General features: G+C 37.5%; 1 protein-coding gene across 1 annotated transcript; it reads left to right on the top strand.

Annotated features, from left to right (window-relative positions):
* The first annotated feature begins 22,892 nt into the window (after nt 1-22,892).
* On the top strand, nt 22,893-28,330 carry LOC137738946 (heat shock 70 kDa protein 15-like). The gene is made up of 10 exons (XM_068478415.1): nt 22,893-23,037; nt 24,213-25,400; nt 25,533-25,760; nt 25,874-25,969; nt 26,065-26,286; nt 26,709-26,903; nt 26,986-27,132; nt 27,248-27,397; nt 27,470-27,600; nt 27,758-28,330. The coding sequence occupies exons 2-10, from the start codon at nt 24,231-24,233 to the stop codon at nt 27,984-27,986; spliced, it is 2,568 nt and encodes an 855-aa protein (XP_068334516.1). The 5' UTR covers nt 22,893-23,037; nt 24,213-24,230; the 3' UTR covers nt 27,987-28,330.
* The last annotated feature ends 26,185 nt before the right edge of the window (nt 28,331-54,515 follow it).

Raw genomic sequence — 54,515 nt, 5'->3', positions numbered from 1 at the left:
AGATTCGTACCCAGTAACCATCTGTAACGCCATATAAGGTTAGGTGGCAATGGGCCTCAAGGTGGACCAACATAGTTGCGTACAAGATTGCATAGCCCTAGGCAAAAACCGAAAACTTGATACATTTACCAAAATTTGGCCGATCATTTAAATTGCGCTTTATGATCGCTAGGCGAGGTTATTTGGGGTGAACATGGGAATTCGATGTTCAAATTATAAACCCAAAACACATGCAATACTTTATCAAAAACCGTTGATATAACTCTCCAGCATTATCCAGTCTCCCGGACCTTAAGGGATAAGTAGGGTGGTGAGCCCTTAATCGTCCATGAGGTTTAGCAGCAATGTGTGTGGACAAACATATGACCAGTCTATCGATTAATCAACCAAAACCATAAGTATTTATATGGTCCACGTTTTGGTTGGATTAGTCCATATATATTCCCTTGAATCCACTGTGAAAATGGGTGATTTCGTATCTTTGCGAGAAATGATATAGAAAATCAATTTCGCTAATGAGCAGGCTTGGCAAAGTGTGCTTGTAGGTATAATATCCTTACTTCAGATAAGGAGATGACCTAAGTGTCCTAAAAGGTCGTGCCAAAGCAAGTAAACTGCTCAATCACCAGGCTCCAGGCCGGCCACATGCAGTGTATTCCCAGTTGGGAGACAACCCATTGGCCCCAAATCAAAGCTTCAGGCTCATATTTGGAGGTGGTGCAAAGATATTTCATTCTATTTTCTTCAATGGTTTCATTTATGATCATTGTCATCTTGAATATCCTTAAAAACTCAACGTCAAGGAGAATTTAAGGTCCCTTAAATGGTGATGCAGTACCATTCATACAACGAGGAGCGTGCCAATGCTCTTAATCAAGTTGGATAGACTTGAAGTCGTTGTTAGAGATGTGATTTAGGTGCAAAGTTAGTGTGCGTAGTACGCATTCATCCAGACAACTAACTTTCCCACATTCCTGCTTAATCACGTGTTTAATTGAATTGGTCACATGTATTAAGAAACATGATTCAATTAACTCATATTCGAGGACAATATCAATAAGATTATCCATAAGTAAAACATACACCAAACTTGAATCCAAGAACATGGAAAAATGTTCACAAAGTAAATGGTTTGCTAAGGGGGATTCGACCAACAAGGCCATCCATGTCAAAATTCTGCTTTTCCAACGATGTTTGTTGGAGCAAAATTAGTCTCACATATTGACTACTAGAATGGTACTCCTCAACAACATTGTTAGGGGCACGAACAGGTGCATAACCAATGATCTATTCCATCGATATGGAAGTAGATTTTGTAGGGTTGAGGTTCGGGAATATTATCCCTTATTCTTGAAGTTTTAGGTCTTAGGTGCCAAGGATCACGCTTTGGGCATGATGCCACACCTTGGCAGGCCTTAATTCTACCATATGTTTGTGGTAGTAATCAGATTAGAGAATGTGGTAAACTTCCGCTTTCTACACTGCTGCTTTAGGGGCGAGTTAGAAACATGGAAGGACGAGAAAAATATTCTCCAGTCAAAATTCGATCGGATTTATAAACTTTAGAATTGTACTCATTCATGGACGTAATCATGGTGTACTTCGGGCAATATGTCGTATGATCACACGGTTCGTAGGAGTGAGCCAAAGAGCCATGGAATCCTCGTTCGAGAGGTATTTCCATTCATAATGCTTCGGGCATAAGTCTTCGAATGAAGATCATGGCAGTGGCTTATTCAGCTTTTCCTTGCCATTGTTGGCTTCAATGGTTTCTCAGCTTCTTGATAGTTAAGTGAAGATTCACGCCTTGTACCCCACATGAACTGGTTTTTATTAGAAACATCCAAATTAGGAAAATCGAACTTGTTACAGTACGACAATCCACTGAATGGAGGGCACAAGATTGTGATTGGTGCTATGTGAAGGAATCATCCATAAGCATCAAAGTTAGAACATTCGAGTTCTAAGACATGATTTTCATGAAAAACGTTAGTTTTTCATGGGTGTATTGTTTTATGAAAACTTTGGGTTTTAAAGGCACTAAATTTGAAACTACAGGTTCAATTTAGTTTATGAATGTTAAGTTCATAAAAGAGAGGTTCCTGCAAAAACACAGAATGCAATATGTTGATTTAAGTGTAGTGGATCTTCAGGTCCTTTGAGGTTCTTGTTTCAATCTTTAGGTCCTTATTTTAGTGCCTTTAAGGTTCTTCGGGAACTCAAGTGTGAGCGCTTTGGGACTACGAAAAGGTATCAACGGTTCAAAGAAAAGAAATAAAATATTGAATCGTTACTGTCCAAAAGTGATATTCAGGCCAATAATTTTGGATTCATTATCAGATTAATGGACTGCAAGTCACTTTTAATTAATTCAATAGATCGAGACCATTCAGGGTCGATCATAGAAGCTAAATAATAGTAAAATAATATTATCGGGTCGAAAAAATATTGCCCCAAAAATAATTGGGCTTGGGTTGGGTGCCTTGAGTAAAAGGCAGGGCCCAAAAAAGGGCATCGGGAGTGAGCTGCAGGTCACAACCGAGAGACAAGAAGCCAAGCAGCTAATGCTGCTAGTATATTAAAGTTGTTGAGAGAGAGAGACCTGATATTGCTATCTAACATTATTGTCAGCTTATTATCTGTTTTTGTTATAAATTTTAGGTTATTTATTTTTCTTATGAATTCTAAATTTATGAATTGTGTCTTCCAACTGTGGTGAGAGGGGATCACATTGTAGGATATGAAGTTTATGTAAACTTTTTTAGGAAGAAGAAATTTATTACAACTTAAAACCTTTATTACAATGATGTTCAATACAATCAAAATTAAATGCCTCCATAGTCGAAATCAGAAGGCAATAATCTAAAAAATGAGGGTTGGCAACAATGAGACCCATATGAGGTAATTTGTCTGCCACCAAAATTTGTTCCAACTGATATGCTGAAATCCAGAAGGCAACCATTTGATATCCTCTATGATAGGTTTAAGATGCAAAAGGGGCATCCAAACATCTTGCAGCACCTGGATGACTAGCTTAGAATCCCTTCCACCCTCAGCTTCTTCACACCTTTGCGCCTGGCGAACAAAAGCCCTCCCTTTAAAGTAACAGCCTCCGCAACCAAAATGGTGGCACCATCAAGGTTCAATGCCCCAGCACAAACATGTTGCCCCTTTTCATTTCTAATAACAAAAGCAACTGTAGAACAATCCGAACTAACTGACCCATCAAAGTTTAATTTCACATAACCATGAGGAGGAGGACGCCAGCATATAGGGTGTTGGTGGCAAGGATCACTCCTAGAGATCTTCTTAAAAGTAACCTTAAAAAAAGATAAGCCTACACTTGCGACAATGGAGATACTCCTAGCCGGACTAAAAGGCACACTTCTATAAACTTTATTATTTATATCATTCCACATTTGCCAACAGTTCGTAAGAGCTTTACTAAGATCACTCAAATCATTGCACTCACTATTGTTAATTAATTCCATCAAATCTACACACATTATTAAACTGATTCAAATTATTCTTCCGAAGACTTACTAGAGAAAGCTTTCATATTTCTTTAGCATGATCGCAATTAAGAAAAATGTGATTTCAAGATTAAAAAAAATGTGATTTTAAGTCTCATCATCATTGTGATAATCCGTCCCAAATTTTACATTTTTATTAATTTTAGAAGCGTGAATTTACGAAAATGACCTAGAGGCAAGGACATTGAATTCCGTTGATAATCGGTTAGAGTGATGTATGACTTATTCTTTTAGTATATCCTCGTAGTAATTGCCACTACGAACGCATAGGCAAAAGCCGTTTGCGAGTCTGAATTATAACGGTATAATTACGGACGTTTGAACTTAGTTATTTAAAGGTAGTTAAATTATTTGAACGCCCACCTTGTGGGAAGACTAACTAATCAGCCTTAAGTAAAGAGAAAAAGGGACCAATCAAATTAAAAGGGATGGAGGACCAATGAGAAATCATAAAAGAAAAAGAAAAAAAAAAAGGGGGGGGGGGGAGCAGCCTTCCCATCGACCCACACCCACCGCGAGCTCCCATTTTCCAAGGCCGATTCCGGTCAACTTCGATGGAGATTTTTGACGCCACCACCACCATCTTGAAGTTCTCATTCCCCTCTACAAAATCCACCCATGAACCACTTGATTAACCACAGCATGTGGCGGTTTGAGGCCACGAAAGTCGACAAAAATCAATAGTACTCTGACCACCTTTTTCAATTTTCTAGCAAATTGGCAAAGCGATGGCTAATGACACCACTTGGGCTTTGTAGCCCATCATCCCAGGAGAAAATCCCAACCAACCTTGACCCCGTTGGATCACCGTAGGCGACGAATCGACGTAAGGACGTTTTAGGCACCCGCTGGCTTTGTGGGAAAAATTGACCCCCTTCCGTCCACTTTTGGACTTTGAGGTAGGTATGAAAGTTGTTCCTCTCTTTGAGATCTTCAATCCTGTAAATTTTGGTAATTTTTGGAAATAGTTGGATTTTCCGGCGAGTCGGGGCGGTCGACCACTACCCACGGCGGCGCGTGGCCAGTGGGCCGCTAATGCTATTTTTTGGCTATGTTAGATGTCTTGAATTTAGTCTTGATATTTGAATGACGTAGGTTGATCGTTGGAACCTAAATTCTCTACGATACGTTAATAGGTATTTATGTGAATCGACGATCTAACCGTTGGATCATCACCAAACTTTGTTACATTGTAGTGCATAATATTTGAAGAATGTAGGAACTTACGGATTGGGAATCCGACGTGCAGATCTTTCCGAATTGGATTTGTAAGTTCATTAAATAAAATGTTAACCGCTAATTAGTTTTGGGAATTGGCGAGGATCCAACCGTTGGATTGTAATAAAATTTTAGTATGTTTTTCTAGAAGCATAATGTGGATCTTTGGAAGTTACGGATTGGAAATCTGATGTGCGAATCTTTCGAATTGAGTTATATAGGGTTGTAGACCCTACCGTCGATCAAAGATTGACAGTTGACTCTTGGTCAATGGGTCTCAAATTATTCTTAAAGGTCCTTGAGGATATGTTTTATGTAAATTATGTATTCTATGGGTAAGAACTTTGAGACGTGATTTGATAATTTGCCACAGGCGACGATAGATCATGAAGTCTCGATGTGCATGCAAGATAACCATAGCGTGGACTCTAAGTGAGTGGGTCATTTTCTTTTGTAGGTATATAATTGATAGTTCCACAAACACTTCTAAAGTGAGCTATGCTTGTTACCTACAATTAATCATTGCGAACTACGAATGGCTTGATCCCTGTTTAGGATACGTAGGCAGTCTAACAAGACGTTAGATGCAACCATATAATAAATGAGATTAAATAATTGAGACAATAGCCTTGTTTAGTGAATTGAGCAATGTGAGGGACATTGGTGGGAAGTGTGAGATTTAGCTTTATGACTTGGTGATTAAATGTTGATCATAAATCAATGCGTGATGAATCAAGAAATTGAAGTAAGGAAAGGTAAGTAATGATAGTTAATTTAACTAGTGTCTAATTAGGCTTATCACTGATGATTACTCTCAAAAGTAAATAGTTTGGGAGTAGGGTGTTATTGATTATACATGTTACGCCATATTATATATTTTGAGAATATCATGAAATGTTTGGGTTTAGATTGCATCATAGCATATTCATATGGATATTACCTGAACCTAACTATTGTGAATGCTTTGAAATGCTAAATGACGCCACGGACGCCCAGGTAAGCTTCAGGTGAGTACATGTTGATGATAATGGTGATAGTGAGTATGATTGTGTTGAGATATATTATAGCTCATAAACCTGCACCTCGGTGTTAGTGCTTCCGCCCATGGCCAGGGCACAATCCTTCATGTGATGTTCACCTCCCGCACCTTACGCTCACCTTGGATCCAAGGTAAGTGCACAGTCCTGTCGTACAAACCACTTTAGGTGGTTCTGACTCGTAGGTGACCCACAATTATTCGCACAGTCTTCACGTGATCGTAGCACTTGAGCGTATTTATTTACGCATATTCTTGTCGTACAGACCACTTTAGGTGGTTCCGACTCGTGTGCAGGTATACTTATTAAGCTATTGGCTAGCATGTTATTGAGCTATTGGCTAGCATGATTGATGAGATATGTGATGAAATATGGATAAGTCGTACAAGTCACTATAGGTGACACCGACTTATATGTTAGCCATGATTGATGAGATATGAATAAGTCGTACAGGTCGCTAGAGGTAACTCCGACTTATGTGCTAGCATTGATTGATGAGATATGGGTGCAGTCGTACAAGTCACATTAGATGACTCCGACTGATATATCATTTTGTATTAATTAAGTTCCTTTGGCCTACTTATTAATGCATGGTGGAGTTGATGGACATGGCAAACCGTGGTTTTGGCCATTTTTTGAGTATGGTTTGAATATATGTATATATGTTGTATTGTCTTATGGAAAACGATACGGGTTTTAAATTGAAGGGCATTACTTTTAGAGAGGTAATAACTTTGGGAAGCTTGATTTTATTTCTCACTCACACTCTCTGTTTGGTGCCTTTCAGGTTTTAGTTGTTGAGTTTGTATCGACAAGGATCTATGGCGAGTCTTAGTATTCATGGATACTTTTGAGGGTATGATTTTTACCCACACTTCTGTACCTTACTTATGCTCTGATGTCGTGTGTGAAATGGGTTCGCTCCCGCTCACAACGCACTCTGGTATTTAAAATTTTTAGGTTCAAATTATTCACATTTTTCTACACGCTATCACATTTTATGGCTTCGTCACCTTTCAGGTGTTAGCCAGCACAGCTCGATTCAGGGTCCAATTGGACTTTTTGGGTAGGGTGTGTCACTCATTGCCACATGCAGGGTACAATTTGTTAATATTGTGAATGATTTTACTCAATCTCATCCTAGTATAAAGTTGTCCATGAGTAAGAAGCCAAGTGAAAATTTTTACCTTGGGGTATTTAGGGGTGGAATAAATTGTGGACTCACCTTCTGTTTAAATTTTAGTTTTTCTTTTGTTTTCTATTTGGTGATTTTGAGAGTTTTGGTTATGTGTTTGGATGTTCATTCTGGGTTTACGAATTTTAGACCATTTGTTTTTCTTATGGATTATGGGTTCACAGTTTCTATCTTCCAACTGTGGTCAATCTTGATATCAACTAAGCGATGAATCTCTTCCTCTGAAAACATGGATGAACCATTGGTTTATGTTTTTTTTTTCTTTTCTTTTTTTAGTTTTGAACAAGCTTGTGAGATATCATATCAGAGCCACTCTGCTGTGTGGTGCGAGTGTGCCGATGAGGACTTTGGGCCCCTAAAGGGGTGGATTGTAACATCCCACATCAACCAACGGAGAAGGGTGATGTGCCTTATATGTACATACCCACCTCCTATAGCACGAGGCCTTTTGGGGACTCATTGGCTTCAGGTTCCATCGGAACTCCGAAGTTAAGCGAGATTGGGCGAGAGCAATCCCAGGATGGGTGACCCATTAGGAAGTTGCTCGTGAGTTCCCAGAAACAAAACTGTGAGGGAATGGTAAGCCCAAAGGGGACAATATCATGCTACGGCGGAGCTGGTTTGGGATGTGACATATCATGGAAATTGCATCATAACAAGATAAATGAAAAACATACAGTCAACTCCTATCCATCAGTTGAAATAATACAAGTAAGCACAATTGAAATTATACAAGTAAGCAGAGAAAATAAAAATTTGGATCTGCAGGATATGGGAATCAATAATTCTAGGGACTGTTCAAAAATATACAACTCTATATTGTATATTACTTGATGAAACGGTGAAAAATCATTGTTTAATTATTTTAATCCAAGATGGTGACAATAATAATAATTAACTAGCCAAATAATAAAACTTAAATATATTTAGGTGAACAAAATGTATAGATAGGTGTTCTGTAATTTTATTTCCCTCCATTTTTTTACTTTCTTGGGTTAAAATTAAGGTATTATATTTTTTATGGTAAATTTTTTTATATTTATGGAATATTTTTTAAATATTAGTTCAAATAATTTAACTGTTTTCATTCATTATATTTGCTCATGGTAACAATCAATATATATACTATTTTTTGTGTTATTCACTTTTTTGGCATAATGAATTGTGAAGCAACATGCGGTTGAGGCCTGTACAATAGATATTGACCACGATGTTATGACTTCAAAAATTGAACCTAGTGGCTGCTACGAAATTAACGATTTTCACACCATTAGAATCAGAGGACAATATAAAGTCGTGCGCATGATACTTGAGTTGTATTCACTATGAAAATGTAACATCCCACATCGTCCAGGGAAGTGGATCATGTAAGCCTTATATGTGTATTCCTATCTCTACCTAGCACGAGGCCTTTTGGGAGCTTACTGGCTTCAGGTTCCATGGGAACTCTGAAGTTAAGCCAGTAGCGCGCGAGAGCAATCCCATGATGGGTGAACCACTGGGAAGTTCTTGTGTGAGTTCCTAGAAACAAAACCGTGAAGGCGTAGTCAAGGCCCAAAGCAGACAATATCGTGCTACGGTGGTGGAGCGGGCCTGCGATGCAGTGGACCCTAGGCCAGGATGTGATAGAAAACAACTTCTAAAAACTGGCAAGTGTGTTTCCACCCATCCCTAGACATCGGTTATTTCTACAAGATTATAACATGCTTTATCCTTGCCTAAACAAACTTGAGATCCTTATGAGTACTATTAATATGTATGTATATATACATACAATAAAAATATTTATATTTATTTTTTAAAATAGATTTAACAATTTGCCTATATTTATCTTTTAAATTGTAAGATGTCATTGATCATGTAAGTGCAGCGTCTAGAACCAAAACAGATTAATCAGAGGATTGCATACAAGTGTGATATACTGATTCAAAATATAAGGTTATTTATTCCTTCTTATTACTGTCATTATAAATTGTTTTCAATACTTGGTGTATTGACATTGTATAAAATTTAAATATTTATACATCATTTGCTTTATCCACATAAAAAAAAGAACTAATGGTTACATTATGGGCAGATGTTGCAGACTTTTTCTTCTTTGTCAATAGAAGCATTATCCCTACCAATCGTTATTGTTTTCATAAGTTTACAAGTCAAGTTCTTCCTAGGTACTTGGTTTAATTAAAAACTAATTTTTCATATCTTTATTTTGTTGTGTTTAAATACTGGTCCATTTAAATTGTTTTAATTCTTTGTCATTGTAGAATTTATCATATTTGCTTGTTGTAATTTGTCATTCTATGTTTGTGTCCTTCCTAACCAATTAACTTGCAAATATCTGAATATATTTGTGATCAATGATTACTATTAATCATTTTTCTACTTTATTTTCCTTTTTGTTTAACTCTATGTATTAAATTGATTTAGGTGTGGGTGGTTTTCGATTAACAACTAGAAAATAATTAAAACTATGTTATAAATGACTGTGAGTTATCTTCAAACAGACCACATGGTAGGACTAATTGCGTTAGGAGTTTGTCAAAAGTTTCAAGAAGAAGGGCATTAGTATTCCAGGGATGACGTTTATTCTACACATTCTCTGATAGAATGACCCAACTGTTAAAACAAACTTGCAATTGTATGCATCAGAATTTGTCCTTCATTTTTAAACTTTGTTAGTGTAATTAAAAGTGTTTGTTAATGTTTTCTTTATACTTTTTTTTTCACTATCTTTTCTAGATTTGTTGTACTTGTATGAAAGCAAATCCTATTTTTATAAAACTGCTGAAGCAATATAATGTTTTAAACCCTGTTGGTTTTCCAATTGTAAATGATAGACTCTGATCGAAATCAAGACATGCTGGCCGTCACGTGAGAGTGACGTAACCATGTGCACAGTGCGGAAGCTAAGAATAATAATAAAAGTACGTACAAATAAAAACCAAACTGCATACAGAGTAGTTAACATACATGTGCAAGCGTAAGTGTGAAAAACAATATTCAGAGCACAGAAAACCTAGTGCAGTCCAGAGGAACAAATACTAACTAAACACACCCAGAGGGGGTCCTACATTGGTGAAACTCTGTCAGATATGCCGTGAATTCCTTGTGAGCCACCAAAAGAGCAATCCAAACTAGAACCTGGAGGGGCGCAAAACAAAAAGTGTGAGTGGGCAAAAACAAAGCTTTTCAAAATCATTTCATTATCAAAAGTTCTAACCCCTTGCCGTAAAACCTGTATAGTTTCCCAAAAAATAGAATATACACATATATAGAAAACATGCTCAGAAATATCCCATGTCGAATGCCTCCACATAAAATGTAAGTAAACCAGGTAATACCAATCAATGCAAGTAACATGTCAGTCGGAGTCACCTAACGTGGCCTGTATGGCTGAATCTAGAGCTCAAATCCCCAACTCACTAACTATACCTACACACGAGTCGGAACCACCTAAAGTGGTCTGTACGATAGGACTGGTGTAAATAAATACGCTCAAGTGCTACGATCACGTGAAGACTGGGTGAATAATCATGGGTCACCTACGAGTCCAAACCACCTAAAGTGGTCTGTACGACAGGACTCTGCACCTAACTTAGATCCAAGATGAGCGTGTGGTGCGGGAGGTGAACATCACGTGAAGGACTGTGCCCTACTCTGGGCGGTGATATGATTAAAAGCACACCACAAAGTAGCACACAAATGTCCTATTGATTTTCCTTATTAACACTAAGATATGTCAATTGTAGCATATGAAAATAAGGGTCTTTCCCGCAGAAGATTGTTTTATTTAACTACATAAAATGTCATAAAAACTGTGTTGCTATCCCTACAGACCAGTCACTGAAAAATAATTATTAGACTGACTTACACTTATCTAAAGTCTACGAAATTTTATATACAGATACTAGACACACAGAGCTACACTCATACAAATTTTTGGGATTTATGGAATTGATTTGCTATTTAAATTAAATCGAACAAAAACAGAACAGAAACAGATTTTTAAGTAGTTCACAAATTAAGAAAAATGAGTTAGGGGAATTGCTATCCACCACCAAATAATCATGCAAACATGTTATGTTTCATTCAAATTCCTTTCATTTTCGGATGAAGATGCTCAAGTTGGCTCAATGTTAGAACTTAGCCTATTACTCTTTCTTATGTAGTATGTTAAGAGAATGGCGTTTTCAACTTAACTTAGTCCCTAACATGCAATCTAGAATGGTGTGTTCATAGATTTAACAAGTAGAAATCATTAAGAACGAAAAGAGTTTGAGTCATCACAAGGCATTGTAAGTACTAGCGTTGTCTTACTTATCCTAGAAATTGATTCACATGTTAATCGCAATTAACAAGTACTACTCTAGAACATATGTAGGTCCTCATTCGACAAGGGCAGGCACACACATATTCATAGCATTAGAATCCTAGATATGCTTACTAAGTATGCATCTATAGAAAACACATAAAGAATTCATCAATGAGACAAGTAGTGAACCAATTTTCATCCATTCATAAAAGTAATTCAAATGAAATGTCATAACAAACTTGCAATCATATTCGGGGCTTCAAAACAGCCCCTAACTACTAAAAATTAGTTACACATAATTCTCAAATTAAACCAAAAGAAAGACATGAGTTTGAGAAGATAAAACCGAAAGAAGAGAATGCCAAGATTTCCTCATTCCTTTCCTTCCTTCCCCAACGCAGCAGCCTTCTTTTTTCCTTGTTTTTTTTTTTTTCCTATCTTTTTCTTTCACCTTTTTTTTCCACCCTTTGCCGCTGCAACCTGTAGCCCTTTTCTTCTTTTCTGCTGCCACAATTTTTTCTCCATAACTCACCCCACTAACAACCATTTAGTGATGACAATAAGTGAGAGGAAATGCTAAAACAATTGTAACTCTTTGGGCAGCCTTTATGCCCATTACTCTCACTTAATTTTCCATTTCCTCTGATATTTGAATAGGTGTTAGCTGGCTTATTCTTGGCTGCATCAGTTTTGGCTGTTAGTTTTATTGGATTTATTGCTTTCAATGCTTTCTTGTCAGTTACAAACTGCTCAGCCTCTTAGGAACCTTTCAGTGTTAAAACAGCCATAACTTCTTCTAGAAAAATGATATTAACAATCTGCGAAATGCTCCAGAAAATAGATATCCGTAGCTTTCCAAGAATATAAGGCTCATTCTCTAATTCATTCTGAGATGTCCGCAACTTGCTTCCAAATTCAGCTGACCTGCACATGCAGTTTTGACGAATTTGTTACTTAAAATTCCACTTGTGCTATTTTTCTTTTCTTTGCTTGACAAATCCTACAAAACACAAAAACAAAGTAAATAGCTCAAAAATATAAGGAACTAACTAAGAAAAGACAAGTGAATTTGATGTAAAATTTATATAAATATGAGCTTATCAAATACCCCCACACTTAGCTTTTGCTAGTCCTCGAGCAAAACAAAGAAAACATGAAAAAGTAGCAACATGAAAAACATTAGTTCCCCACCATGTGACCCTCATAGAATTTCATTCAAGAAAACAAATCATCAAGAACCTTAGCTAGCATCAAACAAGCTAATCCAAGCTCATCTTCCTTATTCAAATGTTAACAACTACCTTTTAATCATCCTTGAAGTGTAGTGTGTGTAGTAGCCATGCTAATGCAATTTCAAGTTTTGTTTTAAAACACCACATGCAAACTAGTGACCTTCTCACAAGACATACACTCAATCACACATATGTTTAGTTTAAAGTGTTTCGCTCAAAGAATCAAATGTGAAAGATCTACCATAAGCTTGCATAAAGATGTCATCTCCACAATCATAATTGCAAAACTAAAATCAAGAGTGCTTTTATTGGATATAATGAGGCTTAGGGAGAGAGTTATAGAAATGAAAGGATAGGTAAACACAAGTTCCAAGCTACATTGCAAACAATTCTCTTGTTGAGATTTATAAGAACTCAAGCTCTCCAGCCACTCTACTAATACCTCCAACCACACCCCTGAACTAAAACTTAAAAAATTGTTTATTTGTTTTGTATACAATTTTTTTTTCTTCTTTTTTTTTTTTTTTTTCTTTTTGAACCAATTTTCACACATAACTAAATACAAACATGAAATACCCCCACACTTATTCTTTTGCCAAACTCCTTCAAAGTACTTCACAAACATTTCTCATAAGACAATCTCACATTGCTCACTAGCTAGCTTGGAAAGGGTAAGGAAAATGTTTAAGGTATAAGGGTAGACATATCTGGTGATAAGAAATAAAAGGCTCAACATATACGGCTCAAATTGGCAATCTAATGATATCATTTTTCTTTAGGAAACATGCTTATTTGGGCCATGGTGATAAACCTAATGCCTTTATCCTTTTCAAGTTCATGCAATCAATGACAAACATTTCGAAAGATCGTTACGCAAGTTCTAGATATGTAAGTCACATAAGTTCATCACACATGAAAGAATAGGAGTGTATGAAAAATGCACAAACTTTCAATAGGCTCAAAAACTCACATAGGTTGTATATGGTCACTATGTTCACATACGAAGCTTTAAATTATGCTTTAGTTTCACATCAACAAGGCTATGTGCTTTTGGTTTTTCAAAGATGATTAAACATGTACAAAACTAACAAGAGAATAAGGAATTTTCAGACAATACATGCTTACTAAGTTCTTGATCACCGTGGTTCAAATTCAATCCAATTATATCATTGGGTCGGGAAACTAACAAAAATCTAATTCAAAACAATAAAGAAAATAAGACTATTTTTGGATTTTTTTCATTTTCAGAATTTTCTCTCTTTTTTTGGTTTTTTTTTTAGAGTTAACAAAACTAATTAAGAAAACAAAAAGCAACAACAAGGAAACAAATCAAACCAGTTCAAATTTTCAATTTTTTTTAATCCTTACCCCCAAACTTAAACTGGACATTGTCTCCAATGTCAGAAAACACAATAATGCATAAAATAAAAATAAAATCATAAGAAACAAAATAAAGCATTTGGACTGAAAACTTCCCCAATTTGCAGTAAAATCAAACGATGACCCCCAAACTTCAATTCTGCAATAAACTCTAAGGGTGGACATAACCAAATATTCCTACAAAGAAAAGAAATAATTCAGTTTAGCATGCAAGAAAACTCAGGAAAAAAAAAACAAACGAAAATTTGAAAATGACATAAAAAGACAATGAATAGAAATATTGGGTCGCCTCCCATAAGCGTTTGCTTTTACGTCCGCAGCTAGACGGTACCAAGAGTAATCATTCAAGGGAAGCTGTTCTTGGAGGGGTACAACCTCCACATCATGCTCTGCAAAAGACTCGTAATATGGTTTGAGTCTATGTCCATTCACTTTGAACACATTTCTGGTCTTTGCACTTTGGATTTCTATTGCACCATGAGGAAAAATATTAGTTATAACAAACGGACTAACCCATCGAGAACGAAGCTTACCTGGAAATAACCGAAGGCGAGAATTAAATAGAAGAACTTTCTGTCCAATGGCAAAGCTCTTCCTTGATATCATCTTGTCATGAAATGCCTTTGATTTCGCTTGTATATTCGACTAGACTCGTATGCATCATTCCGGATTTCATCTAACTCATTCAATTGAAGCTTCCTCTGCTGTCCGGCAACATTAATGTCCATGTTGTAGGCTTTGATCGCCCAATAAGCTTTGTGTTCTAATTCTACTGGAAGATGGCATGGTTTCCCATAAACTAACCGAAATGGGGACATTCCAATAGGAGTCTTGTAAGCAGTCCTATATGCCCACAATGCATCGTTCAAACGCATGCTCCAATCCTTCCTACTAGGACTCACAGTTTTCTCCAAAATTTGCTTCACCTCACGGTTTGATACTTCTGCTTGACCATTAGTTTGTGGATGATAAGGTGTAGGCACCTTATGTGTGACATTGTACTTCCTAAGCAATGCTTCAAATGTTCTATTGCAAAAGTGACTCCCTCCATCGCTAATGATTGCTCTAGGTGTCCCAAATCTTACAAAGATGTTAGTCTTAATAAAATTTGAAACAACTTTTGAATCATTAGTTTTGGTGGCTTTTGCTTCCACCCATTTAGAAACATAATCCACAGCCAATAAAATGTAAAGAAAACCATTTGAAGATGGAAAAGGTCCCATGAAATCAATGCCCCACACATCAAAGATCTCAACAATCAAAATAGGGGTTTGTGGCATTTGATTTCTTGGGCCCAAGTTACCTGTTCGTTAACAACAATCACATGTTACACAAAACTCGTACGCATCCTTAAACAAATTAGGCTAATAAAAACCACTCTCTAACACCTTAAGGGCTGTCTTCTTTGCTCCTAAATGGCCGCCACATGCATAAGAACGACAAAAAGTTAGAATAGATTTAAACTCAAATTCAGGGACGCACCTTCTAATCAATTGATCAAGGCAATATTTCCACAAATAAGGATCATCCCACTCGTAGTATTTGGCGGTTTTAACAAGCTTATCTTTCTGAGCAGGTGTAAAATCATCCGAAATCTTTTTGGTGACCTTGTAATTGATAATATCTGCATACCAAGGGTCGGTAACCTTTAATGAAAACAATTGCTCATCTGGAAAACTTTCACGTAAAGGGATGAGATCTTCCTCTGAGTTTGAGTGCACAAGTCTGCTAAGATGATCTGCTACAACATTTTCACTCCCTTTCTTATCCTTGATATCCAAGTCAAACTCTTGAAGCAAAAGTATCCATCGAATGAGTCGTGGTTTTGCATCTTTTTTTGTGAGTAAATACTTCAAAGCTGCATGGTCAGAAAATACAATAACTTTAGTTCCAATCAGATAAGATCTAAATTTTTCTAAAGTAAATACAACAGCTAGAAGCTCATTCTCTGTTGTTGAATAATTCAACTGTGCATCATTGAGTGTTTGTGATGCATAATAGATGACATGTGGCACTTTGTTGACACATTGTCCTAGAACTGCACCGACAACATAGTCTGAAGCATCGCACATTAACTCAAAAGGTAAACTCTAATCTGGTGGCATGATCACAGGAGTCGTGGATAACAACTCCTTAAGTTTGTTGAATACTACCACACACTCTTCATTCATATCAAATGTTACATCCTTTTGAAGCAAACATCACAAGGGTCTAGAAATCATTGAGAAGTCCTTCATAAACCTACGATAGAAACCTGCATGTCCAAGAAAAGAATGAACCTCCCTGACAGTAGTAGGGAGATGTAAAGAACTAACAAGTTCTACTTTAGATTTATCAACTTCAATTCCATTTTCAGATATGATATGCCCTAGAACTAATCCATGTGAAACCATGAAATGACATTTTTTCCAATTTAAGACCAGATTAGTTTCTTGACGTTTTAAAACTAAGGACAGATTATGTAGACATATATAAAAAAAATCACCATAAACTGAAAAATCATCCATGAACACTTCAATTATTTTCTCAATCATATCAGAAAAGATACTTACCATACACCTTTGAAATGTGGCGGGGGCGTTACAAAGTCCAAACGGCATCCTCCGGTATGCAAATGTGCCAAATGGACATGTGAAAGTCGTCTTTTCTTGATCCTCCGGAGCAACTGCATTCTGATTATATCCAGAATATCCATCAAGAAAACAATAATGAGAATGACCAACTAACCTTTCTAACATTTGATCAATGAATGGAACTGGAAAGTGATCTTTGCATGTGGTGTTATTTATCTTCTGATAGTCTGTACAGACTCTTCAACTATTTTGCACACGTGTAGGCACTAGCTCACTGGCTTCATTCTTAACAACTGTGACTCTGGATCGCTTCGGAACTACTTGAACAGGGCTCACCCACTTGCTGTCCGAGATAGGATATATGATGCCAACATCAAGAAGCTTGATAACCTCTTTCTTGACGACCTCCATTATAAGTGGGTTCAAACAGCGTTGAGCTTCCCTTGTAGGTTTTGCACCTTCCTCCAGTAGAATCCTATGCATACATGTAGCTAGATTTATATCTTTGATATCTGCAATGCTCTAAGCTATGGCAGTTTTGTGATCCTTCAGTACTCGGATCAGTTTCTCCCCTTCTTCTGCTATGAATTGTGACGATATGATGACCGGTAATGTTTCATCATCTCCCAAAAATGCATACTTCAAATGTTCAGGAATCGGTTTAAGCTCCAATTTGGGTGCCTAAATCACAGAAGGAAGAATTTTTTTCATTAGAAGTAGGAAGAGAAATAAAATAGGAAGAAGACTTACCATGATTTGGTGAAAGAGACTCAAGGGCTACCACTGTCTGGATTGATTCTTCTTCAATGTGCTCAGAATAATTAAGTTTTTCATGTGTAATGCTATGCACTAACGAATTCTCTAAATTGTCTTGTCCCACACCTTCATTAAAACAATCCTGCACAAAATACTTAAACGTATCAATAGACAAACAAGATTCAAAATCACTAGGGTACCTTATAGCATTGAAGATTTTGAACTTGACACTTTCTCCATCAATTTCCATGGTTAAAGTACCATCGTAGACATCAATCTTCGTACGTGCCATTCTAAGGAATGGTTTTCCCAATATAAGAGGAAGTGCAGTAGGAATAGGGTCATGTTCCATCTCAAGAACAAAAAAATCAGCGGGAAAAATAAGTTCATTCACTTGCACAAGTACATCCTCCAATAGGCCTTTGGGATATCTATTTGAACGATATGCCAACTGGATTACTACCTTTGTTTCCTTCAAGTCTCCAAGGTTTATTAATTCATACACTGAATATGGCATCAAATTGATGGATGCCCCCAAATCACACAATGCTCTCCCAAACTCTTTCCCTCCAATTACACATGGAATGGTAAAGCTACCCGCATCCTTCAACTTCGGTGGTAGCTTTCTCTGCAAAACAGTTGATACTTCTTCGCTTAATGCCACAGTTTCTTGATCATTAAATCTTCTCTTGTTCGTACAAAGCTCTTTAAGGAATTTTGCATACTTGGGCACTTATTTTATGGCATCTAAAAGAGGTAAGTTCACTTGAGCTGGTCCTAAGTGCTAATGCTTCTAGATGGAAGTGTGAGGAGCCATCTCCTTGCTTGATCTTTCAAAGTGCAAGGAAATAGACGAAGCTTAATAGATTCGGCTGAAAATCCTCTCACTAAAATATTATTGCATCCTATTAAAAATTCTGTAATGTGCATGTTAGGATCGTCGGTAAGTAACCTATGAAATGTAGGTAGAATATTCAACATGTGATGCTTTATTTCGAATGTAGAACCTTCCTCAACTTCCGGATAACTAATGCAACTTGGTATGTTAGTGGCATATGCTGTCAATGAATCACCTAAAGGCTATCCAGCCTCTAGAATAACAAAAGTCATTGTTTCTTTATTGTGCAGATCCCTAGAAAATAAAGACTGCAGAAAAGTCCCCTGCAGGGAAGGAACCTACTGTAAATTTTGCTCTCTGCGTCTCCTTCTTAAATACTGCTCAGGTTCTGGATCAAATGGAAACAATTTCTGCCCTGCTAAACAGGTGCTAACAATGCACATATTGTTGTAATATGCACTGCATTGCTGCAATATGTAGAAAACAATAAAAACGAAATTTTTTTTTTATAAATATTTTTTATATACATCAATAACTAAATCAAAATCAGATTAGAACATATTATTTTAAATAATCCCCAGCAACTACACCAATTTCTTGATCGGTATTTTACCACACACGCAAAAGGGTAAAAAACTCCTATAATACTTACAAGAATGACAAGGATATTGTAGTATAAATGATTCTCGCAAGGTCGTTCTCCATAGGAATTATTAAATAATTCGAAGCAAACCAAATTCTAATTAATTATTGTAATATGGAAATTTGAGATGATTGATTTTTATGATCTAATTTAATAAAACGAATTTAATTAATGGAAGTAGAAAAATCTGCAATATTAAAGATGAGGAAAAAAAAAGAAAAATCAAGTTAAGAAAGCACTAGGGATCCACCGTCACCTTAACAATCCTATATAGTTCTCCCAATTTCTTATGACCTATATATGCATATTTCGAAGGTTAGGTTTTCCTAATATATGCCTACTTGGACCCCCAATATAGAGTGTACATCAAACATCCAATCCGTTTGTGGTATTCAGATCAAATCTTAACATGCACAACTCATTAAGTTTTGTGAAACCTTTTGACAAACCATGCAACCCTTAAGACATGGTATTCATCCTAAGTGAATTTGCACATATTAATCACAAGAAACCTTTGTCAATTTCAGGAACCGACCTCCGACCAAAATTGCATCAAATTCCTTTTCTAAACATCCTAATGGTCGCGAATCATCAAGACACTTAGACAATATAAATCGGTGATTAATAACTCGAAAATCTATATGCATATAATGATAAGAAAATTGAAAAGAAACTATATATTCTTGTTAAGGCTCGTGGCCTCACCCTAGCAAAAAGAGAATTAATTATGCATATTCATAATAAAAATCACAAAGTTCTTTATTGAAATAATAAAAGATCGAAAACTCATTGAATGAAAAAGTTTGAAAATCTCTACGCTTGGCCAATTTCCTCTCCCAAAGAACGCACGGAGAAGAAGTAGTTCATAATTAGGGCTGCTTATTTAACCTAGTAAAAATTAAATCCTCGTAAGAAAAGGTCTTCCAATCGAACTAGGAAACTAAATAACTAAAGTAAAATAGGAAACATATCCCTAAATTAAATGGTAAAACTCGCCTAAAATCTGCACAGCTACGTTTTGGGCCCCTAAACTGCTCCAAAACCGGCCCAATTTAGATGGATTTAAAGTTTGGAATATTTTGAACACTTCTCCAGAATGCCACGCACCCATCAGAGGTCATCTTGGGCTCCAAAAACGCAATTTCAGTCCAGAAACATCTCTTTCCAGCACCGCGCACTGTTCATTTATTCCATCGCCAAAAAGTAACCGCTTGGTAGAAAAATCCCAAATTTTGATACGAACACGCCAAAAGACACACGAACGTCCTTCAATTTGAATCACTCCAAAATTCGTCTGCTTGATCATGTTTTGCTCCAGAGGAAGTCGAATGTTCTATATTGGAAATATAAAACAGAGTATCAAAATTCTACCAAAATAATTGCCAAAACATACTAAGAATAGGGTAATATATATATATATATATATATATATATATATATATATTTTGTGAAACCTTTTGACAAACCATGCAACGCTTAAGACATGGTATTCATCCTAAGTGAACTTGCACCTATTAATCACAAGAAACCTTCGCCAATTTTAGGGACCGACCTCCGACCAAAATTGCATCAAATTCCTTTTCTAAACATTCTAATGATCGCAAATTATCAAAACACTTAGACAGTACAAATCGGTGATTAATAACTCGAAAATCTGCATGCATATAATGATAAACAAATTGAAAAGAAACTATATATTCTTATTAAGGCTCGTGGCATCACCCTAGCAAAAAGAGAATTAGTTATGCATATTCATAATAAAAATCACAAAGTTCTTTATTGAAATAATAAAAGATCGGAAACTCCTTGAATGAAAAAGTCTGAAAATCTCTACACTTGGCCAATTTCCTCTCCCAAAGAACGCATGAAGAAGAAGTAGTTCATAATTAGGGCCGACCAAGCTTATTTAACCTAGTAAAAATTAAATCCTCATAAGAAAAGGTCTTCCAATTGAACTAGGAAACTAAATAACTAAAGTAAAATAGGAAACATATCCCTAAATTAAATGGTAAAACTTGCCTAAAATCTGCACAGTCACGGTTTGGGCCCCTAAACTGCTCCAAAACCGGTCCAATTTAGCTGGATTTAAAGTTTGGAATATTTTGAACACTTCTCCAGAATGCCATGAACCCATCAGAGGTCATCTTGGGCTCCAAAAACTCAATTTCAACCTAGAAACGTCACTTTCCAGCACTGCACACTACTCATTTATTCCATCACCAGAAAGTAATTGCTTGGTAGAAAAATCCCAAATTTTGATACGAACGTCCTTCAATTTGAATCACTCCAAAATTCATCTGTTTGATCATGTTTTGCTCCAAAGGAAGCCGAATGTTCTATATTGGAAATATAAAACAGAGTATCAAAATTCTACCAAAATAATTACCAAAACATACTAAGAATAGGGTAAAATATATAATATAATATTGGCTCATCAATGAACCAACACCAACATTTGCTAATTTTTTGTATCTAAATGTTGGTTCCACTTGAAAAGTGGATGCAACTGCTAAGTGCAATGGATGGTTGTAATATTTTTTGTATGTCTGTAAACAAAAAGCTTTCAACCTTTTATGTTTGAATTGTACAAATTAAACATTTCATCTATAAACCTTTTCCAACCTTTATGTTCTCAATAATGTTAATGTTTTGTGATACAATTTTTACAACTTTCAAACACAGTGTTAAATACAATTTTCAAACCTCTGGCAACGCGCGGATGACCCATTCTGGTATATATATTAAATGACATGAGGTTTACTTGCACACTATCAACGAAAAATTGACGAAATTAAAACTTGAGCTTAACTCCTCAAAGATGAGAAGGTTCTTAAGCATTAGATCATATCAAAAGCACTCCTAAGGAATAACATAATAGTGATAGATAATTGTTTAATTATAACTGAGTGCAAAGAAGGTTAATTGAGCTACTGGCCAACAATGAGTAATTAACCTTCCGTTCCATGAGCTATTTTATTAATCTAGCGCAACAAAGTGCCCACAAGGAAGAAAGAAGCAAATGACACAAAAGACACTTGTATTCTTTCATTTGCTGAGATGTTGAATAAGTTATTAGTGCCCTGTTCATCCCAGCAATGAATTTTCCATCATGTCGGCTCTTGACACCCCTGAGTTTTATTTCCAACTCACGTCTACGTTGATTTTCACTCATGGAGATAATAGGGAGAACCAAGTAAGCAGGAGATACTTGTCTGCTCTCCATTTTTCTTCTCATTCGTGTTCTTCATTATGGTCATTCTAAATTCACATCAAGCCATTATAAAGATTGGGCAACCTGCACAGGTGAGGGGGCCTTGTATTCAATTAAACGTTAATGATCTAAGTTAGTTAGAGAGCTTTAATATGTATGCTCATGTAAGAACTTGAAAAAAGTAACGAAAAGAAACTAATTCTCAAACTCTCTTTGTCCTTTCTTACTTGAAGTGCCTCTCTGACCTCTAATGCCGGTGCATGAATTCAATCGCCCAGGTGCCAATGAACTTCTCAGAAGGAGTTACAGGAGGACTAAACAAGCTCTATAGTTGCATGTTGGAACCAAAATATTGTCACTACAACAAATCTTCACAACAAAATAAAATATGACAATCATCATGGTTACCTTGACCCATTCTTTCAACATGATCATTAAATGTCTTTGGCCCCAGTCATTTTGTCAAGGGATCTGTAGTCATGCATTGTGCTTATGTGCTTATGTCATCTTCCAAGAAATCACTCCTCCAACTAAGAGGAACAAGTAACCAAGAATTGATCTATCAACACATGTAGCAAAAGCTGAACATGAATAACCGATAACTTATAAATTATTAGATTTTGGATATGTGATCATATAGTATTTTGTTCCGTGCAAATATGGCATCACTTTATTTGCAGCTTTCGAGTGATCCATCTTGAATTCAACTGCAAAACTGATGTCTGATGTGCTACAAGTACGTGCATACATCACACTTCCCACAACGATACAGAGAGAATACTCCTCTACCTTTCTAATTTCGCAAGTCCAAAAGAACTTTCTAGAAGAACAAGCATCTCTCTAAACGCCTCCAGCACCTTCCTAACATTAAAAAACAAATTAAATTAAATTAAAAAGAAAAAAGAAAAAAAAAATATATATATATATAGATATAACATGCGCAAATTATACAAACAAAAAAAAAACCGCATTAGGTCTCTCTTGCAACCTTCTCTGTTTCTCCACAAAAGCGTTCCCGCAGAGGCTTCGAGAAACCCTACCGAAGCTCTCTCTCTCTCTCCTCCTTCTCGCTCCTCCCGTCCTCAGACTCTCTGTGGATCTCCCTCGAGGTACGCTCCCTAAAACCCTAGACTTTGCATCGGATCAGATCTCTATGTGAAAATGCTGTTAGATCTGATGTAGATTTTACCGTTTCCCGATTTGGATATTTTACGCTGGGTTTAGCCTCGGTGGGGTTTTGATTAATTTAAGTGTTGAACTGCCTCACTTTCTGCTGCGATTCAATTTTTTGCTTATATCTTTTAGGGTGTCTATTTTTGGGTTTGAGCTAGATTCGGTGAATATACGATTACACTAGTTTGAGCAGATTCTGGTGATTAGATAATCATGGGGTTTATTGACTGCTTGGGTGATTAGCGTTGGTTGGAATTTGCAATTAGGATCGGTTAATTTAAATTTTTTTAAAGATTATTGTTTTGTATGTTATGCAATTTGAAAGGGGACGGAGGGGTTTTTATCCAAGATTTGCGGAGGTGTAATTTGCGGACTTATTTTTCTGTTTCCTTTAGCTACTGTATTATTTATTTCTGATACTGTAATCACCGTGAGGACGGTGAAGATATTCATCATCCGATTTTTGGTTGTTTCTATGATTGAATGGTGGTTTAAGGGGTTCTGATTAATTTAAGTGTTGAACTGCCTCACTTTCTGCTGCGATTCAATTTTTTGCTTATATCTTTTAGGGTGTCTATTTTTGGGTTTGAGCTAGATTCGGTGAATATACGATTACACTAGTTTGAGCAGATTCTGGTGATTAGATAATCATGGGGTTTATTGACTGCTTGGGTGATTAGCGTTGGTTGGAATTTGCAATTAGGATCGGTTAATTTAAATTTTTTTAAAGATTATTGTTTTGTATGTTATGCAATTTGAAAGGGGACGGAGGGGTTTTTTATCCAAGATTTGCGGAGGTGTAATTTGCGGACTTATTTTTCTGTTTCCTTTAGCTACTGTATTATTTATTTCTGATACTGTAATCACCGTGAGGACGGTGAAGATATTCATCATCCGATTTTTGGTTGTTTCTATGATTGAATGGTGGTTTCCCTTGTGCTTTGTTTGAACTGGTGTTGTTGATTCCACGAGTTTCAGTTGTTTAGTGTATGTGGGTTCTTGCTTGATTTGGAATTTCAGTTTCAGTTGTTTTTATTGAATGTGGGTTCTTACTTGATTTTGAATTTTAGTTTCGGTTGTTTACTAAATGTGGGTCTTACTTATTTTCCAGATTTAAAATTCTGCAAGGATGAGCGTGGTGGGATTTGATTTTGGCAATGAGAGCGGCATTGTGGCCGTAGCCAGGCAGAGGGGTATTGACGTTGTGCTCAATGATGAGTCCAAGCGTGAAACTCCGGCCCTTGTTTGTTTTGGTGAGAAGCAGCGGTTCATTGGGACAGCTGGGGCTGCTTCAGCATTGATGAACCCTAAGAACACAATTTCCCAGATTAAGCGCTTGATTGGTAAGCAATTCTCTGATCCTGTGTTGCAGAGGGATATCAAATCATTGCCCTTTGCTGTTTCTGAAGGGCCTGATGGATATCCATTGATTCATGCCCATTATCTGGGAGAAGCAAAGACATTTACACCTACCCAAGTTCTTGGAATGCTGTTTTCCGATCTGAAAATCATAGCCGAGAAGAATCTCAATGCAGCTGTTGTCGATTGCTGTATTGGGATTCCAGTGTATTTCACTGATCTCCAAAGAAGAGCTGTTATGGATGCAGCAAAAATTGCTGGATTGAACCCTCTTCGCTTGTTCCATGAAACTACAGCGACTGCTTTGGCTTACGGTATTTACAAGACGGATTTACCAGAAAATGACCAATTGAATGTTGCCTTTGTTGATATTGGGCATGCTAGCATGCAAGTTTGCATTGCTGGTTTTAAGAAGGGGCAGCTGAAAATATTGGCTCATTCCTTTGACCAGTCTTTGGGAGGTAGGGACTTTGATGAAGTACTGTTCCACCATTTTGCAGCAAAATTCAAGGAAGAGTACAAAATTGATGTTTTACAGAATGCAAGGGCTTGCCTTCGCCTTCGTACCGCTTGTGAGAAGTTGAAGAAGATGCTTAGTGCAAATCCTGTGGTACCTTTGAATATAGAGTGTTTAATGGAAGAGAAGGATGTTAGGGGAATTATTAAGCGGGATGAATTTGAGCAGATTAGTATTCCTATTTTGGAACGTGTGAAGGGACCTTTGGAGAAGGCCCTTCTTGATGCACAGCTTTCAATAGAGGACATTCACACAGTTGAGGTTGTCGGTTCAGGCTCTCGTGTTCCTGCTATAATCAAGATATTGACAGATTTCTTCAAAAAGGAGCCTAGGCGAACTATGAATGCAAGTGAGTGCGTTGCCAGGGGTTGTGCTTTGCAATGTGCAATTCTTAGTCCAACATTCAAAGTTAGAGAGTTTCAGGTGAGTTTAACTCTTGCTTTGTATGTGAATTTGTTTCCATTAGTTGAACCAATCTGTATGTTGTCTAACCTGCTGGCTTTTGCAAAAAATTATGTTTTGTTATTAACTAATGCTATCCCATTTAATATGAAGGTTAATGAGAGCTTCCCATTTTCAATTTCCTTGTCCTGGAAAGGTTCTGGTCCAGACGCTCAGAACGGAGCAGCTGAGAACAACCAAAATACCCTTGTTTTCCCCAAGGGAAATCCTATCCCAAGTATCAAGGCCCTTACATTTTACAGATCGGGCACTTTTTCAGTTGATGTGCAGTATGCTGATGTTAGTGATTTGCAGGCACCTGCAAAAATCAGCACATATACGGTGAGTGGCAAATTGAATATTGGATCTTAAACTTGTGCGCTCTAATTTCTCTCAACGCTATTAGGTTATCTGCCAGATATTTCCTAACATTCTACTACACTATACATGTGCAGATTGGTCCTTTCCAGTCCGTTAAAAGTGAGCGGGCAAAACTAAAGGTTAAAGCTCGCCTAAATCTGCATGGGATTGTGTCTGTAGACTCAGCAACTGTAAGATTGTTAAAAGTTAAAAGCATTTTGTGCTTCTAGATGTCTTTGGTTGATTATTCTTTCTAATTCTATTTGCTTTTCTTCACATGCTGTAGCTTTTGGAAGAAGAAGAAATTGAGGTTCCTGTCACAAAAGAGCAAACAAAGGAGGCTGCTAAGATGGAGACTGATGAGGCACCCAGTGATGCGGCTCCCCCAAGTACCAAAGAGACTGATGTGAACATGCAAGATGCTAAGGACACTGCTGATGCTCCGGGTGCTGAAACCGGTGTTCCCGAGTCAGGGGACAAGCCTGCGCAAATGGAAACTGATGCGAAGGTCAGTCGTCATGATTCATATGTGTTTATTCCATTTGTTATTTGTTATTTTCCTGGACCGTGGGAGGGCAATAGTGTTTAGCTACCCAATTTGAGTCATCTATATGTGGACTAAGGAGATGAATAACTTATGCCTAACTTTCTATGCTTTGCTTTGATATAGTCTACTTGTGCTAAGCTTTTCGGTGATCATTCTTTTCATGTTCAATTACGTTAACTATGGGGAAGGGTTGTCAAAAGTCATCATAATCTTTTAACTCGTATAATCTACATTTAAAGTCATTACGGAGAAGAGAAGGGATGATGGACTGTACTAAGTGTCGTTTAAAAATTCAGTTTTGGAATGGTTAAATGCTATCAGTGGTTTTATTTGGTTCTGTTTGTGGGGACTGCACTCTTAATGTCTTGGTTTTTGCGATGCAGGCTGATGCTAAAAAGATAAAGGTAAGGAAAACAAACATTCCTGTGACAGAGTTAGTTTATGGAGGGATGCCACCAAATGAATTGCAGAAGGCAATTGAGAAGGAGTTTGAAATGGCCTTACAAGACCGTGTTATGGAAGAAACAAAAGACAAGAAAAATGCTGTTGAGGCATACGTGTATAGCATGAGAAGCAAGGTAGTTTGCTTGTATGTTCGTGATGCATTTTCATTTTTATTTTACCATATTTTTTTGCTAAATTTCTCTTTTGTATTGCCAGCTCAATGACAAGTATCATGAATTTGTCACTGAATCCGAGAGGGAAGCGTTTATTGCTAGACTTCAGGAGGTGGAGGACTGGCTGTATGAAGATGGTGAAGACGAAACCAAAGGAGTTTACATTGCCAAACTTGAGGATCTGAAGAAGGTGAGGATTTTCTTCTTTTAATGTGTTTTGGTGAGAAGTTCTCTGTTTTCTCTTGTCCAACTTGATGTTGTTGGTTTTGATTCTTTTGAGCATTGGTGATTTTTTCAAATTGCAGCAAGGTGACCCCATTGAAGAGCGGGTCAAGGAGCATGCGGAGAGGGGAACAGTGATTGATCAACTTGCTTACTGTGTCAATAGTTACAGAGAAGCTGCAGCATCAAATGATGCAAAATTTGAACACATAGATCTGGCTGATAAACAGAAGGTAATGGACTCGACTTGGCCTTGCCCCAGTCTCCACCATTTCAACTCACAATATTCTTTCTGTGTTGTTTAGGTATTGAATGAGTGTGTTGAAGCCGAGGCCTGGTTAAGAGAGAAAAAGCAGCAACAGGATTTGCTTCCCAAATATGCCAACCCAGTACTCTTATCAGCTGATGTGAGACGGAAGGCTGAAGCAGTTGACAGGTACTATTTCTTGCATTGATAAATTTGTTTTCTTTGGTTAGTTGACTAACTGTTTGTCTTAGACAACAAGAGCCTATTGCTTATTCATAAAGTCTTTTGGAAGCCTTTGGGATATCTGACAGTGGTAACCTTTTCTTTTATCCACTTTTGTTGACAGGTTCTGCAGACCGATAATGACGAAACCCAAACCAGCACCAGCCAAGCCAGCTGCTCCTGAAACTCCGCCAACCCCACCTCCTCAGGGAAGTGAGCAACCTCAGGGCGGAGATGCAAATGCCAATCCCGGCCCCACAGAGAATCCTGCTGACGGCGACAATAAGGTGCCACAGGCTTCTACAGAACCAATGGAAACCGACAAGCCAGAAGCTCCCCAAAGTTCTGCGTAGTTCTGTAGAGTATCCGCCTTTCTATGGTTTTTATGGCGTTTCAGGATTTGATTCTTTAGCATAATACACATCCATTTTGAGCCTTAAAACGCAGTTTGGACGGAGAGGGAGAGGCCCATGGTGTGCTAAATGGATGATATACCTCTAGGTGTAAAGCCTTTTATCTGCTTGTGGTCTGTCAGTTTTTAATTATTGTACCGTACAATTGGTCTCTAGAATTCCGGATTTTTTGTGAAGGGTTTTGAAGAGAAATTTTACCCTCGGGGTCTCTTTCGCCTCTTATGATGGGATGGAGACCATTAGACCTTATACTTTTTCATTCTAATCTTGTTTTTCATGTGTCATTGATACTCTTTCTTCCTATATCTTTGAATTTATCTCCAAAATTGCTCCATTTTGTTCTGCGAATCATGCATTGATGCTCTTGCGGACAGGTTTTGAAATTTATAGTAGCATTTTGTTGGCATGCGAATATGTGCGTCAAGGTTCTCTTCGATGCAACGTTCAGTGCGCTTTCGTTGTCGCCTGGTGGAAGTGTAGGTTTAGGTCTGAGCCGGGCTTTTTGATTTCCATTCTCACCGGCAAAGATGATTTCTGTAGTACTGAGTGACGAGATTAGAATTGTAATGGGAACTTTGAAGATGGGGCACGTAATAGAGATAAGATTCATCGTTACAAGTAGGTTTAATCAAAAGTCGGTGATCACACTTCTATAATAGAGACGGGGCTACCTATACAATTGGAACGTTCATTCTAAAACTCAACTATTATAGCGGTAGATGGTGGTTGTATTAACAATGATTACACGGGATGGTTGTAAAAATACTGGTTGAGAGGTAGGGATGATGGCGGAGGTGGTAGCGGTCATGTTGAGGGTAATGGGTGAATTTGGTGATGGTGGTGCGAGATGGTGACAGCGATGGTGGCTACAATGGTGAGACGGTGGAAGTGGTGATGACCATGGTGGCAGGTTGTGGCAGTAGATAGTATGGGGGGTGATGATGGTGGTGGCGGAGGTACATGTTATGGTGGCCATGCTAAGACGGTGGATATGGTGGTGACGGGCTATGCTGGCTAGGGGGATGGCGGTTGAGGATATGGGAGTACGACAATGGTGGTGGGGAGGTGGTGGTGTCAAAGATGGTGGTCCAGGGGGTGGTGATGGTGAGATGGTGGTAGTGATCTACCTTTTCATAACACTATTAAAATCACTTTAAAAGTAATTAGGGACAAGAGAGCGGCAGCAAAAGTAACAGCAACAGTAGTTCCCATTGTCTTGTCTTGGCGCTCTCCCTCTCCTGTCTCTTCCGTTCTCTGCTTTCACTCCTTCCTACCTCCTCCGTCCTTCTCTTGTCCTTGTTCAAATGACACCGGCGCGATTGCTACTTTCCTGTAACTCCGAAACCGCAGCTCCTGTCGCAAGATTTTCGTTTGAAGGCCGTCCGGAACAACATTATTTTACACTTATCATTGCACTAATTAGCATGAATGGAATCATCTACTCTGATCCGGAGGTGTAAATTTGCCTGCAAAACATTGTGCATTATGGTAAAATTGGTTGCAAATTCGTCTACTCTAAATTAGCAACTGGGTTTTGTTTTTCTTTTTAAAATATTTTTTTTTTTACAAACGATAGAATAGTCTACTCTAAATTCATCTAAAATACGAGGAGGGGGATTTGAACTTTGGTGCAACTGGGCTTTGATTGAATACACTTACTGAATGTTGTGTGATAACCTGTTTCTGTGTTGTGATTAAGCAGAAAGTGAGATAGTTAAAATGTTCCAGTTGCCTAGAGCAGCATCTGGGGAAGAGCGAGACTTTCCCGTGAAGTAGAAATATGTCAAGGAAGGACCCTTCAGTTTCACAAAGATTTTGAAACTTTTCAAGTGGGGGCCTGATGCAGAAAAGGCGCTGGAAGTTCTGAAGCTCAGAGTGGATCATCGATTGGTTCTCGCGGTCCTCCAGATTGATGTGGAAGTGAATGTTAAGGTTCAGTTTTTCAAGTGGGCTGGGAAGGGAAGGGCAATTTTGTACCTTGCAAAGCTGCTTAGATGCCAAACGTTTGCCTCCTTCATGTTTTTTGTTCCCACGTTATGTGTTATTATAATGCTTCTTATTGTCTGTTCTCATTGATCGTAACATGTATGACCCTTTTTGCAGGGCCAGCGCAGGTGTAGATCTCCAGTTGACAACAATGACGATATGCACAAATCACATTAAAGGCAGGACAATGCTTTCCCAAAGAGAAGAAACCAGGAGGGTGACTCTTATGACAGATACAAGCTGCAGAGCAGCAGTGAAGACGAAACAACAGATGTATCCCAATCTGCCCCAAAATATTATTCAAGCTCAATAGGAAGTACATCCTGGGATGAAGCAGATACCAGCAAGATGCCCTTCTACTCCAAGTTTATTCCACCAACTTACTACAAATCAAGACCTGAAAAAAAAAAGGAAAGTAGCCACATCGAAAAGGAAACAGATCACCCTCCAACTTACTACAAATCAAGACCTGAAAAAAAAAGGAAAGCAGCCACGTCGAAAAGGAAACAGATCACCCTAGCGATGTTTCAGTTGGTGAAGATAATACACAACGAAGATCAGTAAGGAGGGGAAACTTGAAACCACCACCAGGTCACGAGAATCTTGGCAGGAATGATAAAACTAGACGTGGAGATGATAGTGATTCAATGGACAAAGAGGAGAGAATAATGGATGGGTTTTTGATGCATTACAGCGGGAACAGTCACCCTATGAATTGAGCCAGATGAAGGGCAGTCTGGACGATGATGATGCTGGTGAATCCGCATGGAACAGAAGCAGAAGATCTCAGAGAGAAGCTCCGTTAGCCAGAGCATCATCTCTCCCACCAGAGCCTACGAGTCCAATTGAGGCACCGAAAAAGCATGGCCGAGCATTTTCCTTCACACCAGATGTGCACGTGCACCCAAAGCTACCGGAGTACGATGAACTGGCAGCTCGAATTGCCGCTCTTAGAGGAATATAGAAGAAGGACAGCATTAGAAATTGAAGTCTGTAAAAGTTTACTTGGTATCATCTTCTCTACCTCTAATAGGAAATATTATTGGAGTTTGATATGTCTATCAACATCCATTAATCATTAGTTTGCTGATCATATAACACTGTAAAAATCCCGAAAGTGTCATGGTTGAACTTTAGGGTTCACAATCTAACACTACTTTAGATATAAAAGTTTGTGTTTTCCTTTCATGGTTTATGTTGGATTTTTAGTTCTATGATCATGTGAAAATCTGGCGCTTGGAATAACTGAAACTAGTGATAATGTGAAATGGTTATATTTAGATTCTACGACAAATCATTAGGGCTGAAAATTTTTCTCAAAAATCCCAAATCAAATAAAAAAAATCCCGATCTCATACCGAAAAATTCCCAAACCAATAATACCAAAATTTTTGGGATCCATGTTGAATCGATCCCAAGCCTTTTGGTACTGGAATCGGGATCACATATTCAATAGTTTAGGAATCCCGAACCAAACCGAAACGAATATACATATATGTATATATATATATATATATATATTTTTGGTTGCAAGTATATTGAATGTTGAATTTAAGTAGTTTGATAGTAGACTATATTAGAATAGAAATATGAAACTAAGTAGTTTGGAACTTTGGAACATCAATTTGACTGGTTATGAATGAAATCGTCTTTCAATTGATATGAGGTAAAAAAAAATCTAAATTTCAATTGATATGAATTGGGATACAAAATTTTAGGCCAAAAGCCCAAATTTTAGATCATAGCTCTAAAATATCAAATTTCAACCCAAAAGCCCAAAATCGAAAATTCAAATCCGATCTATCCTGAAATACTGAAAGCATTTTGAGAATCCCGAAAATTGAGAATACTGAAATTTTGGTTCAGCATTGGTCTTCAAATTCTTGTCCCGAAAATTTTCAATTTGGGATTTCATACCGAACCACCACTACAAATCACATAAAAGTTATAACATTTTTTAAGCATTCAACCGTGCATTTGAGATTTGTGTTTCAGTCTACCAGAAACTTGCTATATTAGCTCAGCTCGTAATCGTTGGCATTTCTAAAAGTGATGAGTCTAGCATATACTCATTGCTCGCTAACCGAGTATACTTGCTAACATTTCCTTAGAACTGAATAAATGGAGGTTTATGAGCAAATGAAAAAGAATGCTTTGTACTAATGACACCTCTCACTAACCTCTCACTCAACATATTTGATTATTAATAAGAAAAGAAAACTAACGAAAAATTCAAAAAAATTGTAGTTTTAATGAAAAATGACAAATAAAGATTTAGTGAATAGTATTAGGGAAAGGTAAAAATATGATTTTTCGTTAAAAATGAACAGTATCAGAAATGTTTCGTTAAAATTTCCTATTAAGAATGCTTGTACCGATAACATTAATGAAAAGAAGAGGGATATTTTCAACCAAAATATATATATATATATAGGAAAAATCCATTAAAATATTAGCCCATCTAAATAGTTATAAACCCAACATTTAAGAAAAACATAGGCCATATTAACAAGAAAAACAGCAGCCTAGCCCACTCCAACAAAAGCAATAGCGTAGCCCATTCAGAGAGAGGCGCAAACAATAAACAAACAACAGCCGAGGAAATCAAGGAGAAACAGCCCGTCGCTGGATGTCTCTCGCCAGCAACCACTGGAGTAGCCATCTATAGGAACCAATCGAAGGTGGGTCCATTGAGATCCAAGCAAAACCAAAATAACCCCACAAAAACAAGCACACTCGAAGCAAAAGTCAGATTTTAGATTGCCGCAACAGACCGAGCCATCTAGATTCGTACCACCAGCAACCACACATGGAGGAAGAGTACTAAAAGTAGTAACAAAGGGATGAGAATGACCAATGGATGTGTGAAACATCCTTACTACGACAAAAGTCGTAGAACACTTTGCCCAAATATTCTGGCATACTGGTAGAGCAGTGGGTAATGGGGTAGCAATCCAGATCCCTAATCGGGTCCAAAACACGAATGGCACGTTTCGTAAGGATAATTAGAATAAAAAAGCGAAATAGAATTCCGACTATAGAAAATTCTAGTGTTTACCAAACATTGGAGAATAAAAGATTTGGTGGGACCCACGTAAATTTTGGAATCTTTTGAAGGAAACGATAGTAGATCTCATTAATCATATCAAAATACAATGAAACAAGCATATAAAGTTCAACAGGATGAGTCATAATCCTCCAAAAGTACATCAATTAAAATACTAGGAGGAGAAGTCATCCAATCGAAAGTGTTCTCCACCAATAATCCAAAGTGGGCAAGTTTATGAGCCGCCATGTTGGCTTAACAATGAATGTGGGTAAAAGGCACTTCAATGACTGAGGGGGCTAAAACTTGGATGTCTTCCACCACTTGACCAATGTAGGATAGATTAGTAGAAGGATCACGTAAAGCTTCCACAATCTGAAGAGAATCGCTCTTGCAAATTAAATTTGCAAACCCCCTGTTCATTGCCTAAATAAAACCCGTCCGGACGGCCACCGCTCTGCTTGTAATGGAGTGAAGATATCCAAAGACTTTCCCCACGAAGCTGCCACAAAACTACCATTTTCATCTCTAATGATCAAGCCGAAACCCCCCACTTTACTCTTACCTAGGCCTGGCAAACAGGTTGTGTCTGTCATTTTCGTGTAACACCTGTTATCTTAACGGGTCATGTCGTGTGACGCCCGTTATCTTAACAGGTCAGGTCACTACCTGACCCATTATGACCCATTAAGAAAAATATATTTTTTCCTTAAATTTGCACTTACCACACATTGCCACATAAATATCATTTCAAAACATTAAAACACATTTATCGTTTAAATATTACATCTACACTCGAAAATAAGAGCCTAATAAACAAATTTCCATACACTATTAGTCTATTACAAAATATTAAATGTGCAAGGATATGCAAAATGAAAGAGTTTTTGTTTTCAAGGTTGTGAAGCCTTTCTCAACAGTTTAAACCTTGCCAATGGAACTCAAAACTTGCATGTTATTCCTTTTACAAAATCCTCAATTTTCATCGATCATCATGACATAAGATTTTGTGGTATCCACTAGTGTAAATATTTTAAATTGAAGATCGAATTCATTCATTGTATTCATATAGGGTGAAGGAGTGTAGCTGTAAAAATCATCAAAATCGAAGTTAAAATAACCGTTAAATCGTGATTTTTCGTTGATATCCGTCGAAAAGTTTTCCAGTTACTTGATATCTGAATATTTGTTTTTCGTGATTTTTGGCGTATGCAATCTTGAAGCATATACAAAAAACTTTGGCGGTTGGATCATTGAAATTAGTTTCGTAGAATGCGTATCCTATCAAAACGATAGATTCACTAACACTTAAAGAGTTTATTCATACTTGCATTAAGTATAATATAAAATTTTGTGATATCCACTAGTGTAAATATTTTAAATCGAAGATCGAGTTCATTCATTGTATTCATATAGGGTCAAGGTGTGTAGCTATAAAAAATCATCAAAATCGAAGTTAAAATAACCATTAAATCGTGATTTTTCGTTGATAATCGTTGAAAAGTTTTGTCCCGTTACTTGATCTCTAAATGTTTATTTTTTTGCAATTTTTGGCGTATGCGATCTTGAAGCATATACAAACAAGTTTGACGGTTGGATCATTGAAATTAGTTTTGCAGAATGCGTATCTCATCAAAACGATAGATTCACGTGTAAATATTTTAAATTGAAGATCGAGTTAATTCATTGTATTCATATAGGGTCAAGGAGTGTCGTTGTAAAAAATCATCAAAATCGGAGTTAAAATAACCGTTAAATCGTGGTTTTTCGTTGATAACCATCGAAAAGTTTTGTCCCGTTACTTGATCTTTGAATGTTTGTTTTTTGCAATTTTTGGTGTATGCGATCTCGAAGTATATGCAAACATATTTGATGGTTGGATCGTTGAAACTAGTTTCATAGAATGTGTATCCTATCAAAACAATAGATTCACTAACACTTAAGAGTTTATTCATACTTTCATTAAGTATAATATATCCACTAGTGTAAATATTTTAAATTGAAGATCAAGGTCAATCATTGTATTCGTATAGGGTCAAGGAGTGTAGCAATAAAAAATCATCAAAATCAGAGTTAAAATAACCGTTAAATCGTGATTTTTCGTTGATAACCGTCGAAAAGTTTTGTCCCGTTACTTGATCTCTGAATGTTTGTTTTTTTCAATTTTTGGTGTATGCGATCTTGAAGCATATACAAACAAGTTTGACGGTTGGATCGTTGAAATTAGTTTTGTAGAATGCGTATCCCATCAAAACAATAGATTCACTTTATTTATACTTTCATTAAGTATAACATAAGATTTTATGGTATCCACTAGTGTAAAGGTTTTAAATTGAAGATCGAATTCATTCATTGTATTCATATAGGGTCAAGGTGCGTAGCTGTATAAAATCCTCAAAATCGGAGTTAAAAACTGTTAAATCGTGATTTTTCGTTGATAACCGTTGAAAAGTTTTGTCCCATTACTTGATCTCTGAATGTTTGTTTTCTGCAATTTTTGGCGTATGCGATCTCGAAGTATATACAAACATGGTTGGCGGTTGGATCGTTGAAACCAGTTTCGTAGAATGCATATCTCATCAAAACAATAGGTTCACTAACACTTAAGAGTTTATTCATACTTTCATTAAGTATACCATAAGATTTTGTGGTATCCACTAGTGTAAATATTTTAAATCAAACATCTAGTTCATTCATTGTATTCATATAGGGTCAAGGAGTGTAGATATAAAAAAATCATCAAAATCGGAGTTAAAATAACCGTTAAATCGTGATTTTTCGTTGATAACCGTCGAAAAGTTTTGTCCCGTTACTTAATCTCTGAATGTTTGTTTTTTGCGATTTTTTGGTGATGCGATCTCGAAGCATATACAAACAAATTGACGGTTGGATCGTTGAAATTAGTTTCGTAGAATTCGTATCCCATCAAGTTCAATGGTATGTGTGTGTGAATATATATATTTATTTATTTATTAAGTAGATTTAAATTTATTTATTTTGTACGTATAACACTTAAGAAATTGAATGATATGTATATTTAAGCCGATCCAATGGTCACCAATTTTTAATATTTAATTTAATATATATATATATATATATATAATTATAGTTTTTAGGGGTATAAAATTGTTAAATTAGTATATATAATTATTATAGTATTTTCTAAAATTATAAAATTAATATTTTGTTTATCGTGTATCGTGTTACCCACGTGTATACCCGAACCAACCCGTTATCTTAACAGGTGCTTATCGGGTTACCCGATAACGACCCGATTCGTTATCGTGTCGACCCAAACACCTGTTAATTTTGTGTCGTGTCGTGTTGGGTTATCGGGTCGTGTCAAGAATTGACAAGCCTACTCTCACCATTCCAGGCCCCATCAATATTTAGTTTGAGGTGTCCCGAGGGTGGAACTGCCCATTTCAAAGTGGGATGTCGGGAAGGGTTTATGTGGTTTGTGTTGGCATTGGCAGTAACAAAATTCTGCCACCAATGAAGAGCCCAAGCAACCACCACATCAGGATTTTTCCCATCGCCATTCCAAAGCTTCCCATTTCGAGCTCCCCATATTGCCCAGAAAATCATCATGGCTGATTCGAAATGAGAGGATTAGAGAGAACCAGCGATTTCCATAGCCCATTCAAGAAATGTAGCGGGGGAGAAACCCCATAATGCTATCCCCAAGTGCGAAGACATCCATGCACATTTAGCATAGGGATAGTCCTTTAAGAAATGGAGAGTAGATTACGTTTGATAGTTGCACTAGACACACGCCAAATCCATAGAGATATGGTGTTTCCCCAGATTTTCCTTTGTATGAATTATGTTATTACAGAGTCGCCAAAGAAAATCCTCACCTTAGGGGGAATATTTGCCTTCCAAACCTTAGCCTAAAGTATGGAAGTGAGCCTCGAGGATGCGGAGGAAAGGGCCCCATTATTTATCAAGAACAACCATCCACGTGTGGTATGATACCTACTTCTCACCGAGAATTTACCATTGTTCTCAAAATGCCATATTAAGTGATCAAGAAAGTGGCGGAGGCTTAAGGGTATGGCACGGATCGTTTATACTTCCGTATTGGTAAAAAGAGACCACATCAGGTCCAGGTTCCATGTCCCTAAAGAGTGAGTGAGTTGACAGACATTCTGGAGGATACAATTAGTGGGCTTTGGGGAGAAATGTGAAAGGTGGACCGGAGAGGGACCCAAGGATCCTCCCAAATTTTGGTTGATTTGCCACACCCCACATGCTATCTTAAGCCCAAGCTAAGAACCTTCTTGGCAGTGTATACACTCTTCGAGCAATAAGAAGATTCCAGGAATACCATAGCGTTTAAGAGACTTGAGTTTGGAAAGTACTTCGCTTTGAACACTCAAACCACCAGCGATTGAGAATCGGAGATAAGCCTCTATCTCTGTTTAGCAAGTAAGCCGAGATTGAAGGCATAAAGGTTCCTAAAGCCCAATCTCCCTTCAGATTTAGGAAGGCACAATTTATCCCAAGAGTACCAATGGATCCATTTCCCACCCTTACAATCATTCCACCAAAAAAAGGCTACCAACCAGTTCAAATTGTCACAGAAGTATTTTGGTAAAAGGAAGCAATTCATCATGTATGTAAGAATGTCTTGGGCCACTGCCTTAACATGAAGCTCCTTCCTTGCCGTGCTTACAAGTTTCCCCTTCTAACTTGGTAGGCACTTCCAGAGTCGTTCCTTGATTTAGGCAAAGCAAGCACTTTTATTCCTTCCTACCAAAGTAGGCATTCTCAGATAACGTTCATGTCTTTCTACTCTTTGCACCTCTCAAGCATTGGCAAGTTTTGATTGTATATCCCTTTTAGCATTTTTTGCTAAAACATACTTCACTTTTAGCAAGGTTCACTTGTTGTCCTGAAGCCAATTCATAAGTGAGGAGGAGTTCCGAAATATTGTGGCATTTAACTTCGATTACACAACAAAAGAGTACGCTATCATCAACAAATAACATATGATTTATGGTTAGGGGATTGGCTCAGATAGAGATCCCTTGGAGTTTCCTTTCTCGCTCCTGTTTGGCAATGAGGCTTGATAGGCCCTCGGCGCAGAGAAGAAAAAGATAGGGAGATAAGGGGTCTCTTTGCCTAAGCCCCCAAGTGGGGTGGATGTAACCCATTGGTCGACCATTCACAAAAAAAAAGTAGAAGATCGTAGAGATAAACTGCATCACCAAGTTCACCCATTTCTGCGAGAATCCCATGGTGGTAAGAACACTCTTAAGGCCATTCGATGCGATTATAAGCCTTACTTATATCAAGCTTTAGGGATATAAAACCATTTTTTCCTCTTTGGTGCTTGGACAACCAAGTGGCAATCTCTGCCGCAAGAAGTTTATTATCCGAGATATGGTGGCCTGGGACAAAAGCTGTTTGGGTGGGGGATATGATCTGGGTGAGGATCTGTTTCAACCGATTGGCCACAACCTTAGAGGTGATTTTGAAAATCACATTGCAGAGGCTTATCGGTCTAAAATGGGAAAGATCCCTTAGAAGCTTTACCTTTTGGTATCAGAGAGACATGAGTGTAGTTTATATGTTTTAGCAACTTCCCAGATTGGAAAATGTTAATGATGGCCCTGGTGACATTGGCCCCAACGATCCCCCAAAACTTTTGAAAAAAAAAAAAAAGAGGCATTCCATCGGGCCCCTGTGCTTTGGAGGGGTGCATTTGGAAAAAGGGTCGCCTTAACCTTATCTGCAGAAATTGAAGCGTCAAGTTTTATGTTCATGTCGTCGGAAATCCTAGAACCCACCGATGCAAGGACCACGCCCCCCAGGTTAAGGGGAGGAAGTGAACATGTCCCCAAGATAATTCAAAATTACCTCCTTTATGTTGTGATCATCCGATACCCAAGTCCTATTTGAATCATTTAGGCCCTTTATTTGGTTTTTTTTTTACTTCCGAAAATTAGCTCGTTGGTGGAAGAACTTTGTGTTTCTATCTCCTTGTCTCATCCAAAGTATGCGTGATCTGTTGTGCCAAAAGGTTTCCTCCTGTCCCCTCAACCTATCAAGATCATCTAATAGATTTTCTCTTTCGGCAATGGACTCTTTAGATAATGATTGGGCAAGGATGAAACCCAATTTAGATCTTACACTTGTGATGTCATTACGTCTCCCTTTAACAACAACTTGCTGTCACTTAAGAAGAGCAACCCTTATGGTTTTAATCTTATGAACCACTTGCTACATTGGGACGCCCATCACTGGACAATCCCAGGTTTCCTTAATGACCTTCTCACATTTGTCGTGGTTAGCCCAGTACTCCTTAAAGTGAAACTCATGATGACCATTTCTCCTCGATGTTGGCTCGCCATCAACATAGAGAATAATAGGCACATGATCTGAAGTGTTAGGATCTAAATGAGTGACCCTGGCACTTCCAAAAAGATTTTTCTAGCAAATAGATGCTTGAACCCGGTCTAACCACTCCTTGATTCCACCCGAGCGAGTTGTGACCCAGGTATGTAGATTGCCATCAAAACCCAAATAAAAAATACCACAATCATTTAGAGTAAACCTGAATGCAAGAATCTGATTTATGGGAGGAATGGGACCCCCTTCTTTCTCATGAATGTGCAATAGCTCATTGAAATCACTCATCACCACCCATGAATGCGAGCAGCATGAAGCTAAGTCATGGAGAAAATTCTAGGATTGGGATCTATCTGTTGTATTTGGATGCCTGTAGAATCCCGTGAACCTCCAATAAAAGGGATCCCCAATGCCCCCCACCTCCGCATCGATAAATCCTTTAAAAGATGATAAGATTCGAAGGTTCAACTTATTATTCCAAAAAGGACAAAGTCTTCCAGAACTACCTTGAGAACTTACACTAAAAACTGTGTCGAAGCCCAGTATGACTTTCAAAGAAATAGCTGAAGAGACTGAGGATTTAGTTTCACAAGGAAAAACCAAAACGGGAACTTGCTGCCTGATTAGATTTTGCAGCGCTTGAACTCGTCGAGGGTTCCTAAGCCCGCGACAGTTCCAAAGTAGGATTTTTATGTTTAGCAATGCGGCTGAGCCCTGTCAGCCACCGCTGATTTAAATTTTTTGTACCCTTTGTTTCGCCTGTGAGTTTTGCATCCCTCTGTCTTGGAGATCCTCATAGAGGGCATAATAGGGTCCTTAGTGATCAGTTGGTCCTCATAAGCCATATCACTCGAGTTCAAATGAGCAATGTAGCCTGCATAATCCTCTCGCCCTTTATGTCTTGTGCCTTTGCTTTTCATATTAGTAAGATGTAAGAGACATCCACTTTTTGGGTTAATAGCGAGTCTGACCTTTTTGTAGGGAGGAGAGACCAAGTCATTTTGTTTGTGGCCATTGGATTGGTCAACCAAGATAGATGCCTGACTTAGGGAGGCTTCATCCACCTCAAGGATATTAATACTTGGAAGATAGCAGTCCATTACCGAAAACTTTGTTGAGCTGGCCCCTACTCTATCCTAGAGAAACTCATTTGCATTTTTTAAGGCCCAATGGGGGACCCTATTGGGATCACACCAATCATTATCCAACGAAAGCCCATTTATAGCGATGGTGAGTGTTCCTTTCAAAAATTGAGTCTTGAAGCTATCGGGGTGCCATATGTGCCCATAGTCTGGCAACAACTTATAGCAAGAAAACAAGTGTTGGTCAACAACCTCATTTGAACCGACAGTTGTGTTATGAGGGGTCACATTTGTCGTAAGCTTAGAGGTGGCAGGTGCAGAGGTGTCAGGTGCAAAAATGTCAGGGGAGACAAAAGGGTCAATCTTTGGAAATTATTGTTTGGTCCTTTGCTTTTCGGCGAGCCAAAAAATTATTTGCCGGTAAGTCTATTTCTTCCTCCGATAGGCCGTAGAAACATCCGACTCCCTATTCCCACTCTTGACGCCAACGGGGTTCCAGATTTTACAGTTGGTCATAGCATCGAAAAAAAAAACGAGCTCATTCTCAGGGGACAAGGGGCATGTAAGTTTTTTAAACGGCTGTCTCCAGATGGAAATGGTGGTGCAGGGTGCGTGCAGCCATTAGAATGGCCAAGGAGGCCGTACCTGTAACAAACGATCGAAGCCTTTCATAGCGAAGTCGAATCATGTAGGAACCTAATTTTGAGCATGGCACAGAAAAGAAGGTCATAAAGGCTTGGAAGTATCAAAATCCACCCTCATTCGTAGAAAACCCCTAAACCCAGTTACCAAAGGGTCTTCCACCTCCAAGACAACACCGATTTTTGACACCAAACTTCTTGCGTTCTTTACTGTGCAAAACGTTCTCGGGATCCCATGCGCTTGTACCTAGTAGATTGCTTTATCCGCTTGTATATCATCAAGCGAATGGTAAGAAAGTATAGTTTCACAGAAAACGTATAGTCCCTAATGAACCAGGAATTTCCTTCCAGGAGCTTTTTGGCCACGGCTTCTTCTCCTACCGTGATTGTGTATATGTTATTTTTAGCTTTGGAAATCCTCACAACTCCCATCTTAGTCCAAGCCGATTTTAGGACTTCCTTTACCATGATTTGTGAAGGTTCATTGTCAGCAGTGAGATTACCGACAAGCTGGATGTTGCTCTCAAATCTTTCCTCAAGATCGAGGCTATCCTCCAATGTGATGCATAGTCCATCCAACACTTCCTTTTCATGATCCATTTCTCAAACTGCAAAGCCCAACCCCAGCAATAAACTGAGTAGAGAAACAATCTAGATAGGATATTTAGTAGAACAAAAATAGGCTACACAAATTAACAGGCATAAACGCCTATGTTGAGATTGTAAAAATCTTCACCATTTTCAGAAGGAACAACATGTGGGGAAGCAATTGGATACCCTACAATTTGGTGGGAATTGAATTTTGGGTTATTAGGGAAATCATAATGAATTTTTTCTCCCTATTATACCCTCACTTATTTCTAAAATTTCAAGATTCCTTTGCATTAGCCCAACACTAACTTTTGTTCGCTCAGCCAAGAAAAAAAAAATAAAAAAATAAAAAAAAAGAATTATAGTTTTTCTCACAAAGTTAAAATAAATAAAATTTTACCCAAAAAAATAAAAAAATTAGCACATAAAATAGATTACTAGTAAATTTTGAATCTGCTTCCACAAATCAATTGATTAGCTTGGATGAGGATAGTGATCTTGTTCTTATGAGGCGCAACAGTAAGGTTTCACTCGTAGTGGTTGATTTGTTTTGAATTTACTTGAGCTGGTTCATTTGTTTTGAATTTACTGCTTAACCAAAACTAGTAATTCTTATCGAGTAAATGCCACTCTAGATCTTTTCATTTTGTTTTGTTTGCTCTACATATTCATCCAAAATGTGCAGAAGTATCTAATTCAAGTGTCAGTTTGCAGGTAAATTTTGTTATTGTTGCTGTTGTTGGTTTTTATATTGGTTTTAAGTTTTGTATAGTTGCAATATGTTCATACCGACCCTTCAAGTGTGGAGGGCAGAACTTGTGTTATCTGATTTTTTGTTGCTTAAAATGTTTACATCATCTAAACTTCATGGAACTGTTTATTTAGAACTTGGTGTTGGTACAAGTACATTAATAATATATATGTTAAGGATAACTGATTATATTGTATATGTTAGTAAATGATTCGTTCACATTCGTTTCAGATTTAAGTCAATGTGTGTTCATGAATATTTAGAGCGTATATATACCTCAAATTGTGGGTAGGGTTCTAAGTCTTTTGTGCTTGCCTTTTTTTAATTTTTAAAATAGAAATCCTATATGCCTTTAATATACCAAAAGTTTAATATTTGAAGCAATTATTATATAGAGTGGGCTTTGATTATGAAAAGAATAGGTGTCAAATTGAACGGTAACTACATTCTTATATTGGGTTCTTTTTTTCTTTTTTTATTTTTTTATTTTTTTACTTTTTATTTATTTTTTATAATAATTCCTTGTTTGTTTCATAATTCTTAAAGTCTATCATTTAACTATAACTGGGCTTTGGTTTTTTCTACATCACGTGTTATACTTAGAGTTGAAAAAGCGCTACAACTTCAGTCTTGATGATCTCAACATTGTTGCAAATCATTATTTACATTTCCAAGGCTTTCTATGGTTAAAGGGGGTAAGCAATGTTCATGTATCAAGATGCACTAGTATCATGATTGAGGGGTTTATTTTATTGTTTAGTTTTTCATCCTTTTGCCTTAAAGTTAGTTTGGGTTTTCAAAGGATGGTGAATGTGGTTATATGCCTTGCTTTGTGGGAAAATGCACTGACATTAGATACATTCCTCAGTATGTAAGAGAGTATGATAGAGGAAATGATGTCAAGCTTTGAAATCAAGGATTATAACAAAACAATATTAATGTAAACCTTCTTGATGTAATGTCCATCAATACAATGATCAAAGGTTAAGTTGAGGGCTAAATGGATAGTTTTCACCTCTTATTTTTATTCTTAGAAATTAGAGCATTGGTCCCCAAATTAAAAATTTGCGATTGTTCATCCTTGAACTTGTCACAATGTGGGGTGGAGCGAACTTGTCCAAAATAAAAGGTTTTAAAGAGCGGGTTACCTAAAAGGACCGTTGCTTTATGTTGGGACAATTTCAAGGACTAATACACACAAGAATTAATTCAGCTACTAAACATCCAATTGGGCCAAAGTTTAAAGACCAATGTTGAAGGATAATTTTATTCCATATATCAAGAACCAAGACATAATTCCAAACTACTGTTCAACTCTTTCACTCGACCGAAAAGGCAATACCGACATCATTCATTAAATAGTTCTTGCAAACACGGTGTACATATGGTACCTGAAACAATGTGAGAAATATAAATAGGATACAAAACAATTGAAGTCAACAAGTAACCATGCTTTGGAATACATGTCTTTAGGAAGACATCAGAGATAGCATCAACTTGACATAAAAATTGAGATAATTCAACATTCATTCCATTTGCATGTTCATTAAACACTTACATTTGATAACAATTTAGTTTTAGTTTTGGGATATACTGAATTTTTGTTGAAGAATGTGGAAATAAGGGAGGATGAACCGAGAAATAAAGGAGAATGTAAGAAACAAAAACTAGAAATGAAAACCTACAAAAAATTGATTTTAGGTTCTAGCTTCTAGTTTTCATTTGTGTACCCTTCCCACTTCCTTTCCATCACTCTTCCCCAACCTTTGCTTGACCCACTTTTCTCTATTGTATTTTCTCTTTATTGTTCATTTAAAAGTGAATTAAAATTAAAAACAAAGTTGCTACCAAATCGGCTTTAAGCCTTCAATACAATGTATCATCATTTCAACACACTAATGTCAAGATCATCTATACAAAATATTTCTTCAATATGGAGGTCATTTAACAATTAATATGCATTGAATAAGTCGACAAAAATTTCATCATTTTGATGAATTGTCAATTTGTTGGATATCAAGGAAGGAGAGTTGAATATCTATAAACTGGCTAGAGCAAGGGAAATAAAGAACAGAGACTGAACCAAGTAAAGGCGCATTAAGGAAAGAATGGAAATGTTCTAGCTACAAAGAACACGGTTAAATACATATGGAGAGCTTATTTTTAGGGCCGGTTATGGAATCCCAATTTCAAGACCGATCCCAAACCAAATTTTTAGGAATCCCAAAATAGTTTCGAGATTTTGGGACAAATCGGGATTAAATTTTGATTTTGGGCTTTTGGGCTAAAATTTAGCCTTGTATATTGAAATTGTCAGCCCAATTTCGTTAATACCAATTTGTCATACATATAAATATGTCACATGTGCATTTGTGCAATCTATTTTAAGCCTTTAACTTCATACATACCAATCTGTGCAATCACAGATTTATAGCCCTAATTGAAATATGAAATTATGAATTGTTCTTCAAATATATTCTACTACACATGCATGCAACAAAAATAAATTAAGTAACAAACCCAAAAGCAAAAAAAGTAGTTACAAGCCAAAGTTTCAAAATAAATTAAGTTACAAACCAAAAGCAAAAAGAAAAGCTTAAAGTTTATGAAGATTGTTGGCCTATTCGGCCCCTTGATCTTGTTGATGGTTATGGTTGATCCCTTCTTGTTGGTACTCTTCCCCTTGATGTTGATGGTTAAGCCCTTCCCCTTAAAATGGGTGCTCGTGGAGGTAGTGATTGATTTTGACGTTGTGGAACTTCATCTTGAGGTGGTCAAGGAGGTGGAGGTGGCATTTCATTTCCTTGTGTTGTATTCTCCTCACCCCCCAAATTAGCCGTGCCTAAGACAAGAAACAACAAATCATTTAGATTGAATTATAGAAATAGATAACAAATACTAAGAAAATAAAAGAGGAAATTAAATTATTTACTTACTTTTTTTTCTAAGCATTTAAGTTCCTTGTAGAAATTGAATTCGTCGAGTGTAAGCTCCTTGTAGAAACAAAATTCATTTCCACTAAGCCAATCACTAGTACACATTAAAGCCTCAAGACTAAAGGCATTCTCACTGGCAACTATGCTAGTAGGAAGGGCCAATACATCCTCCCCCTATCATCCTTTTAGCAACATCAATATCTACCACCCCCTCCCCCATCATCTAGTACAATACTTGATCTTTGCTCCACATTTGAAGTAGCACTATTACTAGTACTACTACTACTACTAAGAACCACTCCCTTCTTATATGCATTATACAACTTGGTTACATAGCTTTTAACCATTGCTTTCTCCTCCCTTATTTTGTCCCATCCACAGCTGAGCTTTTCTAGATTTGTCCTCAACATTTCAAATTTGTACCTCGGGTAGAGTGCTTGGGCTACAAAGAGAATAGGGTTCATCTTTTCAATGTCACGCCAACATTTGTCAAACTTGAGCTTCATTGAGGTAGCCACACTTTGTAAAGTGGCATTAGAGGTGTTTAAAATTTGTTCTTCTTTCTCCATTTGCAAAGCAATCACTGTGCTAAGTATTAAGTGTGACGTTGGAGTAAGGGTTGCACTCAATGTCAAGGTGGAATCATAAAACTTTTTGAGAAAGTGAGCAAAACTCACCAACCTCTCCCAATTATCCACCTCCGGAGGACCCACCCGCTTGGCCTTTGTTGTCACCCCATCAACCTATTTTGAGACCTCATCTTTAAGGTAAGCAATAAAAGAGTCACACTCAAAGGCCATCTTAGAGAACACTTCTTTAAACTTGAAAGTACTATTAAGCATTTCATAGGTGGCATTCCACATTGTGACAATATCAAAAGGGATACTTGACATTTTATCAAGTCTCAACAAGACACAATATTTCCAAAATGACTCCAACCTTGCCGGGAACGAGTGTACAAACTTCACACAATTTCTTATGGCATCAATCTCACAACTAAGCTTCGCCATTCCATCCTTAACTATCAAATTGAGGATGGGACAAGCGCACCTCATGTGCAAGTGAGCCCTGTCGAGTAAAAAAGTACCATTTGACTTGAGTCTTCCTTTCATGTATGCAATATCGGTGTCATTTGCACTAGCATTGTCAACGGTAATGCTAAACACCTTGTCTATGCTCGAATAATTCAAGCAAACCTCTAGACATCTTCCAATGTCATCACCCTTGTGAGAAGTAACTTGGACAAAGTTTTGGATCCTCTTAAGCAATGCCCAATTAGTGTCCAAAAAATGGACCGTGATGACCATATAGTTTATGTTTTGAATCGAGGTCCAAGTATAAGTTGTGATACTCTCTTAATCCCTCAATCACACTTTTTATTTTTGCCTTCTCTTCAAAAAATAACTCCAAACGCCTTACCTTATGCCTATTAGGAAGTTTGTACTTTGGATTCAAGTCACGAATAAAAGCTTGAAAGCTCTCTTGATCGACCACCCTAAAAGGCATCTCCGCTATTATAATCCACCTCACATATCTCCTATCAGGTCTTTTTTGATTGAAAGTGTGAGTGACAACTACACCTCCCATCCTTGCTTGTGTCAATGTTTGTTGGTTTGGATTCACACTCTCAAAGAGACTAGAACCCGTGCATTTCTTCAAATCTTAAGAATTCCCACTGTCTCATGAATTATAAGGTGTGCCGGTACTAAAAGTTTGCAATGCTTTCATTCAGCCTTGTACGATTCCACCCCATTATTATCGGTGATAGTTACCCTTTTAGCATCGTTCCATGCCGGACTTGGGCTCTTTCTCCTATTGCCCTTTTTTCGAGGATGACCCTCCCATTCTCTCACTACTTCTTCTACTTCCTTTTCCCCCTCTTCCAATAGTTCAGCATATATCCAAATTCCAATACAATAAATCGTATATCCAATTCAAATGTAATAACATATTCAATATGTGTAAAGTAAGCACAACATTAAATTTTAAATCTATGCATGCTAAATGACATTTCTTAAGAGGAAACAATTAAAGAGAATTCTCAAATCATATCTATTTCAATAAAAATACTAAGAAAACAATTAAGGAGAATTCTCAAATCAAATCAAATCTATTCTCAAATCATCAATTAAAGAGAATTCTTATGAGGAAACAATTAAGGAAACAATGAAGATAGAGTACTAACCTTAAAAAGCCTCAATTCAAACCGAGGACTGATCTCCTTAAGCTCAATTCTATACATATAATCCTTCTAGTGTCAATGGGTAAGTTAAAGTAAGCAGACAAAACCATTGAACATAAATAAGGATCAAAATTTCAAATATGAATTGGACAAACATGACAGGCAGTTCTATGTGACCACAATTTACAAGCATAACATGCAGTTCTATGTGACCACAATTTGACCTTGCTTAACCACATTACAACAAACTTTCAAATACGCACAGTTAGAACAGATCAAGGAAGAAAATGACATTCAAAATCTATTGCAACTCTCTAAACCTTCTCAGATCAACGCAAAAGAGATACTTCTTCAACAAGCTTTGCTTGCTTTCAAAAAATGAGGTAACAGATGGTGACCTCACTTTTGTCAAGTAACATATGCCTTTCTAGTTTCTAATAAAAAAGACATCAACCCAAAGCAACATCAAACCCGAATTCCTTTAAATTCAGTGGTATTATAGACTATCTTGGCACAACCAAGATCAAGCCAATAATTTCAATTCTCTTTTTATGCAACAAATGAAGGATAACTTATCCAACCTAGTCACTATGTAACTCAACACTATCCCGAAACAAATGAATTGCTTTACCCACATAAAAAACAATGAAGACTCAAAAGCTAGAGAATTTCAAATGCGATTATGCAAACAAGAAGGAAGGGAGATAAGAAAATCTATCCAAGAACATATTATTAAACATATAACGTATACAGGTTTTCAATTACCTACTAGCACTAAAATTTTCAATAAAGATACCATAAAACATCAGAAGTTTCAGCAAAAGTTTCAACTTCCAAGAATCAAAACATTGGAGCCATGTACATCATTGTTTAAGCATAATGCAACATCAACTAGACTACACTAGACTGCTTAACCCCCATTACATATCTTCTAATTCATGACCCTCAAAATAAGAACTCGGCAACACAAACCGAACACAACTATCATGCAAAATAACAAAATCTAGGGCTCCAATTCACCCAAACACAATTGTTTTCAATTCTAATTCAACTGCATCTGCAACAAAAGTGCAAGAATTCTTCTTTATTTTTCATTGTATTATCGAACATATATCATATACACAATCTGAAACATCCTCCTCCACATCTGGATATATACTCAGTATTAACATCAAATCTTAATTTCCCATAACCAAACAAGAAGCTAAATCAAATAATGGACCAAAAAAAAGTTGAGTTTGAAAGATGATTTGTGACATACCGGATCTTTAACCTCAGGCTCAAGTTTCAACAATCTCTTTCTTTACTCTACTTGGTAAAGGCTAACTATATAAACCATAAATCATCAACCTCCATATCAGTATCTTCCAAATGCTAAATTTCACAAATCTTAATCTAGAATTCGAACCCTAAATTAATTCCAAAATTTACCTGATTTGGGGGAGAATCAATGCACAGTGCATTGAAATTTAGATGAAGAAGTCAAGAGAGAGAGAGAGATCAGAGAGGTGAGCAGTGTTGGTGGCCGTGGCTCTGCCTCTGTATCGTGAAGGAAGGCTCATCCACAGTGAAGGATGATAAGTCGAGAAAGAGAGAGATCAGAGAGGTGATAGGTCAGTAGAGAGATGAGTTACATGTGTGGTGTAGGTGTGGTCAGATTCGAAGATGGAGAGAGAAATTGACGAGGAGGGTGGTGAGGTGAGGTATGAGGTAAGGTCGAGTCGAGAGACAGAGAGACAAAGTGACTGAGTTTTGAGGATTTGATTTGTATTAATGGTTGAGATTAAATTTCAACCAAATCCGAAGGCTGTTACAATTCCAAATATATATTTAAAATTAAATAATATATTTTTTTTTATTTGGGTTCAGTTCGGGATTACCGAATGAATGAAAATTTGAGATCGATTCCCGTACCGAAATTTCGGGATCGGTTCGATATTGGGTACCAAAATTTTCAGGATTTTCGGTTTGGTATTTTTTCGGTTCGGTTTCAGGATTTTTTCAGTTCGGTTTGGAACATTCGGTATTTTTTTCCACCCCTACTTATTATCTTAACCTTTTCAATGAAGAACACAAGAGGAATACTTTGTTGGGTAAGTTGATTAACTAGGAAGAGTGTACAAATTACTCCAACCACCGAATTAGGAAAAAGTAAGTGATTGTGGCTTTGAAAAAGGAGAAGCATAAAAAAACAGTGGGTCCTGGCGATATACTTATTGAAGTGTGAAGGGTCTAGTGAGAGACGAGTGTAACTTGACTCATAAACATTTTCAATAAGATTTTGGAAACGAAGAAGATGCCAAATGAGTGGAGAAAAAGCACTTTGGTGCCTATCGACAAGAATAAGGGCGACATATAAAATTGCGTGAACTATAGGGTATTAAGTTAATGAGTCTACAATGAAGCTTTGGGAGAGAGTAATTGAGCATAGACTGAGGCAAGAAACACAGATCTCAGACAATCAATTTGGGTTCATGCTAGGTTTGCTCAACTATGGAGATTTGGGTTCAGGCTAGGTTTGCTCAACTATGGAGGCAATCTATCTCTTACGAAGATTGATGGAATGATATAAAGATATGCAAAAATATTTGCATATGATTTTTTATAGATTTGGAAAAAGCGTATTCAATATGCACAGTCCTGTCGTTCAGACCACTATAGGTGGTTCCAACTCGTAGGTGACCCGCAATCATTTGCACAGTCTTCACGTGATTGTAGCACTTAAGCGTATTTATTTACACCCAGTTCTGTCATACAGACCACTGTAGGTGGTTCCGACTCGTGTGCATGCATACTTGTTGAGCTATTAGTTGAGCTGTACAGGTCATATTAGGTGACTCTGGCTAGATGGATGAGCTATAGATTCAGCCATACAGGTCATATTAAGTGACTCCAGCTGACATATCATTTGCGTTGATTTATATCACCTAGCTTACATATTTTATGCTGAGATATTTGACATGGCATATATGTGGATTTTGCTATTCCGAGCATGGTTTTGATATACGTATGTACTCTATTTTCTGGGAAATTATACAGGTTTTACAATGAGGGGTTATTACCTTTGACAAGTGAAATGGTTTTGAAAAGCTTTGTTTTTGCCCACTCACACTTTTTGTTTTGCACCCCTCCAGCTTTTATGTAGGAGTGCTTGTTGGTGGTTCAGGAGGAATTGATGGCGGTTCTAACAGATTATCACTAATGTAGAACCACCTCTGGTATTGTATAATTAGTACTTGCCTTGCTGGACTGCACTTTGGCTACCTATGCTCTGATTATTATCTAATCACACTTTAATATCGGGATTTGCACTTATATTTGCTTAGTGTAAATTAGTTAGCTCGGTTCTTAGTTATTCACATTTCTATATATCATTATCATTTCCGTACTACGCACATGGCTACGTCACCCTCACGTGATGGCTAGCACGCCTTGATTTCGGTCGGGTGGTGTTAGTTTGGTATCAGAGCCTAGGATTGGCAGTTATGTCTTGCATATTTTGTGAATATTCTAATTATTTTGGTGTCTTCTGTCAGAACTATGCCGCCTCGTAAAGAGCCACGTTCCTCGGCTGAGTCTAGTTTCCCTGATATTGCTCAGTTAGGGGAAGTTATAGCCAATGCTATTCAGTCTTCCCTTCACCCTCCCCAAATGACTCCTTTAGAGACTATGTATAATCTGAAGTTGGATAAGTTTATGGGTAATGAAGAACTTGAGGGAGCTGAGCGGTGGCTCAATCATCTTGAGAAGACTTTCTGTTTGATGCAGAGACAGGGAAATCTCCCTGAGGATAAGTGAGTTAAGACGACTACCTGGTTTTTAGGTCAAGAGCCTGCATCCTAGTGCAGACAGAAGTCTTATCAGTTATCACCAGAGGAAGCTGCTGATTAAGAAGTTTTTAAACGGTTACTTTAGAAGAGATTCATTCCTCCAGAGCATATAGATCGCAAGAAGCAATAATTTACGCACCTGAAACAGGGAAAGATGACAGCTAATGAGTACTACAGGAGGTTTACTGATTTGTCTCGTTATCACCCGGAGATTGCTGCTAATCTGGTAGAGATGCTCAGTCATTGTAAGTTGGGTACTCGAAAGAAGTGGCGTTCTATGGCGACCACGACTCTCTATGCTACTTACCAGGAGTTTTATGAGATTTTGCTTCGAATTGAAGATTCAAAGAACATGCCCAGTGATAGCAAGGAAGAAGAAGAAAACAATGGTAACCATAAGAAAAATAATAAAGATAAGGGTAAATCGTCTCAGAGACCTCGTAAGACTCAAAGTTTTAAGAGAAGTGGTACCAGTTCCAGTTTTTCTAACGGGGCTTTGAGTTCCACTGGGCAAAGAAAGGGTGGTAGATTTTCTAGAAGTCCTCGTTTTCTGAGACAAAAGGATTCTAGTAGCGCATGTGCTTTCTTATGCCGTAGATGTAATAATAGACATTTTAGGGAGTGTAAACTAGGCAGCAGCGGATGCTATACTTGTGCTCAGATGGGGCATAGGGCTATTCATTGTCCACAGAACTAGCAGAAGCCCTAGCCGCCTTCTTTACCACCACCAATTCCGATCTAGGAAGTTTCAGGACCTAGTAGTTATACTCAGACGGGTTGCGGGGGTGCTTATCATTATCAGGGCGACGTAGCTCCTTATTCTACAAGGCAGTATCAGTATCCGCATGATCCATATTATTAGAGTGGTTACCCTCAGTATCCTAGAGATTATACGTCGTATCCTCCTTATTCAGCTGGTGGGTCTCAATGGTATCCTGGAGGACAGTCCCAGCCCATGGTGGTTGCTTCTAGTAGTGCAGGACCATCGAGGCAGCCTAGTCAACCAAGTCAGGGGCGTAGTGTGCAAGGACATGGTAGTCAGGCTAGTAAGGATGCTCAGAATAATCCTGATTTGATCATGGGTACGTTGAATATTCTTGGTTATTTTGCTAGAGTATTAATTGATTGTGGTGCTACGCATTCTGTTATTTCTCATACGTTTGCTCAGACGACACAACCTTATCTTACACCTCTTGGGTATGAGTTAGAATTTTCGATGCTTAGAGGGGAGACATGTTATGTTAGCTGGGTGTATTCTGGATGTCCCATGTTAGTAGAGGATGTTGTTATGCCAGCTAACCTTATTCTGTTAGATATTGTTGATTTTGATGTTATTTTGGGCACGGATTGGTTACATTACAATCATGCCAAGATAGATTGCTATGAGAAGATAATCACTTTTCATCGTCCAGGATTGCCTATGGTTTTGTAGGCGAACGTAGTGGAGTGAGGCATGGCGTTATTTCTACTGTAAGGGCAAAAACTTTATTAAAGAAAGGTTGTCAGGGATATTTGGCTCATATGGTGTTGAATGTTAATACTTCTAGTAGTTTGGAGGATGTGCGAGTAGTCAGGCATTTTCCTGACGTATTCCCTGATGATTTACCTGGACTATCGCCAGACCGAGACATGGAGTTCACCATTGATTTACTTCCACGTACAGACCTTATATCTTTAACTTCTTATCGAATGACTCCCGCTGAATTGAGAGAATTGAAAATTCAGTTACAGGAATTAGTTGATAAGGGTTTTATTTAGCCTAGTATTTCACCCTGAGGAGCTCCAGTTTTATTTGTACAAAAGAAAGATGGGACTTTGAGGCTATGTATTGATTATAGGCAGTTGAATCAGGTAACAATAAAAAACCGTTATCCGTTGCCGCGTATAGATGATTTGTTTGATCAGCTTCGAGGCGCCTGTGTGTTTTCTAAGATTGATTTAAGGTCTGGTTACTATCAATTGAAGATCAAAAGTGAAGATGTTCCTATGACGGCTTTTAGGACTCGATATGATCATTATGAGTTTCTTGTGATGCCATATAGGTTAACTAATGCACCTGCAGCTTTTATGGACTTGAAGAATCGAGTATTTCAGCCATATCTAGATAGATTTGTCATTGTCTTTATTGACGATATTCTGGTGTATTCTAAGTCTAAAGCAGAGCATGTTTGACATCTCACTTTGGTGTTGAAGAAATTGAGGGAACATCAATTGTATGCTAAGTTTAGCAAATGCCAATTTTGGTTAGATCAAGTGGCATTTTTGGGACATGTTATATCTGCCCAATGTATTCAGGTGGACCCTCAAAAGGTAACGGCCGTTGAGAATTAGGAGCAGCCATGAACCATCACGGAGGTACGGAGTTTCCTTGGTTTAGCAGGTTATTATAGATGGTTTGTTAAAGATTTTTCTATTATTGCATTACCACTAACAAGGTTGACACGTAAAGATGTTAGATTTAAGTGGGATGATAATTATGAGCAGAATTTCCAGCAGTTGAAGTATTGTCTCACTCATGCACCTGTTTTGACGCTCCCAAATGATAGTGGTAATTTTGAGATGTACAATAATGCTTCCTTGAATGGTCTGGGTTGTGTGTTGATGTAGCATGGTAGGGTGATTGCTTATGCTTCGCGACATTTGAAGCCTCATGAGATGAATTATCCTACTCACCATCTTGAATTAGCAGCCATTATCTTTGCCTTGAAGATTTAGAGACATTATTTTTATGGTGAAAAATGTAAGATTTTTACAGATCATAAAAGTCTTCAGTATTTTTTCACTCAGAAGGATCTTAATCTTCGACAATGAAGATGGATTGAATTGCTTAATGATTATGATTGCCGATTGAGTATCACCCTGGTCGTGCAAATATGGTGGCAAATTAATGCTTTATACGCTTGTCGTATCCCTCTTCTTGCAGAATTGAGATCCATTAGAGTGAAGTTATGGGTGGAAGATCGGGAGGAGGCTTTGCTTGCTAGTTTCCAAGTCAGACCAATTTTAATTGATCGTGTGCTCGAGGCTCAGATGAATGATGAAGAAACCCAAGAGTTAATTCAGGCTA

The sequence above is a fragment of the Pyrus communis genome, chromosome 7 (genome assembly GCF_963583255.1).
Source record: "Pyrus communis chromosome 7, drPyrComm1.1, whole genome shotgun sequence".
NCBI classification, from domain to species: Eukaryota; Viridiplantae; Streptophyta; class Magnoliopsida; order Rosales; family Rosaceae; genus Pyrus; species Pyrus communis.
The sequence above is the reverse complement of the archived record's forward strand: the minus strand, read 5'-3'. Positions and strand labels throughout refer to the sequence as shown.

Coding starts and splice junctions, on each gene's coding strand:
- LOC137738946 (XM_068478415.1), top strand. CDS start 24,231: ATGAGCGTGGTGGGATTTGATTTTGGCAATGAGAGCGGCATTGTGGCC. Junction 25,970..26,064: donor TGTCTGTAGACTCAGCAACT/GTAAGATTGTTA, acceptor CACATGCTGTAG/CTTTTGGAAGAAGAAGAAAT. Junction 27,133..27,247: donor AACTTGAGGATCTGAAGAAG/GTGAGGATTTTC, acceptor TTCAAATTGCAG/CAAGGTGACCCCATTGAAGA.